The 66,253-nt window shown below is 35.5% G+C and overlaps 12 non-coding genes across 12 annotated transcripts; all 12 read right to left on the bottom strand.

Annotated features, from left to right (window-relative positions):
• Positions 1-9,775: 9,775 nt before the first annotated feature.
• TRNAS-ACU (transfer RNA serine (anticodon ACU)) lies at positions 9,776-9,849 on the bottom strand. Its single transcript has one exon. It is a non-coding gene; the product is annotated as a tRNA-Ser (tRNA).
• Positions 9,850-15,608: 5,759 nt separating this feature from the next.
• Positions 15,609-15,682, bottom strand: TRNAS-ACU (transfer RNA serine (anticodon ACU)). Its single transcript has one exon. It is a non-coding gene; the product is annotated as a tRNA-Ser (tRNA).
• A 3,427-nt stretch (positions 15,683-19,109) lies between these two features.
• On the bottom strand, positions 19,110-19,183 carry TRNAS-ACU (transfer RNA serine (anticodon ACU)). Its single transcript has one exon. It is a non-coding gene; the product is annotated as a tRNA-Ser (tRNA).
• Positions 19,184-23,718: 4,535 nt separating this feature from the next.
• On the bottom strand, positions 23,719-23,792 carry TRNAS-ACU (transfer RNA serine (anticodon ACU)). Its single transcript has one exon. It is a non-coding gene; the product is annotated as a tRNA-Ser (tRNA).
• A 5,733-nt stretch (positions 23,793-29,525) lies between these two features.
• On the bottom strand, positions 29,526-29,599 carry TRNAS-ACU (transfer RNA serine (anticodon ACU)). The gene has a single exon. It is a non-coding gene; the product is annotated as a tRNA-Ser (tRNA).
• Positions 29,600-31,831: 2,232 nt separating this feature from the next.
• TRNAS-ACU (transfer RNA serine (anticodon ACU)) lies at positions 31,832-31,905 on the bottom strand. Its single transcript has one exon. It is a non-coding gene; the product is annotated as a tRNA-Ser (tRNA).
• Positions 31,906-36,505: 4,600 nt separating this feature from the next.
• TRNAS-ACU (transfer RNA serine (anticodon ACU)) lies at positions 36,506-36,579 on the bottom strand. Its single transcript has one exon. It is a non-coding gene; the product is annotated as a tRNA-Ser (tRNA).
• A 3,366-nt stretch (positions 36,580-39,945) lies between these two features.
• On the bottom strand, positions 39,946-40,019 carry TRNAS-ACU (transfer RNA serine (anticodon ACU)). Its single transcript has one exon. It is a non-coding gene; the product is annotated as a tRNA-Ser (tRNA).
• A 3,431-nt stretch (positions 40,020-43,450) lies between these two features.
• Positions 43,451-43,524, bottom strand: TRNAS-ACU (transfer RNA serine (anticodon ACU)). The gene has a single exon. It is a non-coding gene; the product is annotated as a tRNA-Ser (tRNA).
• A 3,402-nt stretch (positions 43,525-46,926) lies between these two features.
• Positions 46,927-47,000, bottom strand: TRNAS-ACU (transfer RNA serine (anticodon ACU)). Its single transcript has one exon. It is a non-coding gene; the product is annotated as a tRNA-Ser (tRNA).
• A 4,568-nt stretch (positions 47,001-51,568) lies between these two features.
• Positions 51,569-51,642, bottom strand: TRNAS-ACU (transfer RNA serine (anticodon ACU)). Its single transcript has one exon. It is a non-coding gene; the product is annotated as a tRNA-Ser (tRNA).
• Positions 51,643-56,235: 4,593 nt separating this feature from the next.
• TRNAS-ACU (transfer RNA serine (anticodon ACU)) lies at positions 56,236-56,309 on the bottom strand. Its single transcript has one exon. It is a non-coding gene; the product is annotated as a tRNA-Ser (tRNA).
• Between the last annotated feature and the right edge of the window lie 9,944 nt (positions 56,310-66,253).

Genomic DNA, 66,253 nt, shown 5'->3' on the forward strand with positions numbered 1-66,253 from the left:
AACTGATTGCGCCACAGAGACACTTTGCAAAAGTCCATACTGACAAAGGCTAATAAGCATTCATCTAAAACGTTTCCTAGAAAAACTTTAAAAAGTCAATAATCTGGAGAGTTTTTGTAAGATGTTTCTTCCATCAACCAACGAAGAAACACATTGGTACTTTCCCATGATGAGTGAGTGCTTCAGGATCTCTTGCACTTACATGTGCAGCAGAGTACAGCAATGGAAGCATGCTGGGCCCATAACCCAGCGGTAGGCAGATTGAAACTATCCTCTGCTATATGCATTTTTTTTTGTTAATTAAAGTAATCCAAAACTGGGATTGATATTTTGGCTCTTTTATTTTTACTTAAAGTACAATAACTTTTACCATTTTAATTTGTTTTAATAGTATATTGACAGTATTGTTTTCTTTTAAAAATCCACTTAATTTTCTTTACCCTATTATTAAAATGGTAATTGACAAAAACAAACTACATTGTCACCAGAAGAGCAATACAAAATATACAAGTAATATATTAAAATCATCTTTCCAGCTTGAATTTCAATGATGCATTGGGGCAACAATTTTGTGAGAAACATCTTCACCCTTAAATAAAGATTTTCTTAATTCCTTACCTGTGTGCTAATTAGATATCACCTTGTTTTCACATTAAACAGACTTCCACATGAGAAAGCAGCAAGGATACAGTGGCATTAATGTTTCCTGGTGTCAACCTGTATTATTTCAGTAGACATTGAAATGAGGATGCATCTTGCTGCCTTTCCAATGAAGCAAGTTTAATTTAGTAATAGGTGAAAAACCATCCCTACAAAGGTGTTAATCAGAGACTTGGCTTTGTGGACACTTTTCAGAGAACAAATTTGTTAGCATAAAAATAAAGCCAGAAAATGAAGAGCTGTTTAATCACTCAATTGGATTTTTTTTGCCAGCATATTTCTTTTTCTCTGCAACCCACTGCTAAATTGTGCTTCCTAGCTGTTTTTATTAAATCACTGAATCAAATCTAACTCTGATTACATCAGAAAAGGCCAGGTACCCTACACCATAACAAGGGGTTTGAAATTTTGACTTGTCTACTTAAAGATCACCAAAATCTGATAACAAGGTCAATTACGTCCCTGGGTGGGATTGAACCACCAACCTTTTAGCTAGTAGCCGGATACACTAACCGATTGCGCCACAGAGATACTTCACAAAAAGTACATACTGACAAAGGCTAATAAGCATACATCTAGAACGTTTCCTAGAAAAACTTTAAAAAGTCAATAATCTGGAGAGTTTTTGTAAGATGTTTCTTCCATCAACCAAAGAAGAAACACATTGGTACTTTCCCATGATGACTGAGTGCTTCAGGATCTCTTGCACTTACATGTGCAGCAGAGTACTGCAATGGAAGCATGCTGGGCCCATAACCCAGAGGTAGGCAGATTGAAACTATCATTTGCTATATGCATTTTTTTTGTTAATTTAAGTAATCAAAACTGGGATTGATATTTTTGCTCTTTTATTTTTACTTAAAGTACAATAACTTTTACCATTTTAATTTGTTTTAATAGTAAATTGACAGTATAGTTTTCTTTAAAAAATCCACTTAATTTTCTTTACCCTATTATTAAAAGGGTAATTGACAAAAACAAACTACATTGTCACCAGAAGAGCAATACAAAATGTACAAGTGATATATTAAAATCATCTTTCCAGCTTGAATTTCAATGATGCATTGGGGCAACGATTTTGTGAGAAACATCTTCACCCTTAAATAAAGATTTTCTTAATTCCTTACCTGTGTGCTAATTAGATATCACCTTGTTTTCACATTAAACAGACTTCTACATGAGAAAGCAGCAAGGATGCAGTGGCGTTAATGTTTCCTGGTGTCAACCTGTATTATTTCAGTAGACATTGAAATGAGGATGCATCTTGCTGCCTTTCCAATGAAGCAAGTTTAATTTAGCAATAGGTGAAAAACCATCCCTACAAAGGTGTTAATCAGAGACTTGGCTTTGTGGACACTTTTCAGAGAACAAATTTGTTAGCATAAAAATAAAGCCAGAAAATGAAGAGCTGTTTAATCACTCAATTTGATTTTTTTTGCCAGCATATTTCTTTTTCTCTGCAACCGACTGCTAAATTGTGCTTCCTAGCTGTTTTTATAAAATCAATGAATCAAATCTAACTCTGATTACATCAGAGAAGGCCAGGTACCCTACACCATAAGAGGGGGTTTGAAATTTTGACTTGTCTACTTAAAGATCACCAAAATCTGATAACAAGGTCAATTACGTCCCTGGGTGGGATTGAACCACCAACCTTTTGGTTAGTAGCCGGACTCACTAACCGATTGCGCCACAGAGACACTTTGCAAAAAGTACATACTGACAAAGGCTAATAAGCATACATCTAGAACGTTTCCTAGAAAAACTTTAAAAAGTCAATAATCTGGAGAGTTTTTGTAAGATGTTTCTTCCATCAACCAACGAAGAAACACATTGGTACTTTCCCATGATGACTGAGTGCTTCAGGATCTCTTGCACTTACATGTGCAGCAAAGTACTGCAATGGAAGCATGCTGGGCCCATAACCCAGAGGTAGGCAGATTGAAACTATCCTTTGCTATATACATTTTTTTTTTGTTAATTTAAGTAATCAAAACTGGGATTGATATTTTTGTTCTTTTATTTTTACTTAAAGTACAATAACTTTTACCATTATAATTTGTTTTAATAGTATATTGACAGTATAGTTTTCTTTAAAAAATCCACTTAATTTTCTTTACCCTATTATTAAAAGGGTAATTGACAAAAACAAACTACATTGTCACCAGAAGAGCAATACAAAATGTACAAGTGATATATTAAAATCATCTTTCCAGCTTGAATTTCAATGATGCATTGGGGCAACGATTTTGTGAGAAACATTTTCACCCTTAAATAAAGATTTTCTTAATTCCTTACCTGTGTGCTAATTAGATATCACCTTGTTTTCACATTAAACAGACTTCCACATGAGAAAGCAGCAAGGATGCAGTGGCGTTAATGTTTCCTGGTGTCAACCTGTATTATTTCAGTAGACATTGAAATGAGGATGCATCTTGCTGCCTTTCCAATGAAGCAAGTTTAATTTAGTAATAGGTGAAAAACCATCCTTACAAAGGTGTTAATCAGAGACTTGGCTTTGTGGACACTTTTCAGAGAACAAATTTGTTAGCATAAAAATAAAGCCAGAAAATGAAGAGCTGTTTAATCACTCAATTGGATTTTTTTGCCAGCATATTTCTTTTTCTCTGCAACCCACTGCTAAATTGTGCTTCCTAGCTGTTTTTATAAAATCACTGAATCAAATCTAACTCTGATTACATCAGAGAAGGCCAGGTACCCTACACCATAAGAGGGGGTTTGAAATTTTGACTTGTCTACTTAAAGATCACCAAAATCTGATAACAAGGTCAATTACGTCCCTGGGTGGGATTGAACCACCAACCTTTTGGTTAATAGCCATACACACTAACTGATTGCGCCACAGAGACACTTTGCAAAAGTACAAACTGACAAAGGCTAATAAGCATTCATCTAAAACTTTTCCTAGAAAAACTTTAAAAAGTCAATAATCTGGAGAGTTTTTGTAAGATGTTTCTTCCATCAACCAACGAAGAAACACATTGGTACTTTCCCATGATGAGTGAGTGCTTTAGGATCTATTGCACTTACATGTGCAGCAGAGTACAGCAATGGAAGCATGCTGGGCACATAACCCAGAGGTAGGCAGATTGAAACTATCCTCTGCTATATGCATTTTTTTTTTGTTAATTTTAGTAATCAAAACTGGGATTGATATTTTTGCTTTTTTATTTTTACTTAAAGTACAATAACTTTTACCATTTTAATTTGTTTTAATAGTATATTGACAGTATAGTTTTCTTTAAAAAATCCACTTAATTTTCTTTACCCTATTATTAAAAGGGTAATTGACAAAAACAAACTACATTGTCACCAGAAGAGCAATACAAAATGTACAAGTGATATATTAAAATCATCTTTCCAGCTTGAATTTCAATGATGCATTGGGGCAACGATTTTGTGAGAAACATCTTCACCCTTAAATAAAGATTTTCTTAATTCCTTACCTGTGTGCTAATTAGATATCACCTTGTTTTCACATTAAACAGACTTCTACATGAGAAAGCAGCAAGGATGCAGTGGCGTTAATGTTTCCTGGTGTCAACCTGTATTATTTCAGTAGACATTGAAATGAGGATGCATCTTGCTGCCTTTCCAATGAAGCAAGTTTAATTTAGTAATAGGTGAAAAACCATCCCTACAAAGGTGTTAATCAGAGACTTGGCTTTGTGGACACTTTTCAGAGAACAAATTTGTTAGCATAAAAATAAAGCCAGAAAATGAAGAGCTGTTTAATCACTCAATTGGATTTTTTTTGCCAGCATATTTCTTTATCTCTGCAACCCACTGCTAAATTGTGCTTCCTAGCTGTTTTTATAAAATCAATGAATCAAATCTAACTCTGATTACATCAGAGAAGGCCAGGTACCCTACACCATAACAGGGGGTTTTAAATTTTGACTTGTCTACTTAAAGATCACCAAAATCTGATAACAAGGTCAATTACGTCCCTGGGTGGGATTGAACCACCAACCTTTTGATTAGTAGCCGGACACACTAACCGATTGCGCCACAGAGACACTTTGCAAAAAGTACATACTGACAAAGGCTAATAAGCATACATCTAGAACGTTTCCTAGAAAAACTTTAAAAAGTCAATAATCTGGAGAGTTTTTGTAAGATGTTTCTTCCATCAACCAACGAAGAAACACATTGGTACTTTCCATTGATGACTGAGTGCTTCAGGATCTCTTGCACTTACATGTGCAGCAAAGTACTGCAATGGAAGCATGCTGGGCCCATAACCCAGAGGTAGGCAGATTAAAACTATCCTCTGCTATATGCATTTTTTTTTGTTAATTAAAGTAATCCAAAACTGGGATTGATATTTTTGCTCTTTTATTTTTCATTAAAGTACAATAATTTTTACCATTTTAATTTGTTTTAATAGTATATTGAAAGTATTGTTTTCTTTTAAAAATCCACTTAATTTTCTTTACCCTATTATTAAAATGGTAATTGACAAAAACAAACTACATTGTCACCAGAAGAGCAATACAAAATGTACAAGTGATATATTAAAATCATCTTTCCAGCTTGAATTTCAATGATGCATTGGGGCAACGATTAATAATCTGGAGAGTTTTTGTAAGATGTTTCTTCCATCAACCAATGAAGAAACACATTGGTACTTTCCCATGATGAGTGAGTGCTTCAGGATCTCTTGCACTTACATGTGCAGCAGAGTACTGCAATGGAAGCATACAGGGCCCATAACCCAGAGGTAGGCAGATTGAAACTATCCTTTGCTATATGCATTTTTTTTGTTAATTTAAGTAATCAAAACTGGGATTGATATTTTTGCTCTTTTATTTTTACTTAAAGTACAATAACTTTTACCATTTTAATTTGTTTGAATAGTATATTGACAGTATAGTTTTCTTTAAAAAATCCACTTAATTTTCTTTACCCTATTATTAAAAGGGTAATTGACAAAAACAAACTACATTGTCACCAGAAGAGCAATACAAAATGTACAAGTGATATATTAAAATCATCTTTCCAGCTTGAATTTCAATGATGCATTGGGGCAACGATTTTGTGAGAAACATCTTCACCCTTAAATAAAGATTTTCTTAATTCCTTACCTGTGTGCTAATTAGATATCACCTTGTTTTCACATTAAACAGACTTCCACATGAGAAAGCAGCAAGGATGCAGTGGCGTTAATGTTTCCTGGTGTCAACCTGTATTATTTCAGTAGAAATTGAAATGAGGATGCATCTTGCTGCCTTTCCAATGAAGCAAGTTTAATTTAGTAATAGGTGAAAAACCATCCCTACAAAGGTGTTAATCAGAGACTTGGCTTTGTGGACACTTTTCAGAGAACAAATTTGTTAGCATAAGAATAAAGCCAGAAAATGAAGAGCTGTTTAATCACTCAATTGGATTTTTTTTGCCAGCATATTTCTTTTTCTCTGCAACCCACTGCTAAATTGTGCTTCCTATCTGTTTTTATAAAATCACTGAATCAAATCTAACTCTGATTACATCAGAGAAGGCCAGGTACCCTACACCATAACGGGGGGTTTGAAATTTTGACTTGTCTACTTAAAGATCACCAAAATCTGATAACAAGGTCAATTACGTCCCTGGGTGGGATTGATCCACCAACCTTTCGGTTAGTAGCCAGACACACTAACCAATTGCGCCACAGAGACACTTTGTAAAAAGTACATACTGACAAAGGCTAATAAGCATACATCTGGAACGTTTCCTAGAAAAACTTTAAAAAGTCAATAATCTGGAGAGTTTTTGTAAGATGTTTCTTCCATCAACCAATGAAGAAACACATTGGTACTTTCCCATGATGAGTGAGTGCTTCAGGATCTCTTGCACTTACATGTGCAGCAGAGTACTGCAATGGAAGCATGCTGGGCCCATAACCCAGAGGTAGGCAGATTGAAACTATCCTTTGCTATATGCATTTTTTTTGTTAATTTAAGTAATCAAAACTGGGATTGATATTTTTGCTCTTTTATTTTTACTTAAAGTACAATAACTTTTACCATTTTAATTTGTTTTAATAGTATATTGACAGTATAGTTTTCTTTAAAAAATCCACTTAATTTTCTTTACCCTATTATTAAAAGGGTAATTGACAAAAACAAACTACATTGTCACCAGAAGAGCAATACAAAATGTACAAGTGATATATTAAAATCATCTTTCCAGCTTGAATTTCAATGATGCATTGGGGCAACAATTTTGTGAGAAACATCTTCACCCTTAAATAAAGATTTTCTTAATTCCTAACCTGTGTGCTAATTAGATATCACCTTGTTTTCACATTAAACAGACTTCTACATGAGAAAGCAGCAAGGATGCAGTGGCGTTAATGTTTCCTGGTGTCAACCTGTATTATTTCAGTAGACATTGAAATGAGGATGCATCTTGCTGCCTTTCCAATGAAGCAAGTTTAATTTAGTAATAGGTGAAAAACCATCCCTACAAAGGTGTTAATCAGAGACTTGGCTTTGTGGACACTTTTCAAAGAACAAATTTGTTAGCATAAAAATAAAGCCAGAAAATGAAGAGCTGTTTAATCACTCAATTGGATTTTTTTTGCCAGCATATTTCTTTTTCTCTGCAACCCACTGCTAAATTGTGCTTCCTAGCTGTTTTTATAAAATCACTGAATCAAATCTAACTCTGATTACATCAGAGAAGGCCAGGTACCCTACACCATAACAGGGGGTTTGAAATTTTGACTTGTCTACTTAAAGATCACCAAAATCTGATAACAATGTCAATTACGTCCCTGGTTGGGATTGAACCACCAACCTTTTGGTTAGTAGCCGGACACACTAACCGATTGCGCCACAGAGACACTTTGCAAAAAGTACATACTGACAAAGTCTAATAAGCATACATCTAGAACGTTTCCTAGAAAAACTTTAAAAAGTCAATAATCTGGAGAGTTTTTGTAAGATGTTTCTTCCATCAACCAATGAAGAAACACATTGGTACTTTCCCATGATGAGTGAGTGCTTCAGGATCTCTTGCACTTACATGTGCAGCAGAGTACTGCAATGGAAGCATACAGGGCCCATAACCCAGAGGTAGGCAGATTGAAACTATCCTTTGCTATATGCATTTTTTTTTGTTAATTTAAGTAATCAAAACTGGGATTGATATTTTTGCTCTTTTATTTTTACTTAAAGTACAATAACTTTTACCATTTTAATTTGTTTTAATAGTATATTGACAGTATAGTTTTCTTTAAAAAATCCACTTAATTTTCTTTACCCTATTATTAAAAGGGTAATTGACAAAAACAAACTACATTGTCACCAGAAGAGCAATACAAAATGTACAAGTGATATATTAAAATCATCTTTCCAGCTTGAATTTCAATGATGCATTGGGGCAACGATTTTGTGAGAAACATCTTCACCCTTAAATAAAGATTTTCTTAATTCCTTACCTGTGTGCTAATTAGATATCACCTTGTTTTCACATTAAACAGACTTCTACATGAGAAAGCAGCAAGGATGCAGTGGCGTTAATGTTTCCTGGTGTCAACCTGTATTATTTCAGTAGACATTGAAATGAGGATGCATCTTGCTGCCTTTCCAATGAAGCAAGTTTAATTTAGTAATAGGTGAAAAACCATCCCTACAAAGGTGTTAATCAGAGACTTGGTTTTGTGGACACTTTTCAGAGAACAAATTTGTTAGCATAAAAATAAAGCCAGAAAATGAAGAGCTGTTTAATCACTCAATTGGATTTTTTTTGCCAGCATATTTCTTTTTCTCTGCAACCCACTGCTAAATTGTGCTTCCTAGCTGTTTTTATTAAATCACTGAATCAAATCTAACTCTGATTACATCAGAAAAGGCCAGGTACCCTACACCATAACAGGGGGTTTGAAATTTTGACATGTCTACTTAAAGATCACCAAAATCTGATAACAAGGTCAATTACGTCCCTGGGTGGGATTGAACCACCAACCTTTTGGTTAGTAGCCGGATACACTAACCGATTGCGCCACAGAGACACTTCGCTAAAAATGCATTCTGACAAAGGCTAATAAGCATACATCTAGAACGTTTCCTAGAAAAACTTTAAAAAGTCAATAATCTGGAGAGTTTTTGTAAAATGTTTCTTCCATCAACCAACGAAGAAACACATTGGTACTTTCCCATGATGAGTGAGTGCTTCAGGATCTCTTGCACTTACATGTGCAGCAGAGTACTGCAATGGAAGCATGCTGGGCCCATAACCCAGAGGTAGGCAGATTGAAACTATCCTTTGCTATATGCATTTTTTTTGTTAATTTAAGTAATCAAAACTGGGATTGATATTTTTGCTCTTTTATTTTTACTTGAAGTACAATAACTTTTACCATTTTAATTTGTTTGAATAGTATATTGACAGTATAGTTTTCTTTAAAAAATCCACTTAATTTTCTTTACCCTATTATTAAAAGGGTAATTGACAAAAACAAACTACATTGTCACCAGAAGAGCAATACAAAATGTACAAGTGATATATTAAAATCATCTTTCCATCTTGAATTTCAATGATGCATTGGGGCAACGATTTTGTGAGAAACATCTTCATCCTTAAATAAAGATTTTCTTAATTCCTTACCTGTGTGCTAATTAGATATCACCTTGTTTTCACATTAAACAGACTTCCACATGAGAAAGCAGCAAGGATGCAGTGGCGTTAATGTTTCCTGGTGTCAACCTGTATTATTTCAGTAGAAATTGAAATGAGGATGCATCTTGCTGCCTTTCCAATGAAGCAAGTTTAATTTAGTAATAGGTGAAAAACCATCCCTACAAAGGTGTTAATCAGAGACTTGGCTTTGTGGACACTTTTCAGAGAACAAATTTGTTAGCATAAAAATAAAGCCAGAAAATGAAGAGCTGTTTAATCACTCAATTGGATTTTTTTTGCCAGCATATTTCTTTTTCTCTGCAACCAACTGCTAAATTGTGCTTCCTATCTGTTTTTATAAAATCACTGAATCAAATCTAACTCTGATTACATCAGAGAAGGCCAGGTACCCTACACCATAACGGGGGGTTTGAAATTTTGACTTGTCTACTTAAAGATCACCAAAATCTGATAACAAGGTCAATTTCGTCCCTGGGTGGGATTGAACCACCAACCTTTCGGTTAGTAGCCAGACACACTAACCGATTGCGCCACAGAGACACTTTGTAAAAAGTACATACTGACAAAGGCTAATAAGCATACATCTGGAACGTTTCCTAGAAAAACTTTAAAAAGTCAATAATCTGGAGAGTTTTTGTAAGATGTTTCTTCCATCAACCAACGAAGAAACACATTGGTACTTTCCCATGATGAGTGAGTGCTTCAGGATCTCTTGCACTTACATGTGCAGCAGAGTACTGCAATGGAAGCATGCTGGGCCCATAACCCAGAGGTAGGCAGATTGAAACTATCCTTTGCTATATGCATTTTTTTTTTGTTAATTTAAGTAATCAAAACTGGGATTGATATTTTTGCTCTTTTATTTTTACTTAAAGTACAATAACTTTTACCATTTTAATTTGTTTTAATAGTATATTGACAGTATAGTTTTCCTTAAAAAAATCCACTTAATTTTCTTTACCCTATTATTAAAAGGGTAATTGACAAAAACAAACTACATTGTCACCAGAAGAGCAATACAAAATGTACAAGTGATATATTAAAATCATCTTTCCAGCTTGAATTTCAATGATGCATTGGGGCAACAATTTTGTGAGAAACATCTTCACCCTTAAATAAAGATTTTCTTAATTCCTAAACTGTGTGCTAATTAGATATCACCTTGTTTTCACATTAAACAGACTTCTACATGAGAAAGCAGCAAGGATGCAGTGGCGTTAATGTTTCCTGGTGTCAACCTGTCTTATTTCAGTAGACATTGAAATGAGGATGCATCTTGCTGCCTTTCCAATGAAGCAAGTTTAATTTAGTAATAGGTGAAAAACCATCCCTACAAAGGTGTTAATCAGAGACTTGGCTTTGTGGACACTTTTCAGAGAACAAATTTGTTAGCATAAAAATAAAGCCAGAAAATGAAGAGCTGTTTAATCACTCAATTGGATTTTTTTTGCCAGCATATTTCTTTTTCTCTGCAACCCACTGCTAAATTGTGCTTCCTAGCTGTTTTTATAAAATCACTGAATCAAATCTAACTCTGATTACATCAGAGAAGGCCAGGTACCCTACACCATAACAGGGGATTTGAAATTTTGACTTGTCTACTTAAAGATCACCAAAATCTGATAACAATGTCAATTACGTCCCTGGTTGGGATTGAACCACCAACCTTTTGGTTAGTAGCTGGACACACTAACCGATTGCGCCACAGAGACACTTTGAAAAAAGTACTTACTGACAAAGTCTAATAAGCATACATCTAGAACGTTTCCTAGAAAAACTTTAAAAAGTCAATAATCTGGAGAGTTTTTGTAAAATGTTTCTTCCATCAACCAATGAAGAAACACATTGGTACTTTCCCATGATGAGTGAGTGCTTCAGGATCTCTTGCACTTACATGTGCAGCAGAGTACTGCAATGGAAGCATACAGGGCCCATAACCCAGAGGTAGGCAGATTGAAACTATCCTTTGCTATATGCATTTTTTTTGTTAATTTAAGTAATCAAAACTGGGATTGATATTTTTGCTCTTTTATTTTTACTTAAAGTACAATAACTTTTACCATTTTAATTTGTTTTAATAGTATATTGACAGTATAGTTTTCTTTAAAAAATCCACTTAATTTTCTTTACCCTATTATTAAAAGGGTAATTGACAAAAACAAACTACATTGTCACCAGAAGAGCAATACAAAATGTACAAGTGATATATTAAAATCATCTTTCCAGCTTGGATTTCAATGATGCATTGGGGCAACGATTTTGTGAGAAACATCTTCACCCTTAAATAAAGATTTTCTTAATTCCTTACCTGTGTGCTAATTAGATATCACCTTGTTTTCACATTAAACAGACTTCTACATGAGAAAGCAGCAAGGATGCAGTGGCGTTAATGTTTCCTGGTGTCAACCTGTATTATTTCAGTAGACATTGAAATGAGGATGCATCTTGCTGCCTTTCCAATGAAGCAAGTTTAATTTAGTAATAGGTGAAAAACCATCCCTACAAAGGTGTTAATCAGAGACTTGGCTTTGTGGACACTTTTCAGAGAACAAATTTGTTAGCATAAAAATAAAGCCAGAAAATGAAGAGCAGTTTCATCACTCAATTGGATTTTTTTTGCCAGCATATTTCTTTTTCTCTGCAACCCACTGCTAAATTGTGCTTCCTAGCTGTTTTTATAAAATCAATGAATCAAATCTAACTCTGATTACATCAGAGAAGGCCAGGTACCCTACACCATAACAGGGGGTTTGAAATTTTGACTTGTCTACTTAAAGATCACCAAAATCTGATAACAAGGTCAATTACGTCCCTGGGTGGGATTGAGCCTCCAACCTTTTGGTTTATAGCCGTACACACTAACTGATTACGCCACAGAGACACTTTGCAAAAGTACATACTGACAAAGTCTAATAAGCATTCATCTAAAACGTTTCCTAGAAAAACTTTAAAAAATCAATAATCTGGAGAGTTTTTGTAAGATGTTTCTTCCATCCACCAATGAAGAAACACATTGGTACTTTCCCATGATGAGTGAGTGCTTCAGGATCTCTTGCACTTACAAGTGCAGCAGAGTACTGCAATGGAAGCATGCTGGGCCCATAACCCAGAGGTAGGCAGATTAAAACTATCCTCTGCTATATGCATTTTTTTTGTTAAAGTAATCCAAAACTGGGATTGATATTTTTGCTCTTTTATTTTTCATTAAAGTACAATAACTTTTACAATTTTAATTTGTTTTAATAGTATATTGAAAGTATTGTTTTCTTTTAAAAATCCACTTAATTTTCTTTACCCTATTATTAAAATGGTAATTGACAAAAACAAACTACATTGTCACCAGAAGAGCAATACAAAATGTACAAGTGATATATTAAAATCATCTTTCCAGCTTGAATTTCAATGATGCATTGGGGCAACGATTTTGTGAGAAACATCTTCACCCTTAAATAAAGATTTTCTTAATTCCTTACCTGTGTGCTAATTAGATATCACCTTGTTTTCACATTAAACAGACTTCTACATGAGAAAGCAGCAAGGATGCAGTGGCGTTAATGTTTCCTGGTGTCAACCTGTATTATTTCAGTAGACATTGAAATGAGGATGCATCTTGCTGCCTTTCCAATGAAGCAAGTTTAATTTAGTAATAGGTGAAAAACCATCCCTACAAAGGTGTTAATCAGAGACTTGGCTTTGTGGACACTTTTCAGAGAACAAATTTGTTAGCATAAAAATAAAGCCAGAAAATGAAGAGCTGTTTCATCACTCAATTGGATTTTTTTTGCCAGCATATTTCTTTTTCTCTGCAACCCACTGCTAAATTGTGCTTCCTAGCTGTTTTTATAAAATCAATGAATCAAATCTAACTCTGATTACATCAGAGAAGGCCAGGTACCCTACACCATAACAGGGGGTTTGAAATTTTGACTTGTCTACTTAAAGATCACCAAAATCTGATAACAAGGTCAATTACATCCCTGGGTGTGATTGAACCATCAACCTTTTGGTTAGTAGCCAGACACACTAACCGATTGCGCCACAGAGACACTTTGCAAGAAGTACGTACTGACAAAGTCTAAAGTTTTTCCTAGAAAAACTTTAAAAAGTCAATAATCTGGAGAGTTTTTGTAAGATGTTTCTTCCATCAATCAACGAAGAAACACATTGGTACTTTCCCATGATGAGTGAGTGCTTCAGGATCTCTTGCACTTACATGTGCAGCAGAGTACTGCAATGGAAGCATGCTGGGCCCATAACCCAGAGGTAGGCAGATTGAAACTATCCTTTGCTATATGCATTTTTTTTTGTTAATTTAAGTAATCAAAACTGGGATTGATATTTTTGCTCTTTTATTTTTACTTAAAGTACAATAACTTTTACCATTTTAATTTGTTTTAATAGTATATTGACAGTATAGTTTTCCTTAAAAAAATCCACTTAATTTTCTTTACCCTATTATTAAAAGGGTAATTGACAAAAACAAACTACATTGTCACCAGAAGAGCAATACAAAATGTACAAGTGATATATTAAAATCATCTTTCCAGCTTGAATTTCAATGATGCATTGCGGCAACAATTTTGTGAGAAACATCTTCACCCTTAAATAAAGATTTTCTTAATTCCTAAACTGTGTGCTAATTAGATATCACCTTGTTTTCACATTAAACAGACTTCTACATGAGAAAGCAGCAAGGATGCAGTGGCGTTAATGTTTCCTGGTGTCAACCTGTATTATTTCAGTAGACATTGAAATGAGGATGCATCTTGCTGCCTTTCCAATGAAGCAAGTTTAATTTAGTAATAGGTGAAAAACCATCCCTACAAAGGTGTTAATCAGAGACTTGGCTTTGTGGACACTTTTCAGAGAACAAATTTGTTAGCATAAAAATAAAGCCAGAAAATGAAGAGCTGTTTAATCACTCAATTGGATTTTTTTTGCCAGCATATTTCTTTTTCTCTGCAACCCACTGCTAAATTGTGCTTCCTAGCTGTTTTTATAAAATCACTGAATCAAATCTAACTCTGATTACATCAGAGAAGGCCAGGTACCCCTCACCAGAACAGGGGGATTTGAAATTTTGACTTGTCTACTTAAAGATCACCAAAATCTGATAACAAGGTCAATTACGTCCCTGGGTGGGATTGAACCCCCAACCTTTTGGTTAGTAGCTGGACACACTAACCGATTGCGCCACAGAGACACTTTGAAAAAAGTACATACTGACAAAGTCTAATAAGCATACATCTAGAACGTTTCCTAGAAAAACTTTAAAAAGTCAATAATCTGGAGAGTTTTTGTAAGATGTTTCTTCCATCAACCAATGAAGAAACACATTGGTACTTTCCCATGATGAGTGAGTGCTTCAGGATCTCTTGCACTTACATGTGCAGCAGAGTACTGCAATGGAAGCATACAGGGCCCATAACCCAGAGGTAGGCAGATTGAAACTATCCTTTGCTATATGCATTTTTTTTGTTAATTTAAGTAATCAAAACTGGGATTGATATTTTTGCTCTTTTATTTTTACTTAAAGTACAATAACTTTTACCATTTTAATTTGTTTTAATAGTATATTGACAGTATAGTTTTCTTAAAAAAATCCACTTAATTTTCTTTACCCTATTATTAAAAGGGTAATTGACAAAAACAAACTACATTGTCACCAGAAGAGCAATACAAAATGTACAAGTGATATATTAAAATCATCTTTCCAGCTTGAATTTCAATGATGCATTGGGGCAACGATTTTGTGAGAAACATCTTCACCCTTAAATAAAGATTTTCTTAATTCCTTACCTGTGTGCTAATTAGATATCACCTTGTTTTCACATTAAACAGACTTCTACATGAGAAAGCAGCAAGGATGCAGTGGCGTTAATGTTTCCTGGTGTCAACCTGTATTATTTCAGTAGACATTGAAATGAGGATGCATCTTGCTGCCTTTCCAATGAAGCAAGTTTAATTTAGTAATAGGTGAAAAACCATCCCTACAAAGGTGTTAATCAGAGACTTGGCTTTGTGGACACTTTTCAGAGAACAAATTTGTTAGCATAAAAATAAAGCCAGAAAATGAAGAGCTGTTTAATCACTCAATTGGATTTTTTTTGCCAGCATATTTCTTTTTCTCTGCAACCCACTGCTAAATTGTGCTTCCTATCTGTTTTTATAAAATCACTGAATCAAATCTAACTCTGATTACATCAGAGAAGGCCAGGTACCCTACACCATAACGGGGGGGTTTGAAATTTTGACTTGTCTACTTAAAGATCACCAAAATCTGATAACAAGGTCAATTACGTCCCTGGGTGGGATTGAACCACCAACCTTTCGGTTAGTAGCCAGACACACTAACCGATTGCGCCACAGAGACACTTTGTAAAAAGTACATACTGACAAAGGCTAATAAGCATACATCTGGAACGTTTCCTAGAAAAACTTTAAAAAGTCAATAATCTGGAGAGTTTTTGTAAGATGTTTCTTCCATCAACCAACGAAGAAACACATTGGTACTTTCCCATGATGAGTGAGTGCTTCAGGATCTCTTGCACTTACATGTGCAGCAGAGTACTGCAATGGAAGCATGCTGGGCCCATAACCCAGAGGTAGGCAGATTAAAACTATCCTCTGCTATATGCATTTTTTTTGTTAAAGTAATCCAAAACTGGGATTGATATTTTTGCTCTTTTATTTTTCATTAAAGTACAATAACTTTTACCATTTTAATTTGTTTTAATAGTATATTGAAAGTATTGTTTTCTTTTAAAAATCCACTTAATTTTCTTTACCCTATTATTAAAATGGTAATTGACAAAAACAAACTACATTGTCACCAGAAGAGCAATACAAAATGTACAAGTGATATATTAAAATCATCTTTCCTGCTTGAATTTCAATGATGCATTGGGGCAACGATTTTGTGAGAAACATTTTCACCCTTAAATAAAGATTTTCTTAATTCCTTACCTGTGTGCTAATTAGATATCACCTTGTTTTCACATTAAACAGACTTCCACATGAGAAAGCAGCAAGGATGCAGTGGCGTTAATGTTTCCTGGTGTCAACCTGTATTATTTCAGTAGACATTGAAATGAGGATGCATCTTGCTGCCTTTCCAATGAAGCAAGTTTAATTTAGTAATAGGTGAAAAACCATCCTTACAAAGGTGTTAATCAGAGACTTGGCTTTGTGGACACTTTTCAGAGAACAAATTTGTTAGCATAAAAATAAAGCCAGAAAATGAAGAGCTGTTTAATCACTCAATTGGATTTTTTTTGCCAGCATATTTCTTTTTCTCTGCAACCCACTGCTAAATTGTGCTTCCTAGCTGTTTTTATAAAATCACTGAATCAAATCTAACTCTGATTACATCAGAGAAGGCCAGGTACCCTACACCATAAGAGAGGGTTTGAAATTTTGACTTGTCTACTTAAAGATCACCAAAATCTGATAACAAGGTCAATTACGTCCCTGGGTGGGATTGAACCACCAACCTTTTGGTTAATAGCCATACACACTAACTGATTGCGCCACAGAGACACTTTGCAAAAGTACATACTGGCAAAGGCTAATAAGCATTCATCTAAAACGTTTCCTAGAAAAACTTTAAAAAGTCAATAATCTGGAGAGTTTTTGTAAGATGTTTCTTCCATCAACCAATGAAGAAACACATTGGTACTTTCCCATGATGAGTGAGTGCTTCAGGATCTATTACACTTACATGTGCAGCAGAGTACAGCAATGGAAGCATGCTGGGCACATAACCCAGAGGTAGGCAGATTGAAACTATCCTCTGCTATATGCATTTTTTTTTGTTAAAGTAATCCAAAACTGGGATTGATATGTTGGCTCTTTTATTTTTACTTACAGTACAATAACTTTTACCATTTTAATTTGTTTTAATAGTATATTGACAGTATTGTTTTCTTTCAAAAATCCTCTTAATTTTCATTACCCTATTATTAAAATGGTAATTGACAAAAACAAACTACATTGTCACCAGAAGAGCAATACAAAATGTACAAGTGATATATTAAAATCATCTTTCCAGCTTGAATTTCAATGATGCATTGGGGCAACGATTTTGTGAGAAACATTTTCACCCTTAAATAAAGATTTTCTTAATTCCTTACCTGTGTGCTAATTAGATATCACCTTGTTTTCACATTAAACAGACTTCCACATGAGAAAGCAGCAAGGATGCAGTGGCGTTAATGTTTCCTGGTGTCAACCTGTATTATTTCAGTAGACATTGAAATGAGGATGCATCTTGCTGCCTTTCCAATGAAGCAAGTTTAATTTAGTAATAGGTTAAAAACCATCCTTACAAAGGTGTTAATCAGAGACTTGGCTTTGTGGACACTTTTCAGAGAACAAATTTGTTAGCATAAAAATAAAGCCAGAAAATTAAGAGCTGTTTAATCACTCAATTTGATTTTTTTTGCCAGCATATTTCTTTTTCTCTGCAACCCACTGCTAAATTGTGCTTCCTAGCTGTTTTTATAAAATCACTGAATCAAATCTAACTCTGATTACATCAGAGAAGGCCAGGTACCCTACACCAGAACAGGGGGATTTGAAATTTTGACTTGTCTACTTAAAGATCACCAAAATCTGATAACAAGGTCAATTACGTCCCTGGGTGGGATTGAACCACCAACCTTTTGGTTAATCGCCGTGCACACTAAATGATTGCACCACAGAGACACTTTGCAAAAGTCCATACTGACAAAGGCTAATAAGCATTCATCTAAAACGTTTCCTAGAAAAACTTTAAAAAGTCAATAATCTGGAGAGTTTTTGTAAGATGTTTCTTCCATCAACCAACGAAGAAACACATTGGTACTTTCCCATGATGAGTGAGTGCTTCAGGATCTCTTGCACTTACATGTGCAGCAGAGTACAGCAATGGAAGCATGCTGGGCCCATAACCCAGCGGTAGGCAGATTGAAACTATCCTCTGCTATATGCATTTTTTTTTGTTAATTAAAGTAATCCAAAACTGAGATTGATATTTTGGCTCTTTTATTTTCACTTAAAGTACAATAACTTTTACCATTTTAATTTGTTTTAATAGTATATTGACAATATTGTTTTCTTTCAAAAATCCACTTAATTTTCTTAACCCTATTATTAAAATGGTAATTGACAAAAACAAACTACATTGTCACCAGAAGAGCAATACAAAATGTACAAGTGATATATTAAAATCATCTTTCCAGCTTGAATTTCAATGATGCATTGGGGCAACGATTTTGTGAGAAACATCTTCACCCTTAAATAAAGATTTTCTTAATTCCTTACCTGTGTGCTAATTAGATATCACCTTGTTTTCACATTAAACAGACTTCCACATGAGAAAGCAGCAAGGATGCAGTGGCGTTAATGTTTCCTGGTGTCAACCTGTATTATTTCAGTAGACATTGAAATGAGGATGCATCTTGCTGCCTTTCCAATGAAGCGTTTAATTTAGTAATAGGTGAAAAACCATCCCTACAAAGGTGTTAATCAGAGACTTGGCTTTGTGGACACTTTTCAGAGAACAAATTTGTTAGCATAAAAATAAAGCCAGAAAATGAAGAGCTGTTTAATCACTCAATTGGATTTTTTTTGCCAGCATATTTCTTTTTCTCTGAAACCCACTGCTAAATTGTGCTTCCTAGCTGTTTTTATTAAATCACTGAATCAAATCTAACTCTGATTACATCAGAAAAGGCCAGGTACCCTACACCATAACAAGGGGTTTGAAATTTTGACTTGTCTACTTAAAGATCACCAAAATCTGATAACAAGGTCAATTACGTCCCTGGGTGGGATTGAACCACCAACCTTTTGGTTAGTAGCCGGACACACTAACCGATTGCGCCACAGAGACACTTCACAAAAAGTACATACTGACAAAGGCTAATAAGCATACATCTAGAACGTTTCCTAGAAAAACTTTAAAAAGTCAATAATCTGGAGAGTTTTTGTAAAATGTTTCTTCCATCAACCAACGAAGAAACACATTGGTACTTTCCCATGATGAGTGAGTGCTTCAGGATCTCTTGCACTTACATGTGCAGCAGAGTACTGCAATGGAAGCATACAGGGCCCATAACCCAGCGGTAGGCAGATTGAAACTATCCTCTGCTATATGCATTTTTTTTTGTTAATTAAAGTAATCCAAAACTGGGATTGATATTTTGGCTCTTTTATTTTCACTTAAAGTACAATAACTTTTACCATTTTAATTTGTTTTAATAGTATATTGACAGTATTGTTTTCTTTCAAAAATCCACTTAATTTTCTTAACCCTATTATTAAAATGGTAATTGACAAAAACAAACTACATTGTCACCAGAAGAGCAATACAAAATGTACAAGTGATATATTAAAATCATCTTTCCAGCTTGAATTTCAATGATGCATTGGGGTAACGATTTTGTGAGAAACATCTTCACCCTTAAATAAAGATTTTCTTAATTCCTTACCTGTGTGCTAATTAGATATCACCTTGTTTTCACATTAAACAGACTTCCACATGAGAAAGCAGCAAGGATGCAGTGGTGTTAATGTTTCCTGGTGTCAACCTGTATTATTTCAGTAGACATTGAAATGAGGATGCGTCTTGCTGCCTTTCCAATGAAGCGTTTAATTAAGTAATAGGTGAAAAACCATCCCTACAAAGGTGTTAATCAGAGACTTGGCTTTGTGGACACTTTTCAGAGAACAAATTTGTTAGCATAAAAATAAAGCCAGAAAATGAAGAGCTGTTTAATCACTCAATTGGATTTTTTTGCCAGCATATTTCTTTTTCTCTGCAACCCACTGCTAAATTGTGCTTCCTAGCTGTTTTTATTAAATCACTGAATCAAATCTAACTCTGATTACATCAGAAAAGGCCAGGTACCCTACACCATAACAGGGGGTTTGAAATTTTGACTTGTCTACTTAAAGATCACCAAAATCTGATAACAAGGTCAATTATGTCCCTGGGTGGGATTGAACCACCAACCTTTTGGTTAGTAGCTGGACACACTAACCGATTGCGCCACAGAGACACTTCACGAAAAGTACATACTGACAAAGGCTAATAAGCATACATCTAGAACGTTTCCTAGAAAAACTTTAAAAAGTCAATAATCTGGAGAGTTTTTGTAAAATGTTTCTTCCATCAACCAACGAAGAAACACATTGGTACTTTCCCATGATGAGTGAGTGCTTCAGGATCTCTTGCACTTACATGTGCAGCAGAGTACTGCAATGGAAGCATACAGGGCCCATAACCCAGCGGTAGGCAGATTGAAACTATCCTTTGCTATATGCATTTTTTTTGTTAATTTAAGTAATCAAAACTGGGATTGATATTTTTGCTCTTTTATTTTACCTTGAAGTACAATAATTTTTACCATTTTAATTTGTTTAAATCCACTTAATTTTCTTTACCCTATTATTAAAAGGGTAATTGACAAAAACAAACTACATTGTCACCAGAAGAGCAATACAAAATGTACACGTGATATATTAAAATCATCTTTCCAGCTTGAATTTCAATGATGCATTGGGGCAACGATTTTGTGAGAAACATCTTCACCCTTAAATAAAGATTTTCTTAATTCCTTACCTGTGTGCTAATTAGATATCACCTTGTTTTCACATTAAACAGACTTCCACATGAGAAAGCAGCAAGGATGCAGTGGCGTTAATGTTTCCTGGTGTCAACCTGTATTATTTCAGTAGAAATTGAAATGAGGATGCATCTTGCTGCCTTTCCAATGAAGCAAGTTTAATTTAGTAATAGGTGAAAAACCATCCCTACAAAGGTGTTAATCAGAGACTTGGCTTTGTGGACACTTTTCAGAGAACAAATTTGTTAGCATAAAAATAAAGCCAGAAAATGAAGAGCTGTTTAATCACTCAATTGGATTTTTCTGCCAGCATATTTCTTTTTCTCTGCAACCCACTGCTAAATTGTGATTCCTAGCTGTTTTTATTAAATCACTGAATCAAATCTAACTCTGAATACATCAGAAAAGGCCAGGTACCCTACACCATAACAGGGGGTTTGAAATTTTGACTTGTCTACTTAAAGATCACCAAAATCTGATAACAAGGTCAATTACGTCCCTGGGTGGGATTGAACCACCAACCTTTTGGCTAGTAGCCGGACACACTAACCGATTGCGCCACAGAGACACTTCACAAAAAGTACATACTGACAAAGGCTAATAAGCATACATCTAGAACGTTTCCTAGAAAAACTTTAAAAAGTCAATAATCTGGAGAGTTTTTGTAAAATGTTTCTTCCATCAACCAACAAAGAAACACATTGGTACTTTCCCATGATGAGTGAGTGCTTCAGGATCTCTTGCACTTACATGTGCAGCAGAGTACTGCAATGGAAGCATACAGGGCCCATAACCCAGAGGTAGGCAGATTAAACTATCCTTTGCTATATGCATTTTTTTTGTTAATTTAAGTAATCAAAACTGGGATTGATATTTTTGCTCTTTTATTTTTACTTGAAGTACAATAATTTTTACCATTTTAATTTGTTTAAATCCACTTAATTTTCTTTACCCTATTATTAAAAGGGTAATTGACAAAAACAAACTACATTGTCACCAGAAGAGCAATACAAAATGTACACGTGATATATTAAAATCATCTTTCCAGCTTGAATTTCAATGATGCATTGGGGCAACGATTTTGTGAGAAACATCTTCACCCTTAAATAAAGATTTTCTTAATTCCTTACCTGTGTGCTAATTAGATATCACCTTGTTTTCACATTAAACAGACTTCCACATGAGAAAGCAGCAAGGATGCAGTGGCGTTAATGTTTCCTGGTGTCAACCTGTATTATTTCAGTAGAAATTGAAATGAAGATGCATCTTGCTGCCTTTCCAATGAAGCAAGTTTAATTTAGTAATAGGTGAAAAACCATCCCTACAAAGGTGTTAATCAGAGACTTGGCTTTGTGGACACTTTTCAGAGAACAAATTTGTTAGCATAAAAATAAAGCCAGAAAATGAAGAGCTGTTTAATCACTCAATTGGATTTTTCTGCCAGCATATTTCTTTTTCTCTGCAAACCACTGCTAAATTGTGCTTCCTATCTGTTTTTATAAAATCACTGAATCAAATCTAACTCTGATTACATCAGAGAAGGCCAGGTACCCTACACCATAACAGGGGGTTTGAAATTTTGACTTGTCTACTTAAAGATCACCAAAATCTGATAACAAGGTCAATTACGTCCCTGGGTGGGATTAAGCCACCAACCTTTTGGTTAGTAGCCAGACACACTAACCGATTGCGCCACAGAGACACTTAGTAAAAAGTACATACTGACAAAGGCTAATAAGCATACATCTAGAACGTTTCCTAGAAAAACTTTAAAAAGTCAATAATCTGGAGAGTTTTTGTAAGATGTTTCTTCCATCAACCAACGAAGAAACACATTGGTACTTTCCCATGATGAGTGAGTGCTTCAGGATCTCTTGCACTTACATGTGCAGCAGAGTACTGCAATGGAAGCATGCTGGGCCCATAACCCAGAGGTAGGCAGATTGAAACTATCCTTTGCTATATGCATTTTTTTTTTGTTAATTTAAGTAATCAAAACTGGGATTGATATTTTTGCTCTTTTATTTTTACTTAAAGTACAAAAACTTTTACCATTTTAATTTGTTTTAATAGTATATTGACAGTATAGTTTTCTTTAAAAAATCCACTTAATTTTCTTTACCCTATTATTAAAATGGTAATTGACAAAAACAAACTACATTGTCACCAGAAGAGCAATACAAAATGTACAAGTGATATATTAAAATCATCTTTCCAGCTTGAATTTCAATGATGCATTGGGGCAACGATTTTGTGAGAAACATCTTCACCCTTAAATAAAGATTTTCTTAATTCCTTACCTGTGTGCTTATTAGATATCACCTTGTTTTCACATTAAACAGACTTCTACATGAGAAAGCAGCAAGGATGCAGTGGTGTTAATGTTTCCTGGTGTCAACCTGTATTATTTCAGTAGACATTGAAATGAGGATGCATCTTGCTGCCTTTCCAATGAAGCAAGTTTAATTTAGTAATAGGTGAAAAACCATCTCTACAAAGGTGTTAATCAGAGACTTGGCTTTGTGGACACTTTTCAGAGAACAAATTTGTTAGTATAAAAATAAAGCCAGAAAATGAAGAGCTGTTTAATCACTCAATTGGATTTTTTTTTGCCAGCATATTTCTTTTTCTCTGCAACCCACTGCTAAATTGTGCTTCCTAGCTGTTTTTATAAAATCACTGAATCAAATCTAACTCTGATTACATCAGAGAAGGCCAGGTACCCTACACCAGAACAGGGGTTTTGAAATTTTGACTTGTCTACTTAAAGATCACCAAAATCTGATAACAAGGTCAATTACGTCCCTGGGTGGGATTGAACCACCAACCTTTTGGTTAGTAGCCGGACACACTAACCGATTGCGCCACAGAGACACTTTGCAAAAAGTACATACTGACAAAGTCTAATAAGCATATATCTAGAACGTTTCCTAGAAAAACTTTAAAAAGTCAATAATCTGGAGAGTTTTTGTAAGATGTTTCTTCCATTAACCAATGAAGAAACACATTGGTACTTTCCCATGATGAGTGAGTGCTTCAGGATCTCTTGCACTTACATGTGCAGCAGAGTACTGCAATGGAAGCATGCTGGGCCCATTACCCAGAGGTAGGCAGATTGAAACTATCCTCTGCTATATGCATTTTTTTTGTTAATTAAAGTAATCCAAAACTGGGATTGATATGTTAGCTCTTTTATGTTTACTTAAAGTACAATAACTTTTACCATTTTAATTTGTTTTAATAGTATATTGACAGTATTGTTTTCTTTCAAAAATCCACTTAATTTTTTTTACCCTATTATTAAAATGGTAATTGACAAAAACAAACTACATTGTCACCAGAAGAGCAATACAAAATGTACAAGTGATATATTAAAATCATCTTTCCAGCTTGAATTTCAATGATGCATTGGGGCAACGATTTTGTGAGAAACATTTTCACCCTTAAATAAAGATTTTCTTAATTCCTTACCTGTGTGCTAATTAGATATCACCTTGTTTTCACATTAAACAGACTTCCACATGAGAAAGCAGCAAGGATGCAGTGGCGTTAATGTTTCCTGGTGTCAACCTGTATTATTTCAGTAGACATTGAAATGAGGATGCATCTTGCTGCCTTTCCAATGAAGCAAGTTTAATTTAGTAATAGGTGAAAAACCATCCTTACAAAGGTGTTAATCAGAGACTTGGCTTTGTGGACACTTTTCAGAGAACAAATTTGTTAGCATAAAAATAAAGCCAGAAAATGAAGAGCTGTTTAATCACTCAATTGGATTTTTTTTGCCAGCATATTTCTTTTTCTCTGCAACCCACTGCTAAATTGTGCTTCCTAGCTGTTTTTATAAAATCACTGAATCAAATCTAACTCTGATTACATCAGAGAAGGCCAGGTACCCTACACCATAAGAGAGGGTTTGAAATTTTGACTTGTCTACTTAAAGATCACCAAAATCTGATAACAAGGTCAATTACGTCCCTGGGTGGGATTGAACCACCAACCTTTTGGTTAATAGCCATACACACTAACTGATTGCGCCACAGAGACACTTTGCAAAAGTACATACTGGCAAAGGCTAATAAGCATTCATCTAAAACGTTTCCTAGAAAAACTTTAAAAAGTCAATAATCTGGAGAGTTTTTGTAAGATGTTTCTTCCATCAACCAATGAAGAAACACATTGGTACTTTCCCATGATGAGTGAGTGCTTCAGGATCTATTACACTTACATGTGCAGCAGAGTACAGCAATGGAAGCATGCTGGGCACATAACCCAGAGGTAGGCAGATTGAAACTATCCTCTGCTATATGCATTTTTTTTTGTTAAAGTAATCCAAAACTGGGATTGATATGTTGGCTCTTTTATTTTTACTTACAGTACAATAACTTTTACCATTTTAATTTGTTTTAATAGTATATTGACAGTATTGTTTTCTTTCAAAAATCCTCTTAATTTTCATTACCCTATTATTAAAATGGTAATTGACAAAAACAAACTACATTGTCACCAGAAGAGCAATACAAAATGTACAAGTGATATATTAAAATCATCTTTCCAGCTTGAATTTCAATGATGCATTGGGGCAACGATTTTGTGAGAAACATTTTCACCCTTAAATAAAGATTTTCTTAATTCCTTACCTGTGTGCTAATTAGATATCACCTTGTTTTCACATTAAACAGACTTCCACATGAGAAAGCAGCAAGGATGCAGTGGCGTTAATGTTTCCTGGTGTCAACCTGTATTATTTCAGTAGACATTGAAATGAGGATGCATCTTGCTGCCTTTCCAATGAAGCAAGTTTAATTTAGTAATAGGTTAAAAACCATCCTTACAAAGGTGTTAATCAGAGACTTGGCTTTGTGGACACTTTTCAGAGAACAAATTTGTTAGCATAAAAATAAAGCCAGAAAATTAAGAGCTGTTTAATCACTCAATTTGATTTTTTTTGCCAGCATATTTCTTTTTCTCTGCAACCCACTGCTAAATTGTGCTTCCTAGCTGTTTTTATAAAATCACTGAATCAAATCTAACTCTGATTACATCAGAGAAGGCCAGGTACCCTACACCAGAACAGGGGGATTTGAAATTTTGACTTGTCTACTTAAAGATCACCAAAATCTGATAACAAGGTCAATTACGTCCCTGGGTGGGATTGAACCACCAACCTTTTGGTTAATCGCCGTGCACACTAAATGATTGCGCCACAGAGACACTTTGCAAAAGTCCATACTGACAAAGGCTAATAAGCATTCATCTAAAACGTTTCCTAGAAAAACTTTAAAAAGTCAATAATCTGGAGAGTTTTTGTAAGATGTTTCTTCCATCAACCAACGAAGAAACACATTGGTACTTTCCCATGATGAGTGAGTGCTTCAGGATCTCTTGCACTTACATGTGCAGCAGAGTACAGCAATGGAAGCATGCTGGGCCCATAACCCAGCGGTAGGCAGATTGAAACTATCCTCTGCTATATGCATTTTTTTTTGTTAATTAAAGTAATCCAAAACTGAGATTGATATTTTGGCTCTTTTATTTTCACTTAAAGTACAATAACTTTTACCATTTTAATTTGTTTTAATAGTATATTGACAATATTGTTTTCTTTCAAAAATCCACTTAATTTTCTTAACCCTATTATTAAAATGGTAATTGACAAAAACAAACTACATTGTCACCAGAAGAGCAATACAAAATGTACAAGTGATATATTAAAATCATCTTTCCAGCTTGAATTTCAATGATGCATTGGGGCAACGATTTTGTGAGAAACATCTTCACCCTTAAATAAAGATTTTCTTAATTCCTTACCTGTGTGCTAATTAGATATCACCTTGTTTTCACATTAAACAGACTTCCACATGAGAAAGCAGCAAGGATGCAGTGGCGTTAATGTTTCCTGGTGTCAACCTGTATTATTTCAGTAGACATTGAAATGAGGATGCATCTTGCTGCCTTTCCAATGAAGCGTTTAATTTAGTAATAGGTGAAAAACCATCCCTACAAAGGTGTTAATCAGAGACTTGGCTTTGTGGACACTTTTCAGAGAACAAATTTGTTAGCATAAAAATAAAGCCAGAAAATGAAGAGCTGTTTAATCACTCAATTGGATTTTTTTTGCCAGCATATTTCTTTTTCTCTGAAACCCACTGCTAAATTGTGCTTCCTAGCTGTTTTTATTAAATCACTGAATCAAATCTAACTCTGATTACATCAGAAAAGGCCAGGTACCCTACACCATAACAAGGGGTTTGAAATTTTGACTTGTCTACTTAAAGATCACCAAAATCTGATAACAAGGTCAATTACGTCCCTGGGTGGGATTGAACCACCAACCTTTTGGTTAGTAGCCGGACACACTAAACGATTGCGCCACAGAGACACTTCACAAAAAGTACATACTGACAAAGGCTAATAAGCATACATCTAGAACGTTTCCTAGAAAAACTTTAAAAAGTCAATAATCTGGAGAGTTTTTGTAAAATGTTTCTTCCATCAACCAACGAAGAAACACATTGGTACTTTCCCATGATGAGTGAGTGCTTCAGGATCTCTTGCACTTACATGTGCAGCAGAGTACTGCAATGGAAGCATACAGGGCCCATAACCCAGCGGTAGGCAGATTGAAACTATCCTCTGCTATATGCATTTTTTTTTGTTAATTAAAGTAATCCAAAACTGGGATTGATATTTTGGCTCTTTTATTTTCACTTAAAGTACAATAACTTTTACCATTTTAATTTGTTTTAATAGTATATTGACAGTATTGTTTTCTTTCAAAAATCCACTTAATTTTCTTAACCCTATTATTAAAATGGTAATTGACAAAAACAAACTACATTGTCACCAGAAGAGCAATACAAAATGTACAAGTGATATATTAAAATCATCTTTCCAGCTTGAATTTCAATGATGCATTGGGGTAACGATTTTGTGAGAAACATCTTCACCCTTAAATAAAGATTTTCTTAATTCCTTACCTGTGTGCTAATTAGATATCACCTTGTTTTCACATTAAACAGACTTCCACATGAGAAAGCAGCAAGGATGCAGTGGTGTTAATGTTTCCTGGTGTCAACCTGTATTATTTCAGTAGACATTGAAATGAGGATGCATCTTGCTGCCTTTCCAATGAAGCGTTTAATTAAGTAATAGGTGAAAAACCATCCCTACAAAGGTGTTAATCAGAGACTTGGCTTTGTGGACACTTTTCAGAGAACAAATTTGTTAGCATAAAAATAAAGCCAGAAAATGAAGAGCTGTTTAATCACTCAATTGGATTTTTTTGCCAGCATATTTCTTTTTCTCTGCAACCCACTGCTAAATTGTGCTTCCTAGCTGTTTTTATTAAATCACTGAATCAAATCTAACTCTGATTACATCAGAAAAGGCCAGGTACCCTACACCATAACAGGGGGTTTGAAATTTTGACTTGTCTACTTAAAGATCACCAAAATCTGATAACAAGGTCAATTATGTCCCTGGGTGGGATTGAACCACCAACCTTTTGGTTAGTAGCTGGACACACTAACCGATTGCGCCACAGAGACACTTCACGAAAAGTACATACTGACAAAGGCTAATAAGCATACATCTAGAACGTTTCCTAGAAAAACTTTAAAAAGTCAATAATCTGGAGAGTTTTTGTAAAATGTTTCTTCCATCAACCAACGAAGAAACACATTGGTACTTTCCCATGATGAGTGAGTGCTTCAGGATCTCTTGCACTTACATGTGCAGCAGAGTACTGCAATGGAAGCATACAGGGCCCATAACCCAGCGGTAGGCAGATTGAAACTATCCTTTGCTATATGCATTTTTTTTGTTAATTTAAGTAATCAAAACTGGGATTGATATTTTTGCTCTTTTATTTTACCTTGAAGTACAATAATTTTTACCATTTTAATTTGTTTAAATCCACTTAATTTTCTTTACCCTATTATTAAAAGGGTAATTGACAAAAACAAACTACATTGTCACCAGAAGAGCAATACAAAATGTACACGTGATATATTAAAATCATCTTTCCAGCTTGAATTTCAATGATGCATTGGGGCAACGATTTTGTGAGAAACATCTTCACCCTTAAATAAAGATTTTCTTAATTCCTTACCTGTGTGCTAATTAGATATCACCTTGTTTTCACATTAAACAGACTTCCACATGAGAAAGCAGCAAGGATGCAGTGGCGTTAATGTTTCCTGGTGTCAACCTGTATTATTTCAGTAGAAATTGAAATGAGGATGCATCTTGCTGCCTTTCCAATGAAGCAAGTTTAATTTAGTAATAGGTGAAAAACCATCCCTACAAAGGTGTTAATCAGAGACTTGGCTTTGTGGACACTTTTCAGAGAACAAATTTGTTAGCATAAAAATAAAGCCAGAAAATGAAGAGCTGTTTAATCACTCAATTGGATTTTTCTGCCAGCATATTTCTTTTTCTCTGCAACCCACTGCTAAATTGTGATTCCTAGCTGTTTTTATTAAATCACTGAATCAAATCTAACTCTGATTACATCAGAGAAGGCCAGGTACCCTACACCATAACAAGGGGTTTGAAATTTTGACTTGTCTACTTAAAGATCACCAAATCTGATAACAAGGTCAATTACGTCCCTGGGTGGGATTGAACCACCAACCTTTTGGTTAGTAGCCGGACACACTAACCGATTGCGCCACAGAGACACTTCACAAAAAGTACATACTGACAAAGGCTAATAAGCATACATCTAGAACGTTTCCTAGAAAAACTTTAAAAAGTCAATAATCTGGAGAGTTTTTGTAAAATGTTTCTTCCATCAACCAACAAAGAAACACATTGGTACTTTCCCATGATGAGTGAGTGCTTCAGGATCTCTTGCACTTACATGTGCAGCAGAGTACTGCAATGGAAGCATACAGGGCCCATAACCCAGAGGTAGGCAGATTAAACTATCCTTTGCTATATGCATTTTTTTTGTTAATTTAAGTAATCAAAACTGGGATTGATATTTTTGCTCTTTTATTTTTACTTGAAGTACAATAATTTTTACCATTTTAATTTGTTTAAATCCACTTAATTTTCTTTACCCTATTATTAAAAGGGTTATTGACAAAAACAAACTACATTGTCACCAGAAGAGCAATACAAAATGTACACGTGATATATTAAAATCATCTTTCCAGCTTGAATTTCAATGATGCATTGGGGCAACGATTTTGTGAGAAACATCTTCACCCTTAAATAAAGATTTTCTTAATTCCTTACCTGTGTGCTAATTAGATATCACCTTGTTTTCACATTAAACAGACTTCCACATGAGAAAGCAGCAAGGATGCAGTGGCGTTAATGTTTCCTGGTGTCAACCTGTATTATTTCAGTAGAAATTGAAATGAAGATGCATCTTGCTGCCTTTCCAATGAAGCAAGTTTAATTTAGTAATAGGTGAAAAACCATCCCTACAAAGGTGTTAATCAGAGACTTGGCTTTGTGGACACTTTTCAGAGAACAAATTTGTTAGCATAAAAATAAAGCCAGAAAATGAAGAGCTGTTTAATCACTCAATTGGATTTTTCTGCCAGCATATTTCTTTTTCTCTGCAAACCACTGCTAAATTGTGCTTCCTATCTGTTTTTATAAAATCACTGAATCAAATCTAACTCTGATTACATCAGAGAAGGCCAGGTACCCTACACCATAACAGGGGGTTTGAAATTTTGACTTGTCTACTTAAAGATCACCAAAATCTGATAACAAGGTCAATTACGTCCCTGGGTGGGATTAAGCCACCAACCTTTTGGTTAGTAGCCAGACACACTAACCGATTGCGCCACAGAGACACTTAGTAAAAAGTACATACTGACAAAGGCTAATAAGCATACATCTAGAACGTTTCCTAGAAAAACTTTAAAAAGTCAATAATCTGGAGAGTTTTTGTAAGATGTTTCTTCCATCAACCAACGAAGAAACACATTGGTACTTTCCCATGATGAGTGAGTGCTTCAGGATCTCTTGCACTTACATGTGCAGCAGAGTACTGCAATGGAAGCATGCTGGGCCCATAACCCAGAGGTAGGCAGATTGAAACTATCCTTTGCTATATGCATTTTTTTTTTGTTAATTTAAGTAATCAAAACTGGGATTGATATTTTTGCTCTTTTATTTTTACTTAAAGTACAAAAACTTTTACCATTTTAATTTGTTTTAATAGTATATTGACAGTATAGTTTTCTTTAAAAAATCCACTTAATTTTCTTTACCCTATTATTAAAATGGTAATTGACAAAAACAAACTACATTGTCACCAGAAGAGCAATACAAAATGTACAAGTGATATATTAAAATCATCTTTCCAGCTTGAATTTCAATGATGCATTGGGGCAACGATTTTGTGAGAAACATCTTCACCCTTAAATAAAGATTTTCTTAATTCCTTACCTGTGTGCTTATTAGATATCACCTTGTTTTCACATTAAACAGACTTCTACATGAGAAAGCAGCAAGGATGCAGTGGTGTTAATGTTTCCTGGTGTCAACCTGTATTATTTCAGTAGACATTGAAATGAGGATGCATCTTGCTGCCTTTCCAATGAAGCAAGTTTAATTTAGTAATAGGTGAAAAACCATCCTTACAAAGGTGTTAATCAGAGACTTGGCTTTGTGGACACTTTTCAGAGAACAAATTTGTTAGTATAAAAATAAAGCCAGAAAATGAAGAGCTGTTTAATCACTCAATTGGATTTTTTTTTGCCAGCATATTTCTTTTTCTCTGCAACCCACTGCTAAATTGTGCTTCCTAGCTGTTTTTATAAAATCACTGAATCAAATCTAACTCTGATTACATCAGAGAAGGCCAGGTACCCTACACCAGAACAGGGGTTTTGAAATTTTGACTTGTCTACTTAAAGATCACCAAAATCTGATAACAAGGTCAATTACGTCCCTGGGTGGGATTGAACCACCAACCTTTTGGTTAGTAGCCGGACACACTAACCGATTGCGCCACAGAGACACTTTGCAAAAAGTACATACTGACAAAGTCTAATAAGCATATATCTAGAACGTTTCCTAGAAAAACTTTAAAAAGTCAATAATCTGGAGAGTTTTTGTAAGATGTTTCTTCCATTAACCAATGAAGAAACACATTGGTACTTTCCCATGATGAGTGAGTGCTTCAGGATCTCTTGCACTTACATGTGCAGCAGAGTACTGCAATGGAAGCATGCTGGGCCCATTACCCAGAGGTAGGCAGATTGAAACTATCCTCTGCTATATGCATTTTTTTTGTTAATTAAAGTAATCCAAAACTGGGATTGATATGTTAGCTCTTTTATGTTTACTTAAAGTACAATAACTTTTACCATTTTAATTTGTTTTAATAGTATATTGACAGTATTGTTTTCTTTCAAAAATCCACTTAATTTTTTTTACCCTATTATTAAAATGGTAATTGACAAAAACAAACTACATTGTCACCAGAAGAGCAATACAAAATGTACAAGTGATATATTAAAATCATCTTTCCAGCTTGAATTTCAATGATGCATTGGGGCAACGATTTTGTGAGAAACATTTTCACCCTTAAATAAAGATTTTCTTAATTCCTTACCTGTGTGCTAATTAGATATCACCTTGTTTTCACATTAAACAGACTTCCACATGAGAAAGCAGCAAGGATGCAGTGGCGTTAATGTTTCCTGGTGTCAACCTGTATTATTTCAGTAGACATTGAAATGAGGATGCATCTTGCTGCCTTTCCAATGAAGCAAGTTTAATTTAGTAATAGGTGAAAAACCATCCTTACAAAGGTGTTAATCAGAGACTTGGCTTTGTGGACACTTTTCAGAGAACAAATTTGTTAGCATAAAAATAAAGCCAGAAAATGAAGAGCTGTTTAATCACTCAATTGGATTTTTTTTGCCAGCATATTTCTTTTTCTCTGCAACCCACTGCTAAATTGTGCTTCCTAGCTGTTTTTATAAAATCACTGAATCAAATCTAACTCTGATTACATCAGAGAAGGCCAGGTACCCTACACCATAAGAGAGGGTTTGAAATTTTGACTTGTCTACTTAAAGATCACCAAAATCTGATAACAAGGTCAATTACGTCCCTGGGTGGGATTGAACCACCAACCTTTTGGTTAATAGCCATACACACTAACTGATTGCGCCACAGAGACACTTTGCAAAAGTACATACTGGCAAAGGCTAATAAGCATTCATCTAAAACGTTTCCTAGAAAAACTTTAAAAAGTCAATAATCTGGAGAGTTTTTGTAAGATGTTTCTTCCATCAACCAATGAAGAAACACATTGGTACTTTCCCATGATGAGTGAGTGCTTCAGGATCTATTACACTTACATGTGCAGCAGAGTACAGCAATGGAAGCATGCTGGGCACATAACCCAGAGGTAGGCAGATTGAAACTATCCTCTGCTATATGCATTTTTTTTTGTTAAAGTAATCCAAAACTGGGATTGATATGTTGGCTCTTTTATTTTTACTTACAGTACAATAACTTTTACCATTTTAATTTGTTTTAATAGTATATTGACAGTATTGTTTTCTTTCAAAAATCCTCTTAATTTTCATTACCCTATTATTAAAATGGTAATTGACAAAAACAAACTACATTGTCACCAGAAGAGCAATACAAAATGTACAAGTGATATATTAAAATCATCTTTCCAGCTTGAATTTCAATGATGCATTGGGGCAACGATTTTGTGAGAAACATTTTCACCCTTAAATAAAGATTTTCTTAATTCCTTACCTGTGTGCTAATTAGATATCACCTTGTTTTCACATTAAACAGACTTCCACATGAGAAAGCAGCAAGGATGCAGTGGCGTTAATGTTTCCTGGTGTCAACCTGTATTATTTCAGTAGACATTGAAATGAGGATGCATCTTGCTGCCTTTCCAATGAAGCAAGTTTAATTTAGTAATAGGTTAAAAACCATCCTTACAAAGGTGTTAATCAGAGACTTGGCTTTGTGGACACTTTTCAGAGAACAAATTTGTTAGCATAAAAATAAAGCCAGAAAATTAAGAGCTGTTTAATCACTCAATTTGATTTTTTTTGCCAGCATATTTCTTTTTCTCTGCAACCCACTGCTAAATTGTGCTTCCTAGCTGTTTTTATAAAATCACTGAATCAAATCTAACTCTGATTACATCAGAGAAGGCCAGGTACCCTACACCAGAACAGGGGGATTTGAAATTTTGACTTGTCTACTTAAAGATCACCAAAATCTGATAACAAGGTCAATTACGTCCCTGGGTGGGATTGAACCACCAACCTTTTGGTTAATCGCCGTGCACACTAAATGATTGCGCCACAGAGACACTTTGCAAAAGTCCATACTGACAAAGGCTAATAAGCATTCATCTAAAACGTTTCCTAGAAAAACTTTAAAAAGTCAATAATCTGGAGAGTTTTTGTAAGATGTTTCTTCCATCAACCAACGAAGAAACACATTGGTACTTTCCCATGATGAGTGAGTGCTTCAGGATCTCTTGCACTTACATGTGCAGCAGAGTACAGCAATGGAAGCATGCTGGGCCCATAACCCAGCGGTAGGCAGATTGAAACTATCCTCTGCTATATGCATTTTTTTTTGTTAATTAAAGTAATCCAAAACTGAGATTGATATTTTGGCTCTTTTATTTTCACTTAAAGTACAATAACTTTTACCATTTTAATTTGTTTTAATAGTATATTGACAATATTGTTTTCTTTCAAAAATCCACTTAATTTTCTTAACCCTATTATTAAAATGGTAATTGACAAAAACAAACTACATTGTCACCAGAAGAGCAATACAAAATGTACAAGTGATATATTAAAATCATCTTTCCAGCTTGAATTTCAATGATGCATTGGGGCAACGATTTTGTGAGAAACATCTTCACCCTTAAATAAAGATTTTCTTAATTCCTTACCTGTGTGCTAATTAGATATCACCTTGTTTTCACATTAAACAGACTTCCACATGAGAAAGCAGCAAGGATGCAGTGGCGTTAATGTTTCCTGGTGTCAACCTGTTTTATTTCAGTAGACATTGAAATGAGGATGCATCTTGCTGCCTTTCCAATGAAGCGTTTAATTTAGTAATAGGTGAAAAACCATCCCTACAAAGGTGTTAATCAGAGACTTGGCTTTGTGGACACTTTTCAGAGAACAAATTTGTTAGCATAAAAATAAAGCCAGAAAATGAAGAGCTGTTTAATCACTCAATTGGATTTTTTTTGCCAGCATATTTCTTTTTCTCTGAAACCCACTGCTAAATTGTGCTTCCTAGCTGTTTTTATTAAATCACTGAATCAAATCTAACTCTGATTACATCAGAAAAGGCCAGGTACCCTACACCATAACAAGGGGTTTGAAATTTTGACTTGTCTACTTAAAGATCACCAAAATCTGATAACAAGGTCAATTACGTCCCTGGGTGAGATTGAACCACCAACCTTTTGGTTAGTAGCCGGACACACTAACCGATTGCGCCACAGAGACACTTCACAAAAAGTACATACTGACAAAGGCTAATAAGCATACATCTAGAACGTTTCCTAGAAAAACTTTAAAAAGTCAATAATCTGGAGAGTTTTTGTAAAATGTTTCTTCCATCAACCAACGAAGAAACACATTGGTACTTTCCCATGATGAGTGAGTGCTTCAGGATCTCTTGCACTTACATGTGCAGCAGAGTACTGCAATGGAAGCATACAGGGCCCATAACCCAGCGGTAGGCAGATTGAAACTATCCTCTGCTATATGCATTTTTTTTTGTTAATTAAAGTAATCCAAAACTGGGATTGATATTTTGGCTCTTTTATTTTCACTTAAAGTACAATAACTTTTACCATTTTAATTTGTTTTAATAGTATATTGACAGTATTGTTTTCTTTCAAAAATCCACTTAATTTTCTTAACCCTATTATTAAAATGGTAATTGACAAAAACAAACTACATTGTCACCAGAAGAGCAATACAAAATGTACAAGTGATATATTAAAATCATCTTTCCAGCTTGAATTTCAATGATGCATTGGGGTAACGATTTTGTGAGAAACATCTTCACCCTTAAATAAAGATTTTCTTAATTCCTTACCTGTGTGCTAATTAGATATCACCTTGTTTTCACATTAAACAGACTTCCACATGAGAAAGCAGCAAGGATGCAGTGGTGTTAATGTTTCCTGGTGTCAACCTGTATTATTTCAGTAGACATTGAAATGAGGATGCATCTTGCTGCCTTTCCAATGAAGCGTTTAATTTAGTAATAGGTGAAAAACCATCCCTACAAAGGTGTTAATCAGAGACTTGGCTTTGTGGACACTTTTCAGAGAACAAATTTGTTAGCATAAAAATAAAGCCAGAAAATGAAGAGCTGTTTAATCACTCAATTGGATTTTTTTTGCCAGCATATTTCTTTTTCTCTGCAACCCACTGCTAAATTGTGCTTCCTAGCTGTTTTTATTAAATCACTGAATCAAATCTAACTCTGATTACATCAGAAAAGGCCAGGTACCCTACACCATAACAGGGGGTTTGAAATTTTGACTTGTCTACTTAAAGATCACCAAAATCTGATAACAAAGTCAATTATGTCCCTGGGTGGGATTGAACCACCAACCTTTTGGTTAGTAGCCGGACACACTAACCGATTGCGCCACAGAGACACTTCACGAAAAGTACATACTGACAAAGGCTAATAAGCATACATCTAGAACGTTTCCTAGAAAAACTTTAAAAAGTCAATAATCTGGAGAGTTTTTGTAAAATGTTTCTTCCATCAACCAACGAAGAAACACATTGGTACTTTCCCATGATGAGTGAGTGCTTCAGGATCTCTTGCACTTACATGTGCAGCAGAGTACTGCAATGGAAGCATACAGGGCCCATAACCCAGCGGTAGGCAGATTGAAACTATCCTTTGCTATATGCATTTTTTTTGTTAATTTAAGTAATCAAAACTGGGATTGATATTTTTGCTCTTTTATTTTACCTTGAAGTACAATAATTTTTACCATTTTAATTTGTTTAAATCCACTTAATTTTCTTTACCCTATTATTAAAAGGGTAATTGACAAAAACAAACTACATTGTCACCAGAAGAGCAATACAAAATGTACACGTGATATATTAAAATCATCTTTCCAGCTTGAATTTCAATGATGCATTGGGGCAACGATTTTGTGAGAAACATCTTCACCCTTAAATAAAGATTTTCTTAATTCCTTACCTGTGTGCTAATTAGATATCACCTTGTTTTCACATTAAACAGACTTCCACATGAGAAAGCAGCAAGGATGCAGTGGCGTTAATGTTTCCTGGTGTCAACCTGTATTATTTCAGTAGAAATTGAAATGAGGATGCATCTTGCTGCCTTTCCAATGAAGCAAGTTTAATTTAGTAATAGGTGAAAAACCATCCCTACAAAGGTGTTAATCAGAGACTTGGCTTTGTGGACACTTTTCAGAGAACAAATTTGTTAGCATAAAAATAAAGCCAGAAAATGAAGAGCTGTTTAATCACTCAATTGGATTTTTCTGCCAGCATATTTCTTTTTCTCTGCAACCCACTGCTAAATTGTGATTCCTAGCTGTTTTTATTAAATCACTGAATCAAATCTAACTCTGATTACATCAGAAAAGGCCAGGTACCCTACACCATAACAGGGGGTTTGAAATTTTGACTTGTCTACTTAAAGATCACCAAAATCTGATAACAAGGTCAATTACGTCCCTGGGTGGGATTGAACCACCAACCTTTTGGCTAGTAGCCGGACACACTAACCGATTGCGCCACAGAGACACTTCACAAAAAGTACATACTGACAAAGGCTAATAAGCATACATCTAGAACGTTTCCTAGAAAAACTTTAAAAAGTCAATAATCTGGAGAGTTTTTGTAAAATGTTTCTTCCATCAACCAACAAAGAAACACATTGGTACTTTCCCATGATGAGTGAGTGCTTCAGGATCTCTTGCACTTACATGTGCAGCAGAGTACTGCAATGGAAGCATACAGGGCCCATAACCCAGAGGTAGGCAGATTAAACTATCCTTTGCTATATGCATTTTTTTTGTTAATTTAAGTAATCAAAACTGGGATTGATATTTTTGCTCTTTTATTTTTACTTGAAGTACAATAATTTTTACCATTTTAATTTGTTTAAATCCACTTAATTTTCTTTACCCTATTATTAAAAGGGTAATTGACAAAAACAAACTACATTGTCACCAGAAGAGCAATACAAAATGTACACGTGATATATTAAAATCATCTTTCCAGCTTGAATTTCAATGATGCATTGGGGCAACGATTTTGTGAGAAACATCTTCACCCTTAAATAAAGATTTTCTTAATTCCTTACCTGTGTGCTAATTAGATATCACCTTGTTTTCACATTAAACAGACTTCCACATGAGAAAGCAGCAAGGATGCAGTGGCGTTAATGTTTCCTGGTGTCAACCTGTATTATTTCAGTAGAAATTGAAATGAAGATGCATCTTGCTGCCTTTCCAATGAAGCAAGTTTAATTTAGTAATAGGTGAAAAACCATCCCTACAAAGGTGTTAATCAGAGACTTGGCTTTGTGGACACTTTTCAGAGAACAAATTTGTTAGCATAAAAATAAAGCCAGAAAATGAAGAGCTGTTTAATCACTCAATTGGATTTTTCTGCCAGCATATTTCTTTTTCTCTGCAAACCACTGCTAAATTGTGCTTCCTATCTGTTTTTATAAAATCACTGAATCAAATCTAACTCTGATTACATCAGAGAAGGCCAGGTACCCTACACCATAACAGGGGGTTTGAAATTTTGACTTGTCTACTTAAAGATCACCAAAATCTGATAACAAGGTCAATTACGTCCCTGGGTGGGATTAAGCCACCAACCTTTTGGTTAGTAGCCAGACACACTAACCGATTGCGCCACAGAGACACTTTGTAAAAAGTACATACTGACAAAGGCTAATAAGCATACATCTAGAACGTTTCCTAGAAAAACTTTAAAAAGTCAATAATCTGGAGAGTTTTTGTAAGATGTTTCTTCCATCAACCAACGAAGAAACACATTGGTACTTTCCCATGATGAGTGAGTGCTTCAGGATCTCTTGCACTTACATGTGCAGCAGAGTACTGCAATGGAAGCATGCTGGGCCCATAACCCAGAGGTAGGCAGATTGAAACTATCCTTTGCTATATGCATTTTTTTTTGTTAATTTAAGTAATCAAAACTGGGATTGATATTTTTGCTCTTTTATTTTTACTTAAAGTACAAAAACTTTTACCATTTTAATTTGTTTTAATAGTATATTGACAGTATAGTTTTCTTTAAAAAATCCACTTAATTTTCTTTACCCTATTATTAAAATGGTAATTGACAAAAACAAACTACATTGTCACCAGAAGAGCAATACAAAATGTACAAGTGATATATTAAAATCATCTTTCCAGCTTGAATTTCAATGATGCATTGGGGCAACGATTTTGTGAGAAACATCTTCACCCTTAAATAAAGATTTTCTTAATTCCTTACCTGTGTGCTTATTAGATATCACCTTGTTTTCACATTAAACAGACTTCTACATGAGAAAGCAGCAAGGATGCAGTGGTGTTAATGTTTCCTGGTGTCAACCTGTATTATTTCAGTAGACATTGAAATGAGGATGCATCTTGCTGCCTTTCCAATGAAGCAAGTTTAATTTAGTAATAGGTGAAAAACCATCTCTACAAAGGTGTTAATCAGAGACTTGGCTTTGTGGACACTTTTCAGAGAACAAATTTGTTAGTATAAAAATAAAGCCAGAAAATGAAGAGCTGTTTAATCACTCAATTGGATTTTTTTTTGCCAGCATATTTCTTTTTCTCTGCAACCCACTGCTAAATTGTGCTTCCTATCTGTTTTTATAAAATCACTGAATCAAATCTAACTCTGATTACATCAGAGAAGGCCAGGTACCCTACACCAGAACAGGGGTTTTGAAATTTTGACTTGTCTACTTAAAGATCACCAAAATCTGATAACAAGGTCAATTACGTCCCTGGGTGGGATTGAACCACCAACCTTTTGGTTAGTAGCCGGACACACTTACCGATTGCGCCACAGAGACACTTTGCAAAAAGTACATACTGACAAAGTCTAATAAGCATATATCTAGAACGTTTCCTAGAAAAACTTTAAAAAGTCAATAATCTGGAGAGTTTTTGTAAGATGTTTCTTCCATTAACCAATGAAGAAACACATTGGTACTTTCCCATGATGAGTGAGTGCTTCAGGATCTCTTGCACTTACATGTGCAGCAGAGTACTGCAATGGAAGCATGCTGGGCCCATTACCCAGAGGTAGGCAGATTGAAACTATCCTCTGCTATATGCATTTTTTTTGTTAATTAAAGTAATCCAAAACTGGGATTGATATGTTAGCTCTTTTATGTTTACTTAAAGTACAATAACTTTTACCATTTTAATTTGTTTTAATAGTATATTGACAGTATTGTTTTCTTTCAAAAATCCACTTAATTTTTTTTACCCTATTATTAAAATGGTAATTGACAAAAACAAACTACATTGTCACCAGAAGAGCAATACAAAATGTACAAGTGATATATTAAAATCATCTTTCCTGCTTGAATTTCAATGATGCATTGGGGCAACGATTTTGTGAGAAACATTTTCACCCTTAAATAAAGATTTTCTTAATTCCTTACCTGTGTGCTAATTAGATATCACCTTGTTTTCACATTAAACAGACTTCCACATGAGAAAGCAGCAAGGATGCAGTGGCGTTAATGTTTCCTGGTGTCAACCTGTATTATTTCAGTAGACATTGAAATGAGGATGCATCTTGCTGCCTTTCCAATGAAGCAAGTTTAATTTAGTAATAGGTGAAAAACCATCCTTACAAAGGTGTTAATCAGAGACTTGGCTTTGTGGACACTTTTCAGAGAACAAATTTGTTAGCATAAAAATAAAGCCAGAAAATGAAGAGCTGTTTAATCACTCAATTGGATTTTTTTTGCCAGCATATTTCTTTTTCTCTGCAACCCACTGCTAAATTGTGCTTCCTAGCTGTTTTTATAAAATCACTGAATCAAATCTAACTCTGATTACATCAGAGAAGGCCAGGTACCCTACACCATAAGAGAGGGTTTGAAATTTTGACTTGTCCACTTAAAGATCACCAAAATCTGATAACAAGGTCAATTACGTCCCTGGGTGGGATTGAACCACCAACCTTTTGGTTAATAGCCATACACACTAACTGATTGCGCCACAGAGACACTTTGCAAAAGTACATACTGGCAAAGGCTAATAAGCATTCATCTAAAACGTTTCCTAGAAAAACTTTAAAAAGTCAATAATCTGGAGAGTTTTTGTAAGATGTTTCTTCCATCAACCAATGAAGAAACACATTGGTACTTTCCCATGATGAGTGAGTGCTTCAGGATCTATTACACTTACATGTGCAGCAGAGTACAGCAATGGAAGCATGCTGGGCACATAACCCAGAGGTAGGCAGATTGAAACTATCCTCTGCTATATGCATTTTTTTTTGTTAAAGTAATCCAAAACTGGGATTGATATGTTGGCTCTTTTATTTTTACTTACAGTACAATAACTTTTACCATTTTAATTTGTTTTAATAGTATATTGACAGTATTGTTTTCTTTCAAAAATCCTCTTAATTTTCATTACCCTATTATTAAAATGGTAATTGACAAAAACAAACTACATTGTCACCAGAAGAGCAATACAAAATGTACAAGTGATATATTAAAATCATCTTTCCAGCTTGAATTTCAATGATGCATTGGGGCAACGATTTTGTGAGAAACATTTTCACCCTTAAATAAAGATTTTCTTAATTCCTTACCTGTGTGCTAATTAGATATCACCTTGTTTTCACATTAAACAGACTTCCACATGAGAAAGCAGCAAGGATGCAGTGGCGTTAATGTTTCCTGGTGTCAACCTGTATTATTTCAGTAGACATTGAAATGAGGATGCATCTTGCTGCCTTTCCAATGAAGCAAGTTTAATTTAGTAATAGGTTAAAAACCATCCTTACAAAGGTGTTAATCAGAGACTTGGCTTTGTGGACACTTTTCAGAGAACAAATTTGTTAGCATAAAAATAAAGCCAGAAAATTAAGAGCTGTTTAATCACTCAATTTGATTTTTTTTGCCAGCATATTTCTTTTTCTCTGCAACCCACTGCTAAATTGTGCTTCCTAGCTGTTTTTATAAAATCACTGAATCAAATCTAACTCTGATTACATCAGAGAAGGCCAGGTACCCTACACCAGAACAGGGGGATTTGAAATTTTGACTTGTCTACTTAAAGATCACCAAAATCTGATAACAAGGTCAATTACGTCCCTGGGTGGGATTGAACCACCAACCTTTTGGTTAATCGCCGTGCACACTAAATGATTGCGCCACAGAGACACTTTGCAAAAGTCCATACTGACAAAGGCTAATAAGCATTCATCTAAAACGTTTCCTAGAAAAACTTTAAAAAGTCAATAATCTGGAGAGTTTTTGTAAGATGTTTCTTCCATCAACCAACGAAGAAACACATTGGTACTTTCCCATGATGAGTGAGTGCTTCAGGATCTCTTGCACTTACATGTGCAGCAGAGTACAGCAATGGAAGCATGCTGGGCCCATAACCCAGCGGTAGGCAGATTGAAACTATCCTCTGCTATATGCATTTTTTTTTGTTAATTAAAGTAATCCAAAACTGAGATTGATATTTTGGCTCTTTTATTTTCACTTAAAGTACAATAACTTTTACCATTTTAATTTGTTTTAATAGTATATTGACAATATTGTTTTCTTTCAAAAATCCACTTAATTTTCTTAACCCTATTATTAAAATGGTAATTGACAAAAACAAACTACATTGTCACCAGAAGAGCAATACAAAATGTACAAGTGATATATTAAAATCATCTTTCCAGCTTGAATTTCAATGATGCATTGGGGCAACGATTTTGTGAGAAACATCTTCACCCTTAAATAAAGATTTTCTTAATTCCTTACCTGTGTGCTAATTAGATATCACCTTGTTTTCACATTAAACAGACTTCCACATGAGAAAGCAGCAAGGATGCAGTGGCGTTAATGTTTCCTGGTGTCAACCTGTATTATTTCAGTAGACATTGAAATGAGGATGCATCTTGCTGCCTTTCCAATGAAGCGTTTAATTTAGTAATAGGTGAAAAACCATCCCTACAAAGGTGTTAATCAGAGACTTGGCTTTGTGGACACTTTTCAGAGAACAAATTTGTTAGCATAAAAATAAAGCCAGAAAATGAAGAGCTGTTTAATCACTCAATTGGATTTTTTTTGCCAGCATATTTCTTTTTCTCTGAAACCCACAGCTAAATTGTGCTTCCTAGCTGTTTTTATTAAATCACTGAATCAAATCTAACTCTGATTACATCAGAAAAGGCCAGGTACCCTACACCATAACAAGGGGTTTGAAATTTTGACTTGTCTACTTAAAGATCACCAAAATCTGATAACAAGGTCAATTACGTCCCTGGGTGGGATTGAACCACCAACCTTTTGGTTAGTAGCCGGACACACTAACCGATTGCGCCACAGAGACACTTCACAAAAAGTACATACTGACAAAGGCTAATAAGCATACATCTAGAACGTTTCCTAGAAAAACTTTAAAAAGTCAATAATCTGGAGAGTTTTTGTAAAATGTTTCTTCCATCAACCAACGAAGAAACACATTGGTACTTTCCCATGATGAGTGAGTGCTTCAGGATCTCTTGCACTTACATGTGCAGCAGAGTACTGCAATGGAAGCATACAGGGCCCATAACCCAGCGGTAGGCAGATTGAAACTATCCTCTGCTATATGCATTTTTTTTTGTTAATTAAAGTAATCCAAAACTGGGATTGATATTTTGGCTCTTTTATTTTCACTTAAAGTACAATAACTTTTACCATTTTAATTTGTTTTAATAGTATATTGACAGTATTGTTTTCTTTCAAAAATCCACTTAATTTTCTTAACCCTATTATTAAAATGGTAATTGACAAAAACAAACTACATTGTCACCAGAAGAGCAATACAAAATGTACAAGTGATATATTAAAATCATCTTTCCAGCTTGAATTTCAATGATGCATTGGGGTAACGATTTTGTGAGAAACATCTTCACCCTTAAATAAAGATTTTCTTAATTCCTTACCTGTGTGCTAATTAGATATCACCTTGTTTTCACATTAAACAGACTTCCACATGAGAAAGCAGCAAGGATGCAGTGGCGTTAATGTTTCCTGGTGTCAACCTGTATTATTTCAGTAGAAATTGAAATGAGGATGCATCTTGCTGCCTTTCCAATGAAGCAAGTTTAATTTAGTAATAGGTGAAAAACCATCCCTACAAAGGTGTTAATCAGAGACTTGGCTTTGTGGACACTTTTCAGAGAACAAATTTGTTAGCATAAAAATAAAGCCAGAAAATGAAGAGCTGTTTAATCACTCAATTGGATTTTTCTGCCAGCATATTTCTTTTTCTCTGCAACCCACTGCTAAATTGTGATTCCTAGCTGTTTTTATTAAATCACTGAATCAAATCTAACTCTGATTACATCAGAAAAGGCCAGGTACCCTACACCATAACAGGGGGTTTGAAATTTTGACTTGTCTACTTAAAGATCACCAAAATCTGATAACAAGGTCAATTACGTCCCTGGGTGGGATTGAACCACCAACCTTTTGGCTAGTAGCCGGACACACTAACCGATTGCGCCACAGAGACACTTCACAAAAAGTACATACTGACAAAGGCTAATAAGCATACATCTAGAACGTTTCCTAGAAAAACTTTAAAAAGTCAATAATCTGGAGAGTTTTTGTAAAATGTTTCTTCCATCAACCAACAAAGAAACACATTGGTACTTTCCCATGATGAGTGAGTGCTTCAGGATCTCTTGCACTTACATGTGCAGCAGAGTACTGCAATGGAAGCATACAGGGCCCATAACCCAGAGGTAGGCAGATTAAACTATCCTTTGCTATATGCATTTTTTTTGTTAATTTAAGTAATCAAAACTGGGATTGATATTTTTGCTCTTTTATTTTTACTTGAAGTACAATAATTTTTACCATTTTAATTTGTTTAAATCCACTTAATTTTCTTTACCCTATTATTAAAAGGGTAATTGACAAAAACAAACTACATTGTCACCAGAAGAGCAATACAAAATGTACACGTGATATATTAAAATCATCTTTCCAGCTTGAATTTCAATGATGCATTGGGGCAACGATTTTGTGAGAAACATCTTCACCCTTAAATAAAGATTTTCTTAATTCCTTACCTGTGTGCTAATTAGATATCACCTTGTTTTCACATTAAACAGACTTCCACACGAGAAAGCAGCAAGGATGCAGTGGCGTTAATGTTTCCTGGTGTCAACCTGTATTATTTCAGTAGAAATTGAAATGAAGATGCATCTTGCTGCCTTTCCAATGAAGCAAGTTTAATTTAGTAATAGGTGAAAAACCATCCCTACAAAGGTGTTAATCAGAGACTTGGCTTTGTGGACACTTTTCAGAGAACAAATTTGTTAGCATAAAAATAAAGCCAGAAAATGAAGAGCTGTTTAATCACTCAATTGGATTTTTCTGCCAGCATATTTCTTTTTCTCTGCAAACCACTGCTAAATTGTGCTTCCTATCTGTTTTTATAAAATCACTGAATCAAATCTAACTCTGATTACATCAGAGAAGGCCAGGTACCCTACACCATAACAGGGGGTTTGAAATTTTGACTTGTCTACTTAAAGATCACCAAAATCTGATAACAAGGTCAATTACGTCCCTGGGTGGGATTAAGCCACCAACCTTTTGGTTAGTAGCCAGACACACTAACCGATTGCGCCACAGAGACACTTTGTAAAAAGTACATACTGACAAAGGCTAATAAGCATACATCTAGAACGTTTCCTAGAAAAACTTTAAAAAGTCAATAATCTGGAGAGTTTTTGTAAGATGTTTCTTCCATCAACCAACGAAGAAACCCATTGGTACTTTCCCATGATGAGTGAGTGCTTCAGGATCTCTTGCACTTACATGTGCAGCAGAGTACTGCAATGGAAGCATGCTGGGCCCATAACCCAGAGGTAGGCAGATTGAAACTATCCTTTGCTATATGCATTTTTTTTTTGTTAATTTAAGTAATCAAAACTGGGATTGATATTTTTGCTCTTTTATTTTTACTTAAAGTACAAAAACTTTTACCATTTTAATTTGTTTTAATAGTATATTGACAGTATAGTTTTCTTTAAAAAATCCACTTAATTTTCTTTACCCTATTATTAAAATGGTAATTGACAAAAACAAACTACATTGTCACCAGAAGAGCAATACAAAATGTACAAGTGATATATTAAAATCATCTTTCCAGCTTGAATTTCAATGATGCATTGGGGCAACGATTTTGTGAGAAACATCTTCACCCTTAAATAAAGATTTTCTTAATTCCTTACCTGTGTGCTTATTAGATATCACCTTGTTTTCACATTAAACAGACTTCTACATGAGAAAGCAGCAAGGATGCAGTGGTGTTAATGTTTCCTGGTGTCAACCTGTATTATTTCAGTAGACATTGAAATGAGGATGCATCTTGCTGCCTTTCCAATGAAGCAAGTTTAATTTAGTAATAGGTGAAAAACCATCTCTACAAAGGTGTTAATCAGAGACTTGGCTTTGTGGACACTTTTCAGAGAACAAATTTGTTAGTATAAAAATAAAGCCAGAAAATGAAGAGCTGTTTAATCACTCAATTGGATTTTTTTTTGCCAGCATATTTCTTTTTCTCTGCAACCCACTGCTAAATTGTGCTTCCTAGCTGTTTTTATAAAATCACTGAATCAAATCTAACTCTGATTACATCAGAGAAGGCCAGGTACCCTACACCAGAACAGGGGTTTTGAAATTTTGACTTGTCTACTTAAAGATCACCAAAATCTGATAACAAGGTCAATTACGTCCCTGGGTGGGATTGAACCACCAACCTTTTGGTTAGTAGCCGGACACACTAACCGATTGCGCCACAGAGACACTTTGCAAAAAGTACATACTGACAAAGTCTAATAAGCATATATCTAGAACGTTTCCTAGAAAAACTTTAAAAAGTCAATAATCTGGAGAGTTTTTGTAAGATGTTTCTTCCATTAACCAATGAAGAAACACATTGGTACTTTCCCATGATGAGAGAGTGCTTCAGGATCTCTTGCACTTACATGTGCAGCAGAGTACTGCAATGGAAGCATGCTGGGCCCATTACCCAGAGGTAGGCAGATTGAAACTATCCTCTGCTATATGCATTTTTTTTGTTAATTAAAGTAATCCAAAACTGGGATTGATATGTTAGCTCTTTTATGTTTACTTAAAGTACAATAACTTTTACCATTTTAATTTGTTTTAATAGTATATTGACAGTATTGTTTTCTTTCAAAAATCCACTTCATTTTTTTTACCCTATTATTAAAATGGTAATTGACAAAAACAAACTACATTGTCACCAGAAGAGCAATACAAAATGTACAAGTGATATATTAAAATCATCTTTCCAGCTTGAATTTCAATGATGCATTGGGGCAACGATTTTGTGAGAAACATCTTCACCCTTAAATAAAGATTTTCTTAATTCCTTACCTGTGTGCTAATTAGATATCACCTTGTTTTCACATTAAACAGACTTCCACATGAGAAAGCAGCAAGGATACAGTGGTGTTAATGTTTCCTGGTGTCAACCTGTATTATTTCAGTAGACATTGAAATGAGGATGCATCTTGCTGCCTTTCCAATGAAGCAAGTTTAATTTAGTAATAGGTGAAAAACCATCCCTACAAAGGTGTTAATCAGGACTTGGCTTTATGGACACTTTTCAGAGAACAAATTTGTTAGCATAAAAATAAAGCCAGAAAATGAAGAGCTGTTTAATCACTCAATTGGATTTTTTTTGCCAGCATATTTCTTTTTCTCTGCAACCCACTGCTAAATTGTGCTTCCTAGCTGTTTTTATAAAATCACTGAATCAAATCTAACTCTGATTACATCAGAGAAGGCCAGGTACCCTACACCATAACAGGGGGTTTGAAATTTTGACTTGTCTACTTAAAGATCACCAAAATCTGATAACAAGGTCAATTACATCCCTGGGTGGGATTGAACCACCAACCTTTTGGTTAGTAGCCAAACACACTAACTGATTGCACCACAGAGACACTTTGCAAAAATGCATACTGACAAAGGCTAATAAGCATTCATCTAGAACGTTTCCTAGAAAAACTTTAAAAAGTCAATAATCTGGAGAGTTTTTGTAAGATGTTTCTTAGATCAACCAACGAAGAAACACATTGGTACTTTCCCATGATGAGTGAGTGCTTCAGGATCTCTTGCACTTACATGTGCAGCAGAGTACTGCAATGGAAGCATGCTGGGCTTATAACCCAGAGGTAGGCATTTTGAAACTATACTCTGCTATATGCATTTTTTTTTAATTAAAGTAATCCAAAACTGGGATTGATATTTTAGCTCTTTTATTTTTACTTAAAGTACAATAACTTTTACCATCTTAATTTGTTTTAATAGTATATTGACAGTATTGTTTTCTTTCAAAAATCCACTTAATTTTCTTTACCCTATTATTAAAATGGTAATTGACAAAAACAAACTACATTGTCACCAGAAGAGCAATACAAAATGTACAAGTGATATATTAAAATCATCTTTCCAGCTTGAATTTCAATGATGCATTGGGGCAACGATTTTGTGAGAAACATTTTCACCCTTAAATAAAGATTTTCTTAATTCCTTACCTGTGTGCTAATTAGATATCACCTTGTTTTCACATTAAACAGACTTCCACATGAGAAAGCAGCAAGGATGCAGTGGCGTTAATGTTTCCTGGTGTCAACCTGTATTATTTCAGTAGACATTGAAATGAGGATGCATCTTGCTGCCTTTCCAATGAAGCAAGTTTAATTTAGTAATAGGTGAAAAACCATCCTTACAAAGGTGTTAATCAGAGACTTGGCTTTGTGGACACTTTTCAGAGAACAAATTTGTTAGCATAAAAATAAAGCCAGAAAATTAAGAGCTGTTTAATCACTCAATTTGATTTTTTTTGCCAGCATATTTCTTTTTCTCTGCAACCCACTGCTAAATTGTGCTTCCTAGCTGTTTTTATAAAATCACTGATTCAAATCTAACTCTGATTACATCAGAGAAGGCCAGGTACCCTACACCATAACAGGGGGTTTGAAATTTTGACTTGTCTACTTAAAGATCACCAAAATCTGATAACAAGGTCAATTACGTCCCTGGGTGGGATTGAACCACCAACCTTTTGGCTAGTAGCCGGACACACTAACCGATCGCGCCACAGAGACACTTCACAAAAAGTACATACTGACAAAGGCTAATAAGCATACATCTAGAACGTTTCCTAGAAAAACTTTAAAAAGTCAATAATCTGGAGAGTTTTTGTAAAATGTTTCTTCCATCAACCAACAAAGAAACACATTGGTACTTTCCCATGATGAGTGAGTGCTTCAGGATCTCTTGCACTTACATGTGCAGCAGAGTACTGCAATGGAAGCATACAGGGCCCATAACCCAGAGGTAGGCAGATTAAACTATCCTTTGCTATATGCATTTTTTTTGTTAATTTAAGTAATCAAAACTGGGATTGATATTTTTGCTCTTTTATTTTTACTTGAAGTACAATAATTTTTACCATTTTAATTTGTTTAAATCCACTTAATTTTCTTTACCCTATTATTAAAAGGGTAATTGACAAAAACAAACTACATTGTCACCAGAAGAGCAATACAAAATGTACACGTGATATATTAAAATCATCTTTCCAGCTTGAATTTCAATGATGCATTGGGGCAACGATTTTGTGAGAAACATCTTCACCCTTAAATAAAGATTTTCTTAATTCCTTACCTGTGTGCTAATTAGATATCACCTTGTTTTCACATTAAACAGACTTCCACATGAGAAAGCAGCAAGGATGCAGTGGCGTTAATGTTTCCTGGTGTCAACCTGTATTATTTCAGTAGAAATTGAAATGAAGATGCATCTTGCTGCCTTTCCAATGAAGCAAGTTTAATTTAGTAATAGGTGAAAAACCATCCCTACAAAGGTGTTAATCAGAGACTTGGCTTTGTGGACACTTTTCAGAGAACAAATTTGTTAGCATAAAAATAAAGCCAGAAAATGAAGAGCTGTTTAATCACTCAATTGGATTTTTCTGCCAGCATATTTCTTTTTCTCTGCAAACCACTGCTAAATTGTGCTTCCTATCTGTTTTTATAAAATCACTGAATCAAATCTAACTCTGATTACATCAGAGAAGGCCAGGTACCCTACACCATAACAGGGGGTTTGAAATTTTGACTTGTCTACTTAAAGATCACCAAAATCTGATAACAAGGTCAATTACGTCCCTGGGTGGGATTAAGCCACCAACCTTTTGGTTAGTAGCCAGACACACTAACCGATTGCGCCACAGAGACACTTTGTAAAAAGTACATACTGACAAAGGCTAATAAGCATACATCTAGAACGTTTCCTAGAAAAACTTTAAAAAGTCAATAATCTGGAGAGTTTTTGTAAGATGTTTCTTCCATCAACCAACGAAGAAACACATTGGTACTTTCCCATGATGAGTGAGTGCTTCAGGATCTCTTGCACTTACATGTGCAGCAGAGTACTGCAATGGAAGCATGCTGGGCCCATAACCCAGAGGTAGGCAGATTGAAACTATCCTTTGCTATATGCATTTTTTTTTTGTTAATTTAAGTAATCAAAACTGGGATTGATATTTTTGCTCTTTTATTTTTACTTAAAGTACAAAAACTTTTACCATTTTAATTTGTTTTAATAGTATATTGACAGTATAGTTTTCTTTAAAAAATCCACTTAATTTTCTTTACCCTATTATTAAAATGGTAATTGACAAAAACAAACTACATTGTCACCAGAAGAGCAATACAAAATGTACAAGTGATATATTAAAATCATCTTTCCAGCTTGAATTTCAATGATGCATTGGGGCAACGATTTTGTGAGAAACATCTTCACCCTTAAATAAAGATTTTCTTAATTCCTTACCTGTGTGCTTATTAGATATCACCTTGTTTTCACATTAAACAGACTTCTACATGAGAAAGCAGCAAGGATGCAGTGGTGTTAATGTTTCCTGGTGTCAACCTGTATTATTTCAGTAGACATTGAAATGAGGATGCATCTTGCTGCCTTTCCAATGAAGCAAGTTTAATTTAGTAATAGGTGAAAAACCATCTCTACAAAGGTGTTAATCAGAGACTTGGCTTTGTGGACACTTTTCAGAGAACAAATTTGTTAGTATAAAAATAAAGCCAGAAAATGAAGAGCTGTTTAATCACTCAATTGGATTTTTTTTTGCCAGCATATTTCTTTTTCTCTGCAACCCACTGCTAAATTGTGCTTCCTAGCTGTTTTTATAAAATCACTGAATCAAATCTAACTCTGATTACATCAGAGAAGGCCAGGTACCCTACACCAGAACAGGGGTTTTGAAATTTTGACTTGTCTACTTAAAGATCACCAAAATCTGATAACAAGGTCAATTACGTCCCTGGGTGGGATTGAACCACCAACCTTTTGGTTAGTAGCCGGACACACTAACCGATTGCGCCACAGAGACACTTTGCAAAAAGTACATACTGACAAAGTCTAATAAGCATATATCTAGAACGTTTCCTAGAAAAACTTTAAAAAGTCAATAATCTGGAGAGTTTTTGTAAGATGTTTCTTCCATTAACCAATGAAGAAACACATTGGTACTTTCCCATGATGAGTGAGTGCTTCAGGATCTCTTGCACTTACATGTGCAGCAGAGTACTGCAATGGAAGCATGCTGGGCCCATTACCCAGAGGTAGGCAGATTGAAACTATCCTCTGCTATATGCATTTTTTTTGTTAATTAAAGTAATCCAAAACTGGGATTGATATGTTAGCTCTTTTATGTTTACTTAAAGTACAATAACTTTTACCATTTTAATTTGTTTTAATAGTATATTGACAGTATTGTTTTCTTTCAAAAATCCACTTAATTTTTTTTACCCTATTATTAAAATGGTAATTGACAAAAACAAACTACATTGTCACCAGAAGAGCAATACAAAATGTACAAGTGATATATTAAAATCATCTTTCCAGCTTGAATTTCAATGATGCATTGGGGCAACGATTTTGTGAGAAACATCTTCACCCTTAAATAAAGATTTTCTTAATTCCTTACCTGTGTGCTAATTAGATATCACCTTGTTTTCACATTAAACAGACTTCCACATGAGAAAGCAGCAAGGATACAGTGGTGTTAATGTTTCCTGGTGTCAACCTGTATTATTTCAGTAGACATTGAAATGAGGATGCATCTTGCTGCCTTTCCAATGAAGCAAGTTTAATTTAGTAATAGGTGAAAAACCATCCCTACAAAGGTGTTAATCAGGACTTGGCTTTATGGACACTTTTCAGAGAACAAATTTGTTAGCATAAAAATAAAGCCAGAAAATGAAGAGCTGTTTAATCACTCAATTGGATTTTTTTTGCCAGCATATTTCTTTTTCTCTGCAACCCACTGCTAAATTGTGCTTCCTAGCTGTTTTTATAAAATCACTGAATCAAATCTAACTCTGATTACATCAGAGAAGGCCAGGTACCCTACACCATAACAGGGGGTTTGAAATTTTGACTTGTCTACTTAAAGATCACCAAAATCTGATAACAAGGTCAATTACATCCCTGGGTGGGATTGAACCACCAACCTTTTGGTTAGTAGCCAAACACACTAACTGATTGCACCACAGAGACACTTTGCAAAAATGCATACTGACAAAGGCTAATAAGCATTCATCTAGAACGTTTCCTAGAAAAACTTTAAAAAGTCAATAATCTGGAGAGTTTTTGTAAGATGTTTCTTAGATCAACCAACGAAGAAACACATTGGTACTTTCCCATGATGAGTGAGTGCTTCAGGATCTCTTGCACTTACATGTGCAGCAGAGTACTGCAATGGAAGCATGCTGGGCTTATAACCCAGAGGTAGGCATTTTGAAACTATCCTCTGCTATATGCATTTTTTTTAATTAAAGTAATCCAAAACTGGGATTGATATTTTAGCTCTTTTATTTTTACTTAAAGTACAATAACTTTTACCATCTTAATTTGTTTTAATAGTATATTGACAGTATTGTTTTCTTTCAAAAATCCACTTAATTTTCTTTACCCTATTATTAAAATGGTAATTGACAAAAACAAACTACATTGTCACCAGAAGAGCAATACAAAATGTACAAGTGATATATTAAAATCATCTTTCCAGCTTGAATTTCAATGATGCATTGGGGCAACGATTTTGTGAGAAACATTTTCACCCTTAAATAAAGATTTTCTTAATTCCTTACCTGTGTGCTAATTAGATATCACCTTGTTTTCACATTAAACAGACTTCCACATGAGAAAGCAGCAAGGATGCAGTGGCGTTAATGTTTCCTGGTGTCAACCTGTATTATTTCAGTAGACATTGAAATGAGGATGCATCTTGCTGCCTTTCCAATGAAGCAAGTTTAATTTAGTAATAGGTGAAAAACCATCCTTACAAAGGTGTTAATCAGAGACTTGGCTTTGTGGACACTTTTCAGAGAACAAATTTGTTAGCATAAAAATAAAGCCAGAAAATTAAGAGCTGTTTAATCACTCAATTTGATTTTTTTTGCCAGCATATTTCTTTTTCTCTGCAACCCACTGCTAAATTGTGCTTCCTAGCTGTTTTTATAAAATCACTGATTCAAATCTAACTCTGATTACATCAGAGAAGGCCAGGTACCCTACACCATAACAGGGGGTTTGAAATTTTGACTTGTCTACTTAAAGATCACCAAAATCTGATAAGAAGGTCAATTACGTCCCTGGGTGGGATTGAACCACCAACCTTTTAGCTAATAGCCGTGCACACTAACTGATTGCGCCACAGAGACACTTTGCAAAAGTCCATCCTGACAAAGGCTAATAAGCATTCATCTAAAACGTTTCCTAGAAAAACTTTAAAAAGTCAATAATCTGGAGAGTTTTTGTAAGATGTTTCTTCCAACAACCAACGAAGAAACACATTGGTACTTTCCCATGATGAGTGAGTGCTTCAGGATCTCTTGCACTTACATGTGCAGCAGAGTACTGCAATGGAAGCATGCTGGGCCCATAACCCAGAGGTAGGCAGATTGAAACTATCCTCTGCTATATGCATTTTTTTTTAATTAAAGTAATCCAAAACTGGGATTGATATTTTAGCTCTTTTATTTTTACTTAAAGTACAATAACTTTTACCATCTTAATTTGTTTTAATAGTATATTGACAGTATTGTTTTCTTTCAAAAATCCACTTAATTTTCTTTACCCTATTATTAAAATGGTAATTGACAAAAACAAACTACATTGTCACCAGAAGAGCAATACAAAATGTACAAGTGATATATTAAAATCATCTTTCCAGCTTGAATTTCAATGATGCATTGGGGCAACAATTTTGTGAGAAACATCTTCACCATTAAATAAAGATTTTCTTAATTCCTTACCTGTGTGCCACTTAGATATCACCTTGTTTTCACATTAAACAGACTTCCACATGAGAAAGCAGGAAGGATGCATTGGCGTTAATGTTTCCTGGTGTCAACCCGTATTATTTCAGTAGACATTGAAATGAGGATGCATCTTGCTGCCTTTCCAATGAAGCAAGTTTAATTTAGTAATAGGTGAAAAACCATCCCTACAAAGGTGTTCATCAGAGACTTGGCTTTGTGGACACTTTTCAGAGAACAAATTTGTTAGCATTAAAATAAAGCCAGAAAATGAAGAGCTGTTCAATCACTCAATTGGATTTTTCTGCCAGCATATTTTTTTTTTCTCTGCAACCCACTGCTAAATTGTGCTTCCTAGCTGTTTTTTATAAAATCACTTAATCAAAACTAACTCTGGTTACATCAGAGAAGGCCAGGTACCCTACATCATAAGAGGGGGTTTGAAATTTTGACTTGTCTACTTAAAGATCACCAAAACCTGACCACAAGGTCAATTACATCCCTGGGTGGGATTGAACCACCAACCTTTTGGTTAGTAGCCAAACACACTAACTGATTGCACCACAGAGACACTTTGCAAAAATGCGTACTGACAAAGGCTAATAAGCATTCATCTAGAACGTTTCCTAGAAAAACTTTAAAAAGTCAATAATCTGGAGAGTTTTTGTAAGATGTTTCTTAGATCAACCAACGAAGAAACACATTGGTACTTTCCCATGATGAGTGAGTGCTTCAGGATCTCTTGCACTAACATGTACAGCAGAGTACTGCAATGGAAGAATGCTGGGCTTATAACCCAGAGGTAGGCAGATTGAAACTATCCTCTGCTATATGCATTTTTTTTAATTAAAGTAATCCAAAACTGGGATTGATATTTTAGCTCTTTTATTTTTACTTAAAGTACAATAACTTTTACCATCTTAATTTGTTTTAATAGTATATTGACAGTATTGTTTTCTTTCAAAAATCCACTTAATTTTCTTTACCCTATTATTAAAATGGTAATTGACAAAAACAAACTACATTGTCACCAGAAGAGCAATACAAAATGTACAAGTGATATATTAAAATCATCTTTCCAGCTTGAATTTCAATGATGCATTGGGGCAACGATTTTGTGAGAAACATTTTCACCCTTAAATAAAGATTTTCTTAATTCCTTACCTGTGTGCTAATTAGATATCACCTTGTTTTCACATTAAACAGACTTCCACATGAGAAAGCAGCAAGGATGCAGTGGCGTTAATGTTTCCTGGTGTCAACCTGTATTATTTCAGTAGACATTGAAATGAGGATGCATCTTGCTGCCTTTCCAATGAAGCGTTTAATTTAGTAATAGGTGAAAAACCATCCCTACAAAGGTGTTAATCAGAGACTTGGCTTTGTGGACACTTTTCAGAGAACAAATTTGTTAGCATAAAAATAAAGCCAGAAAATGAAGAGCTGTTTAATCACTCAATTGGATTTTTTTTGCCAGCATATTTCTTTTTCTCTGCAACCCACTGCTAAATTGTGCTTCCTAGCTGTTTTTATTAAATCACTGAATCAAATCTAACTCTGATTACATCAGAAAAGGCCAGGTACCCTACACCATAACAGGGGGTTTGAAATTTTGACTTGTCTACTTAAAGATCACCAAAATCTGATAACAAAGTCAATTATGTCCCTGGGTGGGATTGAACCACCAACCTTTTGGTTAGTAGCCGGACACACTAACCGATTGCGCCACAGAGACACTTCACGAAAAGTACATACTGACAAAGGCTAATAAGCATACATCTAAAACGTTTCCTAGAAAAACTTTAAAAAGTCAATAATCTGGAGAGTTTTTGTAAAATGTTTCTTCCATCAACCAACGAAGAAACACATTGGTACTTTCCCATGATGAGTGAGTGCTTCAGGATCTCTTGCACTTACATGTGCAGCAGAGTACTGCAATGGAAGCATACAGGGCCCATAACCCAGCGGTAGGCAGATTGAAACTATCCTTTGCTATATGCATTTTTTTTGTTAATTTAAGTAATCAAAACTGGGATTGATATTTTTGCTCTTTTATTTTTACTTGAAGTACAATAATTTTTACCATTTTAATTTGTTTAAATCCACTTAATTTTCTTTACCCTATTATTAAAAGGGTAATTGACAAAAACAAACTACATTGTCACCAGAAGAGCAATACAAAATGTACACGTGATATATTAAAATCATCTTTCCAGCTTGAATTTCAATGATGCATTGGGGCAACGATTTTGTGAGAAACATCTTCACCCTTAAATAAAGATTTTCTTAATTCCTTACCTGTGTGCTAATTAGATATCACCTTGTTTTCACATTAAACAGACTTCCACATGAGAAAGCAGCAAGGATGCAGTGGCGTTAATGTTTCCTGGTGTCAACCTGTATTATTTCAGTAGAAATTGAAATGAAGATGCATCTTGCTGCCTTTCCAATGAAGCAAGTTTAATTTAGTAATAGGTGAAAAACCATCCCTACAAAGGTGTTAATCAGAGACTTGGCTTTGTGGACACTTTTCAGAGAACAAATTTGTTAGCATAAAAATAAAGCCAGAAAATGAAGAGCTGTTTAATCACTCAATTGGATTTTTCTGCCAGCATATTTCTTTTTCTCTGCAAACCACTGCTAAATTGTGCTTCCTATCTGTTTTTATAAAATCACTGAATCAAATCTAACTCTGATTACATCAGAGAAGGCCAGGTACCCTACACCATAACAGGGGGTTTGAAATTTTGACTTGTCTACTTAAAGATCACCAAAATCTGATAACAAGGTCAATTACGTCCCTTGGTGGGATTAAGCCACCAACCTTTTGGTTAGTAGCCAGACACACTAACCGATTGCGCCACAGAGACACTTTGTAAAAAGTACATACTGACAAAGGCTAATAAGCATACATCTAGAACGTTTCCTAGAAAAACTTTAAAAAGTCAATAATCTGGAGAGTTTTTGTAAGATGTTTCTTCCATCAACCAACGAAGAAACACATTGGTACTTTCCCATGATGAGTGAGTGCTTCAGGATCTCTTGCACTTACATGTGCAGCAGAGTACTGCAATGGAAGCATGCTGGGCCCATAACCCAGAGGTAGGCAGATTGAAACTATCCTTTGCTATATGCATTTTTTTTTTGTTAATTTAAGTAATCAAAACTGGGATTGATATTTTTGCTCTTTTATTTTTACTTAAAGTACAAAAACTTTTACCATTTTAATTTGTTTTAATAGTATATTGACAGTATAGTTTTCTTTAAAAAATCCACTTAATTTTCTTTACCCTATTATTAAAATGGTAATTGACAAAAACAAACTACATTGTCACCAGAAGAGCAATACAAAATGTACAAGTGATATATTAAAATCATCTTTCCAGCTTGAATTTCAATGATGCATTGGGGCAACGATTTTGTGAGAAACATCTTCACCCTTAAATAAAGATTTTCTTAATTCCTTACCTGTGTGCTTATTAGATATCACCTTGTTTTCACATTAAACAGACTTCTACATGAGAAAGCAGCAAGGATGCAGTGGTGTTAATGTTTCCTGGTGTCAACCTGTATTATTTCAGTAGACATTGAAATGAGGATGCATCTTGCTGCCTTTCCAATGAAGCAAGTTTAATTTAGTAATAGGTGAAAAACCATCCCTACAAAGGTGTTAATCAGAGACTTGGCTTTGTGGACACTTTTCAGAGAACAAATTTGTTAGTATAAAAATAAAGCCAGAAAATGAAGAGCTGTTTAATCACTCAATTGGATTTTTTTTTGCCAGCATATTTCTTTTTCTCTGCAACCCACTGCTAAATTGTGCTTCCTAGCTGTTTTTATAAAATCACTGAATCAAATCTAACTCTGATTACATCAGAGAAGGCCAGGTACCCTACACCAGAACAGGGGTTTTGAAATTTTGACTTGTCTACTTAAAGATCTCCAAAATCTGATAACAAGGTCAATTATGTCCCTGGGTGGGATTGAACCACCAACCTTTTGGTTAATAGCCGTGCACACTAACTGATTGCGCCACAGAGACACTTTGCAAAAGTCCATACTGACAAAGGCTAATAAGCATTCATCTAAAACGTTTCCTAGAAAAACTTTAAAAAGTCAATAATCTGGAGAGTTTTTGTAAGATGTTTCTTCCATCAACCAACGAAGAAACACATTGGTACTTTCCCATGATGAGTGAGTGCTTCAGGATCTCTTGCACTTACATGTGCAGCAGAGTACAGCAATGGAAGCATGCTGGGCCCATAACCCAGCGATAGGCAGATTGAAACTATCCTCTGCTATATGCATTTTTTTTTGTTAATTTAAGTAATCAAAACTGGGATTGATATGTTAGCTCTTTTATGTTTACTTAAAGTACAATAACTTTTACCATTTTAATTTGTTTTAATAGTATATTGACAGTATAGTTTTCTTTAAAAAATCCACTTAATTTTCTTTACCCTATTATTAAAATGGTAATTGACAAAAACAAACTACATTGTCACCAGAAGAGCAATACAAAATGTACAAGTGATATATTAAAATCATCTTTCCAGCTTGAATTTCAATGATGCATTGGGGCAACGATTTTGTGAGAAACATCTTCACCCTTAAATAAAGATTTTCTTAATTCCTTACCTGTGTGCTAATTAGATATCACCTTGTTTTCACATTAAACAGACTTCCACATGAGAAAGCAGCAAGGATACAGTGGTGTTAATGTTTCCTGGTGTCAACCTGTATTATTTCAGTAGACATTGAAATGAGGATGCATCTTGCTGCCTTTCCAATGAAGCAAGTTTAATTTAGTAATAGGTGAAAAACCATCCCTACAAAGGTGTTAATCAGAGACTTGGCTTTGTGGACACTTTTCAGAGAACAAATTTGTTAGCATAAAAATAAAGCCAGAAAATGAAGAGCTGTTTAATCACTCAATTGGATTTTTTTTGCCAGCATATTTCTTTTTCTCTGCAACCCACTGCTAAATTGTGCTTCCTAGCTGTTTTTATAAAATCACTGAATCAAATCTAACTCTGATTACATCAGAGAAGGCCAGGTACCCTACACCATAACAGGGGGTTTGAAATTTTGACTTGTCTACTTAAAGATCACCAAAATCTGATAACAAGGTCAATTACGTCCCTGGGTGGGATTGAACCACCAACCTTTTGGTTAATAGCCGGACACACTAACCGATTGCGCCACAGAGACACTTTGCAAAAAGTACATACTGACAAAGTCTAATAAGCATATATCTAGAACGTTTCCTAGAAAAACTTTAAAAAGTCAATAATCTGGAGAGTTTTTGTAAGATGTTTCTTCCATTAACCAATGAAGAAACACATTGGTACTTTCCCATGATGAGTGAGTGCTTCAGGATCTCTTGCACTTACATGTGCAGCAGAGTACTGCAATGGAAGCATGCTGGGCCCATTACCCAGAGGTAGGCAGATTGAAACTATCCTCTGCTATATGCATTTTTTTTGTTAATTAAAGTAATCCAAAACTGGGATTGATATGTTAGCTCTTTTATGTTTACTTAAAGTACAATAACTTTTACCATTTTAATTTGTTTTAATAGTATATTGACAGTATTGTTTTCTTTCAAAAATCCACTTAATTTTTTTTACCCTATTATTAAAATGGTAATTGACAAAAACAAACTACATTGTCACCAGAAGAGCAATACAAAATGTACAAGTGATATATTAAAATCATCTTTCCAGCTTGAATTTCAATGATGCATTGGGGCAACGATTTTGTGAGAAACATCTTCACCCTTAAATAAAGATTTTCTTAATTCCTTACCTGTGTGCTAATTAGATATCACCTTGTTTTCACATTAAACAGACTTCCACATGAGAAAGCAGCAAGGATACAGTGGTGTTAATGTTTCCTGGTGTCAACCTGTATTATTTCAGTAGACATTTAAATGAGGATGCATCTTGCTGCCTTTCCAATGAAGCAAGTTTAATTTAGTAATAGGTGAAAAACCATCCCTACAAAGGTGTTAATCAGGACTTGGCTTTATGGACACTTTTCAGAGAACAAATTTGTTAGCATAAAAATAAAGCCAGAAAATGAAGAGCTGTTTAATCACTCAATTGGATTTTTTTTGCCAGCATATTTCTTTTTCTCTGCAACCCACTGCTAAATTGTGCTTCCTAGCTGTTTTTATAAAATCACTGAATCAAATCTAACTCTGATTACATCAGAGAAGGCCAGGTACCCTACACCATAACAGGGGGTTTGAAATTTTGACTTGTCTACTTAAAGATCACCAAAATCTGATAACAAGGTCAATTACATCCCTGGGTGGGATTGAACCACCAACCTTTTGGTTAGTAACCAAACACACTAACTGATTGCACCACAGAGACACTTTGCAAAAATGCATACTGACAAAGGCTAATAAGCATTCATCTAGAACGTTTCCTAGAAAAACTTTAAAAAGTCAATAATCTGGAGAGTTTTTGTAAGATGTTTCTTAGATCAACCAACGAAGAAACACATTGGTACTTTCCCATGATGAGTGAGTGCTTCAGGATCTCTTGCACTTACATGTGCAGCAGAGTACTGCAATGGAAGCATGCTGGGCTTATAACCCAGAGGTAGGCATTTTGAAACTATCCTCTGCTATATGCATTTTTTTTAATTAAAGTAATCCAAAACTGGGATTGATATTTTAGCTCTTTTATTTTTACTTAAAGTACAATAACTTTTACCATCTTAATTTGTTTTAATAGTATATTGACAGTATTGTTTTCTTTCAAAAATCCACTTAATTTTCTTTACCCTATTATTAAAATGGTAATTGACAAAAACAAACTACATTGTCACCAGAAGAGCAATACAAAATGTACAAGTGATATATTAAAATCATCTTTCCAGCTTGAATTTCAATGATGCATTGGGGCAACGATTTTGTGAGAAACATTTTCACCCTTAAATAAAGATTTTCTTAATTCCTTACCTGTGTGCTAATTAGATATCACCTTGTTTTCACATTAAACAGACTTCCACATGAGAAAGCAGCAAGGATGCAGTGGCGTTAATGTTTCCTGGTGTCAACCTGTATTATTTCAGTAGACATTGAAATGAGGATGCATCTTGCTGCCTTTCCAATGAAGCAAGTTTAATTTAGTAATAGGTGAAAAACCATCCTTACAAAGGTGTTAATCAGAGACTTGGCTTTGTGGACACTTTTCAGAGAACAAATTTGTTAGCATAAAAATAAAGCAAGAAAATTAAGAGCTGTTTAATCACTCAATTGGATTTTTTTTTGCCAGCATATTTCTTTTTCTCTGCAACCCACTGCTAAATTGTGCTTCCTAGCTGTTTTTATAAAATCACTGAATCAAATCTAACTCTGATTACATCAGAGAAGGCCAGGTACCCTACACCATAACAGGGGGTTTGAAATTTTGACTTGTCTACTTAAAGATCACCAAAATCTGATAACAAGGTCAATTACGTCCCTGGGTGGGATTGAACCACCAACCTTTTAGCTAATAGCCGTGCACACTAACTGATTGCGCCACAGAGACACTTTGCAAAAGTCCATACTGACAAAGGCTAATAAGCATTCATCTAAAACGTTTCCTAGAAAAACTTTAAAAAGTCAATAATCTGGAGAGTTTTTGTAAGATGTTTCTTCCAACAACCAACGAAGAAACACATTGGTACTTTCCCATGATGAGTGAGTGCTTCAGGATCTCTTGCACTTACATGTGCAGCAGAGTACTGCAATGGAAGCATGCTGGGCCCATAACCCAGAGGTAGGCAGATTGAAACTATCCTCTGCTATATGCATTTTTTTTTTATTAAAGTAATCCAAAACTGGGATTGATATTTTAGCTCTTTTATTTTTACTTAAAGTACAATAACTTTTACCATCTTAATTTGTTTTAATAGTATATTGACAGTATTGTTTTCTTTCAAAAATCCACTTAATTTTCTTTACCCTATTATTAAAATGGTAATTGACAAAAACAAACTACATTGTCACCAGAAGAGCAATACAAAATGTACAAGTGATATATTAAAATCATCTTTCCAGCTTGAATTTCAATGATGCATTGGGGCAACAATTTTGTGAGAAACATCTTCACCATTAAATAAAGATTTTCTTAATTCCTTACCTGTGTGCTAATTAGATATCACCTTGTTTTCACATTAAACAAACTTCCACATGAGAAAGCAGCAAGGATGCAGTGGCGTTAATGTTTCCTGGTGTCAACCTGTATTATTTCAGTAGAAATTGAAATGAGGATGCATCTTGCTGCCTTTCCAATGAAGCAAGTTTAATTTAGTAATAGGTGAAAAACCATCCCTACAAAGGTGTTAATCAGAGACTTGGCTTTGTGGACACTTTTCAGAGAACAAATTTGTTAGCATAAAAATAAAGCCAGAAAATGAAGAGCTGTTTAATCACTCAATTGGATTTTTTTTGCCAGCATATTTCTTTTTCTCTGCAACCCACTGCTAAATTGTGCTTCCTATCTGTTTTTATAAAATCACTGAATCAAATCTAACTCTGATTACATCAAAGAAGGCCAGGTACCCTACACCATAAGCTACAGGGAGCCTTCCACCCCCCCCCCTTCCCCATGACTATGGGACACTGCGGCCCCCACAGGGGGGGGGTTGTTTGGGTTAGCTGGACATTCCCAAAAAAAGTGACTGTCCTGCAAAAATTGGTATAGTTGGGAGGTATGTTCAAATACATTTATTGTTTTGCATGCAGGGTAAATACTGTCTTCTTTGACATTTAGCCACAAATGCTGCACAGCTGAATTACAGTATTACACTGCAATTAACAGTTATGCTAGGACATTCCCCCTCCCAAATCTACCTCTCTCTGCATGTTACATCTGTCCCACAGTGGCGTGCGGTGAGGTCAGTGGCTAGTGAGGCACTACAGCCATAATTTCCGCCGAATCCTGCCGATGACCCTTAGCCAATGCCCGCTACTGCCTCTGAGCCGATACCCGCTGCCACCGCCAATGGCTTACAAACTCTCCCACAATCAACTGACCCAGCCCTCCACCACTAATTTCTATCTCAGTCCGATGCCGCCAATGCCCGCTTCCTGCCTGCTCATTGTTCTTGTTATATATTATACATTTTTAAAGAAAAAAAAATGAGTGTTTGGGACTGGGAAGGGTGAGGGAGGAGGACATGAATGCAATTTTGTTGTCCAGGGCTTCCATTAACTTAAAGGAGAAGGGTCTGAATGGGTTAAAAAAAATGCGTGAGGTTCCCCCTCCTTAGTATAACCAGCCTCGGGCTCTTTGAGCCGGTCCTGGTTATTTAAATACTGGGGGAAAAATTGGACAGGGGTTCCCCGTATTTAGACAACCAGCACCGGGCTCTTAGAACGGTCCAGGTTCCAAAAATACGTGGGACAAAAGATGTAGGGGTCCCCCATATAACAACTGGTGCAAGCTACACGTAAGGCTCCAGTGTGGAGCGGTTATTTTGCACAATATCATCTCCTTTGCCAAGTGGCAGCATATTGAGGAATTCCAATATATAACAACTTATAAATATGTTATCTACTACATGGGTGAGAGAGAGCAGTCACTGGAGGGTAAGAAGGGGGCGGGGCCTAGTCCTACAGACGGGAGAGAGCACAGACAGGAGAGAGCAAGGTACAGGGGTAGAAGGGGACGGCTGATGTGAAGGGGGCGGGGCCTATTCTTGCATCCTTTCAAAATTCGACTTTTTAAAATTCGACATTTGACAAATTCGACTTTTCTGCAATGGTACAAATGCGGCAATTCAACAAAAGTATATTCAATTGAAGTTTGTCAATTCGACAACAGTGCTTTTAAAAAGTAAATTCGTCATTTTCAATCCGCCACACTTTGCAGGCGGAATCTAATAAAAAAAATTTAAAACATGTTTTTTTTGGGGTAATAGCATATCTATTTATATTAGAAGGGATTAGGTACTTGGTTTGTCTTTTTTGGAGGCACAAGTATTATTTATATATTTTTTAAAAGATTATTATTATTATTATTTTTTTTAAATGGCATGTGAAAAACCCGGAAAAGAAAAATTGCGTGGGGTCCCCCCTCCAAAGCATAACCAGCCTCGGGCTCTTCGAGCCGGTCCTGGTTCTAAAAAAACGGGGGAAAAACGGACAGGGGATCCCCCGTATTTTTAAAAAACCAGCTCCGGGCTCTGCGCCTGGTGCTGGTGCAAAAAATACGGGGGACAAAGAGTAGGGTCCCCCATTATTTTTACACCAGCATCGGGCTCCACTAGCTGGACAGATAATGCCACAGCCGGGGGTCACTTTTATACAGTGCCCTGTGGCCGTGGCATTAAATATCCAACTAGTCACCCCTGGCCGGGGTACCCTGGGGGAGTGGGGACCCCTTCAATCAAGGGGTCCCCCCCAGCCACCCAAGGGCCAGGGGTGAAGCCCGAGGCTGTCCCCCCCATCCAAGGGCTGCGGATGGGAGGCTGATAGCCTTGAGAAAATTGAAAGAATATTGTTTTTTCCAGTAGTACTACAAGTCCCAGCAAGCCTCCCCCGCAAGCTGGTACTTTGAGAACCACAAGTACCAGCATGCGGGAGAAAAACGGGCCCGCTGGTACCTGTAGTTCTACTGGGGAAAAAATACCCAAATAAAAACAGGACACAGACACCGTGAAAGTATAACTTTATTTCACACCTGCCAACACACACATACTTACCTATGTTGACACGAAGCAGTCGGTCCTCTTCTCCAAGTAGAATCCACGGGTACCTGAAAATAAAAGATAATTATACTCACCTGATCCAGGTTCCAGATTAAATCCACGTACTTGGCAAAACAACAAACCGAACACCCGGACCAGACGGACTGAAAGGGGTCCCATGTTTACACATGGGACCCCTTTCCACGAATGCAGACATCCTAATCTCGCGGGAATCCGACAGCGGGATGATGACGTTCGGGCGCGCTCGGGTTAGCCGAGCAAGGCGGGAAGGTTCGAACCTGCCTCGGACCCATGTAAAATGGGTGAAGTTCGGGGGGTCCGGATTCCGACGAACCGAACCCACTCATCACTAGTATGTACGTGTGTGTCAGGTGCCGTGCGCGTACGTACGTACGTACGTACGTACGTATTTACGTGTGTGTCAGGTGTCGTGCGTGTGTTAGGTGGCGCGTACCTACATGTGTGTATGTCAGGTGCTGTGCATGTGTGTACGTACACGCGTGTATGTGTCAGGTGCCGCACGTGTACGTGTGTGTGTGTGTGTGTGTGTGTGTGTGTGCCAGGAGCCACGCGTGTACATGCGTGAGGGTGTCAGGAGCCGGGCGTATACGTACATGCGTGTAGGTGTCAGGTGCCGCGCGTATACATACGTGTGTGTGTCAGGAGCCGAGCGTGTACGTACATGTGTGTGTGTCAGGAGCAACGCGCGTGTGTGTCAGGAGCCACACGTGTGCATACGTGTGTGTGTCAGGTGCCACACGTGTACGTACGTACGTACGTACGTACGTACGTGTGTGTTTGTGTGTGTGTGTGTCAGGTGCCGCACGTGTACGTGTGTGTGTCAAGTGCCGCGTGTGTACGTACGTATGTGTGTGCCTGGAGCCGCGCGTGTACATGCATGTGTGTGTGTGTGTGTCTCAGGTGCTGTACGTGTATGTGTGTGTCTCAGGTGCTGCACGTGTATAT

This window comes from Pseudophryne corroboree, assembly GCF_028390025.1.
Source record: "Pseudophryne corroboree isolate aPseCor3 chromosome 7 unlocalized genomic scaffold, aPseCor3.hap2 SUPER_7_unloc_5, whole genome shotgun sequence".
In the NCBI taxonomy this organism is placed as follows: domain Eukaryota; kingdom Metazoa; phylum Chordata; class Amphibia; order Anura; family Myobatrachidae; genus Pseudophryne; species Pseudophryne corroboree.